Source organism: Hydra viridissima, unplaced genomic scaffold (genome assembly GCF_058129835.1).
Source record: "Hydra viridissima isolate aposymbiotic clone 2 unplaced genomic scaffold, HvirCarnegie_v1 scaffold_10, whole genome shotgun sequence".
Lineage (NCBI taxonomy): Eukaryota > Metazoa > Cnidaria > Hydrozoa > Anthoathecata > Hydridae > Hydra > Hydra viridissima.
This window is the reverse complement of record NW_028324309.1, coordinates 92,579-164,667: the sequence shown is the minus strand read 5'-3', so window position 1 is coordinate 164,667 and position 72,089 is coordinate 92,579. Positions and strand designations below refer to the sequence as shown.

General features: G+C 30.9%; 2 protein-coding genes, 3 long non-coding RNA genes and 1 pseudogene across 7 annotated transcripts; 1 reads left to right on the top strand and 5 right to left on the bottom strand.

Annotated features, from left to right (window-relative positions):
• Positions 1-11,106: 11,106 nt before the first annotated feature.
• Positions 11,107-12,677, bottom strand: LOC145198938 (zinc finger BED domain-containing protein 4-like; annotated as a pseudogene). The gene has a single exon (XR_016444572.1). The product of XR_016444572.1 is annotated as a zinc finger BED domain-containing protein 4-like (transcript).
• A 27,586-nt stretch (positions 12,678-40,263) lies between these two features.
• On the bottom strand, positions 40,264-41,220 carry LOC149882465 (uncharacterized). Its single transcript, XR_016456298.1, has 3 exons — positions 41,205-41,220; positions 40,811-40,867; positions 40,264-40,649 (listed from the first exon to the last, which is right to left on the bottom strand). It is a non-coding gene; the product is annotated as an uncharacterized LOC149882465 (long non-coding RNA).
• Positions 41,221-41,315: 95 nt separating this feature from the next.
• On the bottom strand, positions 41,316-44,122 carry LOC149882464 (uncharacterized). The gene is made up of 2 exons (XR_016456664.1): positions 44,064-44,122; positions 41,316-41,418 (listed from the first exon to the last, which is right to left on the bottom strand). It is a non-coding gene; the product is annotated as an uncharacterized LOC149882464 (long non-coding RNA).
• A 9,288-nt stretch (positions 44,123-53,410) lies between these two features.
• On the top strand, positions 53,411-56,332 carry LOC149882463 (uncharacterized). The gene is made up of 3 exons (XR_016456558.1): positions 53,411-54,593; positions 54,678-54,823; positions 56,113-56,332. It is a non-coding gene; the product is annotated as an uncharacterized LOC149882463 (long non-coding RNA).
• A 3,315-nt stretch (positions 56,333-59,647) lies between these two features.
• On the bottom strand, positions 59,648-62,696 carry LOC149882462 (uncharacterized). Its single transcript, XM_090100771.1, has 9 exons — positions 62,590-62,696; positions 62,216-62,306; positions 61,916-62,096; positions 61,717-61,806; positions 61,474-61,548; positions 61,318-61,387; positions 60,956-61,021; positions 60,641-60,826; positions 59,648-60,454 (listed from the first exon to the last, which is right to left on the bottom strand). Exons 3-9 carry the CDS (start codon positions 62,094-62,096, stop codon positions 60,394-60,396), a joined length of 729 nt encoding a protein of 242 aa, XP_089956897.1. The 5' UTR covers positions 62,216-62,306; positions 62,590-62,696; the 3' UTR covers positions 59,648-60,393.
• LOC149882461 (uncharacterized) lies at positions 62,695-65,459 on the bottom strand. 2 transcript variants are annotated; one of them, XM_090100773.1, is made up of 6 exons: positions 64,835-65,459; positions 63,874-64,095; positions 63,719-63,768; positions 63,444-63,498; positions 63,066-63,242; positions 62,695-62,946 (listed from the first exon to the last, which is right to left on the bottom strand). In XM_090100773.1, exons 5-6 carry the CDS (start codon positions 63,210-63,212, stop codon positions 62,899-62,901), a joined length of 195 nt encoding a protein of 64 aa, XP_089956899.1. In that variant the 5' UTR covers positions 63,213-63,242; positions 63,444-63,498; positions 63,719-63,768; positions 63,874-64,095; positions 64,835-65,459; the 3' UTR covers positions 62,695-62,898. The 2 variants fall into 2 exon arrangements, with proteins under 2 accessions (XP_089956899.1, XP_089956898.1); XM_090100772.1 differs by lacking the exons at positions 63,719-63,768; positions 63,874-64,095; positions 64,835-65,459 and having other exon boundaries at positions 63,444-63,647.
• Between the last annotated feature and the right edge of the window lie 6,630 nt (positions 65,460-72,089).

The following is a 72,089-nucleotide window of genomic DNA, read 5'->3' as shown; positions in this document are numbered from 1 at the left end:
CTTACTCAGTTCAAGACATCAAAAGAAAAATCTCTACGTCCAGACAGCAAAAGAAAATTTTTACTTCTTCACATGGAGCATATCACTTTCAACTTTAACCTAAATATTTGAAAAAAGAACAATAAAACCGATCCTTTAAAGTACTCCAAAAATCTTGCCTCCCCCCCTCCCCATCATCCCGAAAGACACACTAATACTAAATTATTCATACCAAATGTTTTAACAAAAATAAAGCTATTGAAAGCTTAAGTAAATTAATTAGCCACGAATAATGGAATGCATACTGTAATGTCATCTGTCTTTTTATTGATATTTAAGCCTTTACAGCCCTTTGAAACATCATATCGGTTGATAACCTGCTCACTACCAAACAAAAGACAATAAAAATAAATAAAATTTATGAACTAAACAACATAAAAACTGGGCTGTATTTTGCTTTGGAGCATAAAATCAGAACTACTTATCAAGAGTTTGTAAGGTTGAGTGCAATAAAAAAAAGAACGCTAACCTAACAAGCAATGGCTTCATAATTTTAATACAATGTGTTAACATCTTATAACCGAAAAATTAATTTAATTAGAAATAATTACAACTAAAACTTTAGTCAAAAACTAAATAATTAAACAAAAAAAAAAAAAATTTAAAACAAAAATAAACTTACCAAATTATTTTTCGGCCAAACGCAAAATAGTTAAGTGATTATTTAAATGCTATAAGCTAAAAAATTGCCTGAACTGTACTACATATTTTCCCAAGACATTATATTCTTTTCTTAATTTCAAAATAGGTTGATGCCAATTGAATTCTCAGCTTAACCCAAATTAAAAAAAGTTCTCATAAGACTAATTCACAGCAAACACAACTTCAGCTAAAACAAAAAACTTACCAATAAGATTTTTAGCCTTCTCTAGAACCAAACACTAAAGATTGCGCAAAGTTTAGAACAAAATCTATGCAAGCGAAAGACATGAAAACGCGGCGACTGACATAATGAAAAAAGTATTATGATGGGATAACAGCTTAATTTATATTGCGATTACATTGAGCACGAGTAGGATCAGACTTCTTATTGTTTTCACAAAATCCTTCACAAACATTGATAGTATGAACACTTTGTTTGACTCGAGATATTTTGCATTTAGGAGGTTTTTTCATTGTATGCACTTACAGATCAGATTGTTCTCAATATCTGTAAATCACAATGCTCATTACTAATTAAAGAAATTAAAGCATAACTCACATCCAACAAAACACAACAAGATACAAAAACTCGCTTATTTGAGCCAGAAAAGGGGTCAAAATGCAGGCGTCCCTATTGCTAAAACCGTTACCATGGAAAAAGTTAAAGGACATAGGTTACTAAAGCTCAAATTTCTTTTTCAATAAAAACAAAATTTGCATTCGGCTTTCAGATTTGAAATTCAGATTTAAAATGCGCTCAATATTTTTTTAAAATTGTATCAAAAGAAGAAGAGGTTGGGGTGGGGGAGTTCCACCATCCACATTTATTTACGGTAAGATACCGCACTGAGAAGTTGAACGGTGTGAGCCTAAAATACTAAATTTCAAATCAATGTGAAACTCATATCATCCTGACGTAAAGAACTTTTTTATTTTCATTCTTTCTATTTGACGTGATACGTAATAAATTTTACCAAAATACTCAAAGTTTAGATTAAAAATTTATTGACTCAACTTTGTCCTGCAGTTGAGCATTTCAATTACTATCCTATATAAAAAAGGATAATTTTCAGCATTTATCAATTTTTTATAAAAATTGTGTTTTACTTAATTATTTAGAGTTTTATATATTAATTAACCCATAAATTATTTATCTGTAATTTTATAAAACTATTTATGTTTATAAAGCTTCAAACAATTACTTCTGGAAACTGATAAATGCTGCTGATAAAGTCGATAATTCCTTTTTGATTTGGCGGCAGAACCCTCTCCTGTTGCTGTTATTGTATTATTACAGTTACCCCCTACCGTTATTTTTAGCACGAATATGCATTTTTCAAACTCCTTTCCCCACCCTTTTAACGTAAGTTGTAAACTATCTGAATTCATCCAACCCCACTCCCTCCTTGCTCATTTTGTTCGTTCCTTTGGCACTCATTCCTCCCCTGTCTATCACTTGGGCAAATTTTGGTTCAGAATTACTGACGCTTTAGTTAAATGTAACAGAGGATCGAAAAATTCAATGACTGTCTTCGACGCAGAACACTTAAAAGATGTGTAAAACAGTATATGATTATTTTGTAAGTTATTTCTAATTTCCATCTGTAAGTTATTTCTTACATCCATCTTTTTTTCGTTGTAAAAGTACTGTTCTGCAGTTTCAATTAATAAAAATTTAACTTTAACTGAATAATTGAGGTCAGATGCAGCTATGGGGCTACGAGATTCCTCTTGCATTTAAATTGGCTAAACTCTATGAATTTGAAAACAATGCTTTAATGAATATTTGGGAAAATAATATATTAGCGAAAACGTAAACGTAATATTAGCAAAAATTATATATTAGCGAAAAAAAAAGTAGCACTTTTTTTTTTGCTACTTTATTATTTTTGCAATATTACGTTTACTGATGAAAATAACTTAGAGCTCTTCATGCAATCATTTTTATCATGAACAAATATGTTGCTAGAATGTGATTTTAGGGTGGTCCATTTTAAACTTTTTTTGAAGTTTTAATCGGGGCTTTTACCAGTAATAAAATTTGATCTAAAAACCCTAAATACAAATAATTTTGAATTTAGGACAATTTTTTGATCCCCCACAAAACATCGGAAGTTAGAATAACGGATTGCGCAAGTGTTGCGCAACTTTTTTATTCAATAATTGTTATAGTTACTTAGTGGGGTTTACACAATTTAAATATTAACCATTAGAAAACAATTATACAAAGTTTTGTTAATTTACGACTATTTTTACATATCCCACAAAAGATTTATTGAAACATTAACAAATATACAATTAATAACGTCACTGAAATTTTATTTGTTTGTTGAAAATTAATTTCAATTGAATTCGTTGAGAAATATGCAGCTTTAATACTGTTTCGATGCTTTTCCACAACTTGAGCAAGTTGTTCTCTCTCTACTGGATTAAAACTTTTGTCTTTGATGTCTCCTATAAGCTTGATACCTCGCTCTGCAATATTGTTGACACAAAAAAGATTGCATTCAAATTTTTTTGCGGCGTTTAAGTCCTCGAATTTGTTCCAATGTTCTGATGGAACGTTTAGCCATTCTTGGGGTCTGTTTAGTTTTAACAAATGAAAAGCAACCATAATTTTTCGCCAATAAAAGATGATAAAAAAGGTTTTTCTTCGTCGCGCCAAATAATAATCGGAGTCTTCGGTTTATATGGAGTAAATACTTTAGGTCTTGTTAAGTTTATAAGTTTCTGACGCATCATAGTCTTTTCTGCATAATTCACAGAGTCGTCAAACAAAGAAAAGACTACTAGTTCCTCAGATAAGTATCCAAGTTGTCTTTCAAAAGACTTGATGGTTTCCTCTGCACTTTAAAGGTCGATTGATTTAAATTTTCTCATTAAATAAAAGAAATGCAGGTCATTAGCTGAAGCAGCAGAAATAATAGCTGATTAAAGAAAGTACTTTGCGTAAAAAAGACAAATGTACTGAACCATCCTCTCAATCTTTCTTGCTTCTTCATTCTTAGTAAGTTCAAAAGTACGAGATAGTAGGAATATTTTTGTATAATAAATGGCTTTTGACATCCACCTTGCATCATGATCAGAACCAGCATACCGAATGCGGAAACCTCTTTTAATATGTACAGCGAAAAAAAGTAAAGTAAGCTCCACTAGTTCGCGATAGACCTCACGAGGAAATGTTTTTCTCTCCAAGCAATCCATTACCCATTTCTTCACTTCAAGTGCTTGTTGAAATAAAAAATTATTTTGATCATGAGGCCAGTCCCACACTCTAAGCTCTTTTATATTCTTGTTGATGTTATGAAGCTCTTCTTTGAACCTTTTAAACAATTGAACTCATGGTGATTTGTTCGGACCACAAATAGCATTGGATGTTGCTTTATAAAGAGCTCTGGAGTATGATGTCTACATTCAAGTCGGAGTAGAGAACGACCAATTTGCTTCTCAATTAGAATTTCAGCTCCATTATATGCTCCACTCTTTGCAGATGTTGTATTATAGAAACGTGCAACAACAGATGCTTTTAATTGCCATTTATCAACTAGGTACATCACTGAACAACATTGCGTTTGACCAGTCCCGTCAGCAATTTTAGGTGTCCCTAGCAATTTAGGAGGTGGCCCAGCATACACAGCAAGCCGCTCTTCCTTTTCTCCAGTAGCTTGCTTGAAAGTTTTTCCATCCTAATAAATTTCAAAATATTCAGGTGGAATCCATGTTTCTTCAATTAATTTAGCTTCTTCCATTCTGTTAGCTGATTATTCTATTGCTCTATAAACTGATCATTTAGAAAGTGTAACACCATTTAAAGCTGCTCCACCTAATGCTAAAGTCTTTTCCAAAATAAGTAGCTGTTGTCTTTCACTAATACCGGATCCATCAGCAACTGTTCACGTTTCTTTTAATAGTTTTCTTTTTGAAATTTTCATCTTTATCGCTGATTTGCAATGATGTTTTTTTTTCTCCTTCACTGAAAAACTTTAATCTCTTTCATCTTCTTCCGTAATATCTGAAGAAAATTCGTCGCCCTCGTTGACTTTATTATTATCAGTAATGGTTAAACATTTGAGTTGCTGTTTCTTAATATGAAGCAATTCCTTTCTTTTTTTTCTTTCCTGATACCGTAGTTTGATGTAGCGCTGTCGCTCTTTTTCAGCAAGTATTTTGTCAACTCTAGTCATTGAGCCCACTTGAGGAAACTTTCGTTGGCTTTTTAGAAATTCCCAGTCAATAAGCCACTCGTCGTTACCAGTGTGTTTCAGCAATGTGTAAGTGTCTGTTTGTGATATATCAAACAGACTGTCCAGTTTAATTGTAAAAGATGTAGCTTTTTGCTTTACTTATCTTTCTTGTCTTCTGCTTTCAGGAATTTTTTCCAAAATCTGATCAGCACAGTCCTTCTTGTTATACTTCGTTGGAATACGAGCAGGTAACCAAATGTTTTCAACAATTTCGCTAACTATTTCAATAAGTCTTGTTTCTTTTTTAGGATTGTTTTTTCTCTCAAAAAGATATTTTCGCAATACAGCTCTATTCAATGGTAGCTTTTCTCCATTAAAGTTTTCTGAGGAAAAACCAACAATGCAATGATTTAAAGGAGAAGAACGTCTGCTTTTTTATCAGCAACATTTTTGTTTATAGCAACAGCTGGAATATGTATTGAGTGTAGTGAACGTTTTTTTCCTGATCTAAGTACTGACTCTTCTGCATCAATAGATACATTATTTCCAAAACTTTTACTAGATCTACCAATCTTCTTTAGTATGGGAGCCATTGTCGTGGTTTAATACAAGACTGAAGCTTGTAATATGTTGACTCTACGTTTACATATATACTTTGCAACATTAAAATGACACAGAATAAGGTTCATTTAAAGCGTTGTAAATTAAACTTGTTAACGTTGCGGCATGTTTTTAAGAACTATTGCTGTCTCAAGAGAATTAAGACTTCATGACTTCCTTATATGCAACTTCACAATATTAAATTCATAATGGAACGAAAGTATCAATATTATAATGTTTGAAATGTATTGGAATTTGAGTAACTAAACTGAATTATGTTACGCAATATCTGTGGTGTTTTAAAACAAATTTTTTGTGGAATAAGTACAATAAGTTTTAAATTAATAAATTTTTGTTGAATTATTTTTTAGTGATTGTCAGATAAATTGTGTGAACCCCATTAAGAAAAAAACAACAGTTTGTTAGTAAAAACTTTGCGCAACACTTGCGCAATCCATTACTTGAACTTCCAATGTCTTGTGGGGGATGTAAAATTCGTTCTAAATTCGAAAATTTTTGTATTTAGCTTTTTTAGATAAAATGTCACTTGTAAAAACCCCGGATAAAATTTCAAAAAAAATGTTTAAAATGGACCACCCTATTGCTGCATAACTTGTAAAATTTAAAGAAGTTAAAGTTTTGTAAAGAATTGTATTATAGTGAGAGCATCGCAAAAGGTTTGAATATGGATAGAAAAACATATGGCTTACAAAATACTTTTGCTAAGTTGTGGCCATGTATCATAAAGTGCTCAGCCCTATTCTTTAGCCTAATCCTCAGCTTTAATCTTTAGCCCAAGTGTGAGAAAAAAGGCAGGTTACAATTTGGGAGGGAAAAAGAAAACAGTCAGGTTAAAAGCCTGTCACTTTGTTGAACCACGTTTCAATATATTGAAAAGAAAGAGTTCATGATATTAATAAATTGTTCTAAGAATTATAATTTTTGAAATATTTTGGTTTTTTAGGAGATTTTTCGGAAACGCTATTCAAAATGAGGACAATATTTCATTGTTAGTAAAACGAGAAAGTTCGGACCCTCAAGTCGAAATGGATATGTAAAAAACAAATCAAAATCATTGTCATCTATATGAATAAGCTTTGTTTTTTTGCAATATAAGCTCACAATTCATTCACTCTACAAGCTCATACTTAGATTACTCTTTGATGCAACAAGGGTCAGTAACCTAAGTCTCGCTTGCTAGGCGAGAAGAGCTATTTTAACTATAAAATACACGGTTTCTATCGCAATAAGTAAAGTATTTGCTGCTATATTTTATTTATGTTATATTTTATAGATTTTTTAATAACTGTTTTTCCATATATTTTAATGAAATGCTGGAAAAAGTACACGCAAGAAAATGCGGGCTACTTGATAACAAATTCCAATCTTAGAAGAATTTAAAAAATAAAAAAACTATGGTTATGTGTGTGTTCGCCAGTGGGTGTGCGTTTCAGTGTGTAAACATCATTTTTATGCTTGGCCATTGCAAATCTCTAACAAAATTCAAGCCTCTATTTTTTCACAAATATATTGTATAATACGGCTAGAAGCATTAACAACACACCCACAATAATTGAAATAGCAGATAACAAGAATGCATATTTCGAGTCTTTTTGCGCCTTAGATATATCTCCTCTCGCCAGATCTCCTTTAACCTAAAAAAATTAAATGTGTTAATGCTATTGTTTTTCTTTCAATTAAAGATAAAGATGTTTACACAGTAAATGATCCAAAATTTTATTACAGTTTTTTTGTATACGCATGAATTAATTCCTTAATAATCAACATGTCGGTTTGAAATTGAAATCAGCTTTAACGTGGTATTTCTAAAACGTTTAATTTTTCGAGTACATATGGTGAAGACTATTCTAGCCATAGTCGTATTCCTCTTTTAGTTCATTATTTGGTAATCCATTTTTTCATTACTGCCGGAACAAGAATGCAATTGTAAATTTAGTGTCCGTGTTCTACTTTTCACTCCTCTAAGCTTATAAAATTTTGTGAACCTGGTTGTTAAAATATTATTTTATTTGACTTTTGATGACTTGTTTCCTAAAAATACTGCCGTATGAAAGGTAATAATGAATTCATGCCATACATACAATGAACTTTAACGATCTTAACTAAAAATTAAGCTATTCCATTAGTATTTACCGGAATTTAAAAAAAAATTAACATTTAACAAAAACCAACGGAGAAACATCAAATCATGACTGGAAGCAATGACAAGACAAAAAAAAAGCTTTTTTTTTATTTTCAGCATTTTTATACGTAAGAATATTGTTCGCCTTGTTAGAAGTTTATGGTAGTCCAAAATAAAATATATCGAGCAAAGTTTATTTTACATTTACTTTATGTGGAAGGCAGTTTTTTTTGGCAAATTTCTGTTTGTTTTGTTAAAGCACTAAACTTAGTTTTTGTTAGTGATGTATAATGAAAACTTTATCAATTTTTTCAGAATAAAAACAACCTACTTGTACATTGTTATGTTCTAGAAATTTTATTTTTACCTTAATGTTTCATCTGCCAAAACTGAAATAGTATCTAATAAAGGTCCGAACAAAATTTGCAGGATTCTCTGATCAGAAACAAAAAACGTTGAAATGTAAAAAAGTTATTTTAAATATCCAAAAAATGCTATGAGGTTAACTTTAGTTTTTAGGAATAAAAAAATACCTGAAGTTTTTCAGACAACTTATACAAAACAATAAAAAACATTTTATGCTCAAGCATATTTAACTTACTTGAATTGCTTTTAATATGGCTAGAGCACCAGTGGGAAAGAAACAGCACAAGAAAGAGAACACAGCAAGCTCTTTGTGATCACTTATATGATCATATTGAGGTCCTAAAGCTCCCTTTTGATACTGGGCTAGAGGGACGAGAACATAAGGATTAGTATTATTAGGGTTGCTCGTTATTGGTTCGTATTGACCTTGATGTTGACCAAACTGAGGAATAGTTGTACGCAGAAGTGTCTGAATTTTATTCTTATCATCCCCAACGTTTTCTTCAGCTTGAAGCAACTGAGAGTGTTCGTAGTCAGGTGAAGGAGCTATAATTTAAAGGAGTGGAAAGTTCTTATTTTAAGTTTAAAAATGTGTCAAAAAGTTTGTATAACATTTGTCATTTTGGACCATAGGATCATTGTGCTAATACAAATTTTGGTGTCTTACCATAAGCAGCAGAGGATGCAGGTTGCAAGAACATTACCACGGGTTTGCTCGCCATTTCTAAAGTTGGAAAAAACGAGGATGTAGATTATACAGGTCATTATATTTTACCATTCATAACCACATGAATTACATTTCTAGGATTAAAAGGTAGTTTTATAAACTAAATAATTTCAGAATTTTGTTTTAAAAAATTAGTTGTTAAAAATAAAAAATACAATTACAAACGCTTCCACAGTATTTGAAGAAATATAATCTCAAAAAGTCTCATCAATTGATTTTAAAATCATTACTCTGAAAACAAAAATTGGTTTTTTAATACTGTTCAATATAATAAGAGTAATTTTTTGAGTAATCACTAAATTAACCAAGTTAATGAAATTAGGAATGGAACGATACAGGATCTCAAATGCATTTACTGGTTGTTATAATTTAAAATAGAGCATGAAGGTTAACCGTTAAACGGTTAATAGGTTAACCTTAAACTTTAAAATTAACCTTAAAATTTTAAAGGTTAACCTTAACCCTTAAAATTAACCTTAAAATTTTAAAGGTTAACCTTAACACTTAAAATTAACCTTAAGTTTTTAAAGGTTAACCTTAACCCTTAAAAATAACCTTATAATTTTAAAGGTTAACCTTAACCCTTAAAATTAACCTTGAATTTTTAAAGGTTAACCTTAACCCTTAAAATTAACCTTAAAGTTTTAGAGGTTAACCTTAACCTTTAAAATTAACCTTAGAAAATTAACCGAAGTATTGGGTTAACCATACCAAATAACTTTTTGAACGGTTGACCGAATATGAATTTTTTTTAAAGTGTATATACTAGAAACAGTGTTGCAGTTTAAAGACAACAAAGTCTCATGCAGAGGTGGTGTTTAACCCCCCCCCCCTTTTTTTTTTTTAATTTGGCATCTATCTAGAAGAGAGAAGTTAAATGAATTTAATTTAATTTAATTATCTGTAAGAGAGAGAGTTTTTCTCTTTTCACTTTTACAATCAGTGCTTGTTTACTAATTGTGTTGAAAAGTTCTACATATATATATATATTCAACTTCAACAAACTTCAAATTCAAATTGATCAAGTAAGAAATTTATTTAATTATTTAATTTTTTATTTATAATCACATTATGTTTGAGGGTATATTTAAGTGCGTCACCTTAAAACAGTAATTTCTAAAACATCTTTTTCAACTAAGCACTGAATTTCTTTCCAAATGATCGCTATGTTTTTTATCAATAAATTAAAATATTATTTGCGAGTACGAAAATCTTTCTTTTTGGCATTTTGGAAATTTTGTATTTTCATTTTTTTATGTGACCCTAGCAAAAAATTACTAATTAAGTATCATCAAATAAATATAGAAGAGAAACATTTCGATAACAATTTTTCATTAACTAATAAATATGTTTTTTTAAAACAGCAACTAAAGAACCGAAATGATTGATTTAGAAAATATACCATATATTTCAGAGATCCAAAAGTATTTTGGTTACTTATAATATTCTTGATTATTTGCAATAGCTATTTGTTAACATGTAACAGTTTTATGAATTTTTAAAAATATAGCGCTGAAATATTTTTATACAGAATATAAAAATTTTAAACTGTGTCAACAGTTTCACGAAACTACAAATAGGGAATTTACAACCTAGTCCGCCCCCCCCCCCCACTCCTCCCCCCTCCCGTCAAACAGATAATCTTTTTTACTTGCAAATATTATTTAATTGCTTTCTAGTTATTAATTTCTTTTATTACTTTCAGTTTCATCATCATCAATCATCATGCCAAAAAATTCAATGATTTGGGACTTCTTTACAAAAACTGATGATTCTCATGCTAAGTGTAATGAGTGTGGCGCGATCCTTGTTTCAAAGAATGGCTTAACATCAGGTATAGGGAATCATCTTAAGAGACATACTCAAAGTTTAATTGAATTCGAGCAAAGAACTGATTCTCAAGCAGTGTTAAATTCCAATGGAGCAAAGAGACACAATGATAGTGAAAGTGATAATGATGAAGACTTCATTCATTGTCGTAAACGTGCTCGTTTAGTAATGACTCCTGGATCATCAATATTACCTCATCGATCAACAAATACTCAGAAAACTCCAAAAACACCAAGAACAGCTCGTGTTGTAAGTCAATGGCCCAAAGACCATCCTGAAAATGTGCAAATAGTTACAGAAATAACTAAGTGGATCATAAGGGAACAGTTGTCATTTACGATAGTTGATAGTGAAGGATTTCGTAAAAAAGTGTAAAGGATATTGGTTACATAGTAATTAGAGCATAATCGAATGGATAGTGCTCTAACTGCTAGGCATAAGCCCCATCGCCAAGCTTTTGTAAAGCTATTCGTCAAGGCTATCCTTTGTGATGGAGGGTTTTTTTTTTTTATTTTTTTGTTTTTTTTTGTTTTTTTTGTTTTTATAACATGTTTTATTTTATTGGATATCTTATCTTATTCATTCTCATTCTCTTCAAATCCAGGCCATGTGATATTTTTCATTTCTTTCATGTTCTCTTTCATGAAAACAAGCATTTTAATGTTGTCAATGCTAAGGCAAGTTCTTCGTTCTGTCAATATATTTCCAGCTGTTGAAAACACTCTTTCTGATGTAGAAGATGATGCTGGGATTCACAACATCTTCCTGGCTAGTCTGGTTAGATATGGAAATTTATTTTGCTGGTTATTCCAATATTGAAGGATATTTGAATCTTTGTATACACAGCCTTCTTCAACATATAACGTTACTTCATTTTGTGTCTCCTTAAAAGAGTCATCTTTAGAATTTTGTCTTTTTTGCTGTTTCCCATAAAGTTTTTTATTTGCCTGTTCCCAAACATCTTCCTGTTCATCTTCTTCAGACTCCAGTAGTGTTGGTGAAGAGATTTCATTACTAGTAGGACTTTCTGAACCATCTCGCTTTTTCATATCAATTATGGCTTGGACAGCATTTACCTTAATCAATTCATACTTCTCAGGATCTGCAAAATTGATAACAGTGCCCTTATAACGAGGATCAAGAAAATGACACATTACATATTCTGGTGTTTCAATACCAGAATTTGGAAATCGGGCATCTAATCCTTCAACAAGCTTCTCTGAAATCTCACTGACACAAGTAAGAGTACTGTGGTTACCAAAGAATACTAACTTTCTCCTAACATTGACTAGTTGCATAAACACCAAGTTCATAGTTGGTTCTTTGTCAGAACTAAGAGCTCTAGACATTTTTTCAAGAGGTTCAAGACAGTTCAAAACAGCCTTCATGATAAGAATTTCATCCAGGCTTGGCAAGAAACCTTCAATGACTGTAGATGTTTCAGCCATTTTAGCAATGCAACCTTCAAGATCAATAATTGACTGCAACATCTTCAGATCTGAATTCCATCTTGTTGAAACATTCTGTACCAGTTTAGTTCGTGACTGCTTAAAATCAAGAGCTATTTTCCTCAAGATACTGGAATTTTTGGGAGAATGATTGAAGTGGCCAACCAATTTAGATAGTTTAGAAGAAAGTTCTTTCCAGGCAGGAACAGCTTTTAAAGCATCAGTGACAATCAAATGAATCTGATGATCAGCACACCACAAGTCATTTATCGATGGTAATTGGCTAGCTTTGCTGAGGCGCATAGCTTTCAAAACATTAGTACCTCCATCTGTTGTTGCCCATGTGTGGGTTTTCTGTTCCAATTTCAATCCTTTGATCAATGAGTCAAGTTTTTCCAAGATTATTTCACCCGTGTGTTTTTCTCCGAAATAATCAAGTTTGACAAGAAGACGTTTAAGCTCAAACCGGTTATTGATAAAATGAAGAGTTAAAGATTGGAATGAAAGATTATTATACTGAGTAGTCCAGATGTCTGTTGTAAAAGCAGCACCATCAAGATAGGGCCTTTCATCATTCACAATTTTTGAGATGTGGTCCTGAACAAATTGATATAATTTTGGAATTCTTAAACGGGACAAGGAAGTTGATGAGATAGGGTTATATTTTCCCTTTGTTGTCAGTGACAATATTGTACGAAATCCTTCACTATCAACTATCGTAAATGACAACTGTTCCCTTATGATCCACTTAGTTATTTCTGTAACTATTTGCACATTTTCAGGATGGTCTTTGGGCCATTGACTTACAACACGAGCTGTTCTTGGTGTTTTTGGAGTTTTCTGAGTATTTGTTGATCGATGAGGTAATATTGATGATCCAGGAGTCATTACTAAACGAGCACGTTTACGACAATGAATGAAGTCTTCATCATTATCACTTTCACTATCATTGTGTCTCTTTGCTCCATTGGAATTTAACACTGCTTGAGAATCAGTTCTTTGCTCGAATTCAATTAAACTTTGAGTATGTCTCTTAAGATGATTCCCTATACCTGATGTTAAGCCATTCTTTGAAACAAGGATCGCGCCACACTCATTACACTTAGCATGAGAATCATCAGTTTTTGTAAAGAAGTCCCAAATCATTGAATTTTTTGGCATGATGATTGATGATGATGAAACTGAAAGTAATAAAAGAAATTAATAACTAGAAAGCAATTAAATAATATTTGCAAGTAAAAAAGATTATCTGTTTGACGGGAGGGGGGAGGAGTGGGGGGGGGGGGCGGACTAGGTTGTAAATTCCCTATTTGTAGTTTCGTGAAACTGTTGACACAGTTTAAAATTTTTATATTCTGTATAAAAATATTTCAGCGCTATATTTTTAAAAATTCATAAAACTGTTACATGTTAACAAATAGCTATTGCAAATAATCAAGAATATTATAAGTAACCAAAATACTTTTGGATCTCTGAAATATATGGTATATTTTCTAAATCAATCATTTCGGTTCTTTAGTTGCTGTTTTAAAAAAACATATTTATTAGTTAATGAAAAATTGTTATCGAAATGTTTCTCTTCTATATTTATTTGATGATACTTAATTAGTAATTTTTTGCTAGGGTCACATAAAAAAATGAAAATACAAAATTTCCAAAATGCCAAAAAGAAAGATTTTCGTACTCGCAAATAATATTTTAATTTATTGATAAAAAACATAGCGATCATTTGGAAAGAAATTCAGTGCTTAGTTGAAAAAGATGTTTTAGAAATTACTGTTTTAAGGTGACGCACTTAAATATACCCTCAAACATAATGTGATTATAAATAAAAAATTAAATAATTAAATAAATTTCTTACTTGATCAATTTGAATTTGAAGTTTGTTGAAGTTGAATATATATATATATGTAGAACTTTTCAACACAATTAGTAAACAAGCACTGATTGTAAAAGTGAAAAGAGAAAAACTCTCTCTCTTACAGATAATTAAATTAAATTAAATTCATTTAACTTCTCTCTTCTAGATAGATGCCAAATTAAAAAAAAAAAAGGGGGGGGGGGGGGTTAAACACCACCTCTGCATGAGACTTTGTTGTCTTTAAACTGCAACACTGTTTCTAGTATATACACTTTAAAAAAAATTCATATTCGGTCAACCGTTCAAAAAGTTATTTGGTATGGTTAACCCAATACTTCGGTTAATTTTCTAAGGTTAATTTTAAAGGTTAAGGTTAACCTCTAAAACTTTAAGGTTAATTTTAAGGGTTAAGGTTAACCTTTAAAAATTCAAGGTTAATTTTAAGGGTTAAGGTTAACCTTTAAAATTATAAGGTTATTTTTAAGGGTTAAGGTTAACCTTTAAAAACTTAAGGTTAATTTTAAGTGTTAAGGTTAACCTTTAAAATTTTAAGGTTAATTTTAAGGGTTAAGGTTAACCTTTAAAATTTTAAGGTTAATTTTAAAGTTTAAGGTTAACCTATTAACCGTTTAACGGTTAACCTTCATGCTCTATTTTAAATTATAACAACCAGTAAATGCATTTGAGATCCTGTATCGTTCCATTCCTAATTTCATTAACTTGGTTAATTTAGTGATTACTCAAAAAATTACTCTTATTATATTGAACAGTATTAAAAAACCAATTTTTGTTTTCAGAGTAATGATTTTAAAATCAATTGATGAGACTTTTTGAGATTATATTTCTTCAAATACTGTGGAAGCGTTTGTAATTGTATTTTTTATTTTTAACAACTAATTTTTTAAAACAAAATTCTGAAATTATTTAGTTTATAAAACTACCTTTTAATCCTAGAAATGTAATTCATGTGGTTATGAATGGTAAAATATAATGACCTGTATAATCTACATCCTCGTTTTTTCCAACTTTAGAAATGGCGAGCAAACCCGTGGTAATGTTCTTGCAACCTGCATCCTCTGCTGCTTATGGTAAGACACCAAAATTTGTATTAGCACAATGATCCTATGGTCCAAAATGACAAATGTTATACAAACTTTTTGACACATTTTTAAACTTAAAATAAGAACTTTCCACTCCTTTAAATTATAGCTCCTTCACCTGACTACGAACACTCTCAGTTGCTTCAAGCTGAAGAAAACGTTGGGGATGATAAGAATAAAATTCAGACACTTCTGCGTACAACTATTCCTCAGTTTGGTCAACATCAAGGTCAATACGAACCAATAACGAGCAACCCTAATAATACTAATCCTTATGTTCTCGTCCCTCTAGCCCAGTATCAAAAGGGAGCTTTAGGACCTCAATATGATCATATAAGTGATCACAAAGAGCTTGCTGTGTTCTCTTTCTTGTGCTGTTTCTTTCCCACTGGTGCTCTAGCCATATTAAAAGCAATTCAAGTAAGTTAAATATGCTTGAGCATAAAATGTTTTTTATTGTTTTGTATAAGTTGTCTGAAAAACTTCAGGTATTTTTTTATTCCTAAAAACTAAAGTTAACCTCATAGCATTTTTTGGATATTTAAAATAACTTTTTTACATTTCAACGTTTTTTGTTTCTGATCAGAGAATCCTGCAAATTTTGTTCGGACCTTTATTAGATACTATTTCAGTTTTGGCAGATGAAACATTAAGGTAAAAATAAAATTTCTAGAACATAACAATGTACAAGTAGGTTGTTTTTATTCTGAAAAAATTGATAAAGTTTTCATTATACATCACTAACAAAAACTAAGTTTAGTGCTTTAACAAAACAAACAGAAATTTGCCAAAAAAAACTGCCTTCCACATAAAGTAAATGTAAAATAAACTTTGCTCGATATATTTTATTTTGGACTACCATAAACTTCTAACAAGGCGAACAATATTCTTACGTATAAAAATGCTGAAAATAAAAAAAAAGCTTTTTTTTTGTCTTGTCATTGCTTCCAGTCATGATTTGATGTTTCTCCGTTGGTTTTTGTTAAATGTTAATTTTTTTTTAAATTCCGGTAAATACTAATGGAATAGCTTAATTTTTAGTTAAGATCGTTAAAGTTCATTGTATGTATGGCATGAATTCATTATTACCTTTCATACGGCAGTATTTTTAGGAAACAAGTCATCAAAAGTCAAATAAAATAATATTTTAACAACCAGGTTCACAAAATTTTATAAGCTTAGAGGAGTGAAAAGTAGAACACGGACACTAAATTTACAATTGCATTCTTGTTCCGGCAGTAATGAAAAAATGGATTACCAAATAATGAACTAAAAGAGGAATACGACTATGGCTAGAATAGTCTTCACCATATGTACTCGAAAAATTAAACGTTTTAGAAATACCACGTTAAAGCTGATTTCAATTTCAAACCGACATGTTGATTATTAAGGAATTAATTCATGCGTATACAAAAAAACTGTAATAAAATTTTGGATCATTTACTGTGTAAACATCTTTATCTTTAATTGAAAGAAAAACAATAGCATTAACACATTTAATTTTTTTAGGTTAAAGGAGATCTGGCGAGAGGAGATATATCTAAGGCGCAAAAAGACTCGAAATATGCATTCTTGTTATCTGCTATTTCAATTATTGTGGGTGTGTTGTTAATGCTTCTAGCCGTATTATACAATATATTTGTGAAAAAATAGAGGCTTGAATTTTGTTAGAGATTTGCAATGGCCAAGCATAAAAATGATGTTTACACACTGAAACGCACACCCACTGGCGAACACACACATAACCATAGTTTTTTTATTTTTTAAATTCTTCTAAGATTGGAATTTGTTATCAAGTAGCCCGCATTTTCTTGCGTGTACTTTTTCCAGCATTTCATTAAAATATATGGAAAAACAGTTATTAAAAAATCTATAAAATATAACATAAATAAAATATAGCAGCAAATACTTTACTTATTGCGATAGAAACCGTGTATTTTATAGTTAAAATAGCTCTTCTCGCCTAGCAAGCGAGACTTAGGTTACTGACCCTTGTTGCATCAAAGAGTAATCTAAGTATGAGCTTGTAGAGTGAATGAATTGTGAGCTTATATTGCAAAAAAACAAAGCTTATTCATATAGATGACAATGATTTTGATTTGTTTTTTACATATCCATTTCGACTTGAGGGTCCGAACTTTCTCGTTTTACTAACAATGAAATATTGTCCTCATTTTGAATAGCGTTTCCGAAAAATCTCCTAAAAAACCAAAATATTTCAAAAATTATAATTCTTAGAACAATTTATTAATATCATGAACTCTTTCTTTTCAATATATTGAAACGTGGTTCAACAAAGTGACAGGCTTTTAACCTGACTGTTTTCTTTTTCCCTCCCAAATTGTAACCTGCCTTTTTTCTCACACTTGGGCTAAAGATTAAAGCTGAGGATTAGGCTAAAGAATAGGGCTGAGCACTTTATGATACATGGCCACAACTTAGCAAAAGTATTTTGTAAGCCATATGTTTTTCTATCCATATTCAAACCTTTTGCGATGCTCTCACTATAATACAATTCTTTACAAAACTTTAACTTCTTTAAATTTTACAAGTTATGCAGCAATAGGGTGGTCCATTTTAAACATTTTTTTTGAAATTTTATCCGGGGTTTTTACAAGTGACATTTTATCTAAAAAAGCTAAATACAAAAATTTTCGAATTTAGAACGAATTTTACATCCCCCACAAGACATTGGAAGTTCAAGTAATGGATTGCGCAAGTGTTGCGCAAAGTTTTTACTAACAAACTGTTGTTTTTTTCTTAATGGGGTTCACACAATTTATCTGACAATCACTAAAAAATAATTCAACAAAAATTTATTAATTTAAAACTTATTGTACTTATTCCACAAAAAATTTGTTTTAAAACACCACAGATATTGCGTAACATAATTCAGTTTAGTTACTCAAATTCCAATACATTTCAAACATTATAATATTGATACTTTCGTTCCATTATGAATTTAATATTGTGAAGTTGCATATAAGGAAGTCATGAAGTCTTAATTCTCTTGAGACAGCAATAGTTCTTAAAAACATGCCGCAACGTTAACAAGTTTAATTTACAACGCTTTAAATGAACCTTATTCTGTGTCATTTTAATGTTGCAAAGTATATATGTAAACGTAGAGTCAACATATTACAAGCTTCAGTCTTGTATTAAACCACGACAATGGCTCCCATACTAAAGAAGATTGGTAGATCTAGTAAAAGTTTTGGAAATAATGTATCTATTGATGCAGAAGAGTCAGTACTTAGATCAGGAAAAAAACGTTCACTACACTCAATACATATTCCAGCTGTTGCTATAAACAAAAATGTTGCTGATAAAAAAGCAGACGTTCTTCTCCTTTAAATCATTGCATTGTTGGTTTTTCCTCAGAAAACTTTAATGGAGAAAAGCTACCATTGAATAGAGCTGTATTGCGAAAATATCTTTTTGAGAGAAAAAACAATCCTAAAAAAGAAACAAGACTTATTGAAATAGTTAGCGAAATTGTTGAAAACATTTGGTTACCTGCTCGTATTCCAACGAAGTATAACAAGAAGGACTGTGCTGATCAGATTTTGGAAAAAATTCCTGAAAGCAGAAGACAAGAAAGATAAGTAAAGCAAAAAGCTACATCTTTTACAATTAAACTGGACAGTCTGTTTGATATATCACAAACAGACACTTACACATTGCTGAAACACACTGGTAACGACGAGTGGCTTATTGACTGGGAATTTCTAAAAAGCCAACGAAAGTTTCCTCAAGTGGGCTCAATGACTAGAGTTGACAAAATACTTGCTGAAAAAGAGCGACAGCGCTACATCAAACTACGGTATCAGGAAAGAAAAAAAAGAAAGGAATTGCTTCATATTAAGAAACAGCAACTCAAATGTTTAACCATTACTGATAATAATAAAGTCAACGAGGGCGACGAATTTTCTTCAGATATTACGGAAGAAGATGAAAGAGATTAAAGTTTTTCAGTGAAGGAGAAAAAAAAACATCATTGCAAATCAGCGATAAAGATGAAAATTTCAAAAAGAAAACTATTAAAAGAAACGTGAACAGTTGCTGATGGATCCGGTATTAGTGAAAGACAACAGCTACTTATTTTGGAAAAGACTTTAGCATTAGGTGGAGCAGCTTTAAATGGTGTTACACTTTCTAAATGATCAGTTTATAGAGCAATAGAATAATCAGCTAACAGAATGGAAGAAGCTAAATTAATTGAAGAAACATGGATTCCACCTGAATATTTTGAAATTTATTAGGATGGAAAAACTTTCAAGCAAGCTACTGGAGAAAAGGAAGAGCGGCTTGCTGTGTATGCTGGGCCACCTCCTAAATTGCTAGGGACACCTAAAATTGCTGACGGGACTGGTCAAACGCAATGTTGTTCAGTGATGTACCTAGTTGATAAATGGCAATTAAAAGCATCTGTTGTTGCACGTTTCTATAATACAACATCTGCAAAGAGTGGAGCATATAATGGAGCTGAAATTCTAATTGAGAAGCAAATTGGTCGTTCTCTACTCCGACTTGAATGTAGACATCATACTCCAGAGCTCTTTATAAAGCAACATCCAATGCTATTTGTGGTCCGAACAAATCACCATGAGTTCAATTGTTTAAAAGGTTCAAAGAAGAGCTTCATAACATCAACAAGAATATAAAAGAGCTTAGAGTGTGGGACTGGCCTCATGATCAAAATAATTTTTTATTTCAACAAGCACTTGAAGTGAAGAAATGGGTAATGGATTGCTTGGAGAGAAAAACATTTCCTCGTGAGGTCTATCGCGAACTAGTGGAGCTTACTTTACTTTTTTTCGCTGTACATATTAAAAGAGGTTTCCGCATTCGGTATGCTGGTTCTGATCATGATGCAAGGTGGATGTCAAAAGCCATTTATTATACAAAAATATTCCTACTATCTCGTACTTTTGAACTTACTAAGAATGAAGAAGCAAGAAAGATTGAGAGGATGGTTCAGTACATTTGTCTTTTTTACGCAAAGTACTTTCTTTAATCAGCTATTATTTCTGCTGCTTCAGCTAATGACCTGCATTTCTTTTATTTAATGAGAAAATTTAAATCAATCGACCTTTAAAGTGCAGAGGAAACCATCAAGTCTTTTGAAAGACAACTTGGATACTTATCTGAGGAACTAGTAGTCTTTTCTTTGTTTGACGACTCTGTGAATTATGCAGAAAAGACTATGATGCGTCAGAAACTTATAAACTTAACAAGACCTAAAGTATTTACTCCATATAAACCGAAGACTCCGATTATTATTTGGCGCGACGAAGAAAAACCTTTTTTATCATCTTTTATTGGCGAAAAATTATGGTTGCTTTTCATTTGTTAAAACTAAACAGACCCCAAGAATGGCTAAACGTTCCATCAGAACATTGGAACAAATTCGAGGACTTAAACGCCGCAAAAAAATTTGAATGCAATCTTTTTTGTGTCAACAATATTGCAGAGCGAGGTATCAAGCTTATAGGAGACATCAAAGACAAAAGTTTTAATCCAGTAGAGAGAGAACAACTTGCTCAAGTTGTGGAAAAGCATCGAAACAGTATTAAAGCTGCATATTTCTCAACGAATTCAATTGAAATTAATTTTCAACAAACAAATAAAATTTCAGTGACGTTATTAATTGTATATTTGTTAATGTTTCAATAAATCTTTTGTGGGATATGTAAAAATAGTCGTAAATTAACAAAACTTTGTATAATTGTTTTCTAATGGTTAATATTTAAATTGTGTAAACCCCACTAAGTAACTATAACAATTATTGAATAAAAAAGTTGCGCAACACTTGCGCAATCCGTTATTCTAACTTCCGATGTTTTGTGGGGGATCAAAAAATTGTCCTAAATTCAAAATTATTTGTATTTAGGGTTTTTAGATCAAATTTTATTACTGGTAAAAGCCCCGATTAAAACTTCAAAAAAAGTTTAAAATGGACCACCCTAAAATCACATTCTAGCAACATATTTGTTCATGATAAAAATGATTGCATGAAGAGCTCTAAGTTATTTTCATCAGTAAACGTAATATTGCAAAAATAATAAAGTAGCAAAAAAAAAAGTGCTACTTTTTTTTTCGCTAATATATAATTTTTGCTAATATTACGTTTACGTTTTCGCTAATATATTATTTTCCCAAATATTCATTAAAGCATTGTTTTCAAATTCATAGAGTTTAGCCAATTTAAATGCAAGAGGAATCTCGTAGCCCCATAGCTGCATCTGACCTCAATTATTCAGTTAAAGTTAAATTTTTATTAATTGAAACTGCAGAACAGTACTTTTACAACGAAAAAAAGATGGATGTAAGAAATAACTTACAGATGGAAATTAGAAATAACTTACAAAATAATCATATACTGTTTTACACATCTTTTAAGTGTTCTGCGTCGAAGACAGTCATTGAATTTTTCGATCCTCTGTTACATTTAACTAAAGCGTCAGTAATTCTGAACCAAAATTTGCCCAAGTGATAGACAGGGGAGGAATGAGTGCCAAAGGAACGAACAAAATGAGCAAGGAGGGAGTGGGGTTGGATGAATTCAGATAGTTTACAACTTACGTTAAAAGGGTGGGGAAAGGAGTTTGAAAAATGCATATTCGTGCTAAAAATAACGGTAGGGGGTAACTGTAATAATACAATAACAGCAACAGGAGAGGGTTCTGCCGCCAAATCAAAAAGGAATTATCGACTTTATCAGCAGCATTTATCAGTTTCCAGAAGTAATTGTTTGAAGCTTTATAAACATAAATAGTTTTATAAAATTACAGATAAATAATTTATGGGTTAATTAATATATAAAACTCTAAATAATTAAGTAAAACACAATTTTTATAAAAAATTGATAAATGCTGAAAATTATCCTTTTTTATATAGGATAGTAATTGAAATGCTCAACTGCAGGACAAAGTTGAGTCAATAAATTTTTAATCTAAACTTTGAGTATTTTGGTAAAATTTATTACGTATCACGTCAAATAGAAAGAATGAAAATAAAAAAGTTCTTTACGTCAGGATGATATGAGTTTCACATTGATTTGAAATTTAGTATTTTAGGCTCACACCGTTCAACTTCTCAGTGCGGTATCTTACCGTAAATAAATGTGGATGGTGGAACTCCCCCACCCCAACCTCTTCTTCTTTTGATACAATTTTAAAAAAATATTGAGCGCATTTTAAATCTGAATTTCAAATCTGAAAGCCGAATGCAAATTTTGTTTTTATTGAAAAAGAAATTTGAGCTTTAGTAACCTATGTCCTTTAACTTTTTCCATGGTAACGGTTTTAGCAATAGGGACGCCTGCATTTTGACCCCTTTTCTGGCTCAAATAAGCGAGTTTTTGTATCTTGTTGTGTTTTGTTGGATGTGAGTTATGCTTTAATTTCTTTAATTAGTAATGAGCATTGTGATTTACAGATATTGAGAACAATCTGATCTGTAAGTGCATACAATGAAAAAACCTCCTAAATGCAAAATATCTCGAGTCAAACAAAGTGTTCATACTATCAATGTTTGTGAAGGATTTTGTGAAAACAATAAGAAGTCTGATCCTACTCGTGCTCAATGTAATCGCAATATAAATTAAGCTGTTATCCCATCATAATACTTTTTTCATTATGTCAGTCGCCGCGTTTTCATGTCTTTCGCTTGCATAGATTTTGTTCTAAACTTTGCGCAATCTTTAGTGTTTGGTTCTAGAGAAGGCTAAAAATCTTATTGGTAAGTTTTTTGTTTTAGCTGAAGTTGTGTTTGCTGTGAATTAGTCTTATGAGAACTTTTTTTAATTTGGGTTAAGCTGAGAATTCAATTGGCATCAACCTATTTTGAAATTAAGAAAAGAATATAATGTCTTGGGAAAATATGTAGTACAGTTCAGGCAATTTTTTAGCTTATAGCATTTAAATAATCACTTAACTATTTTGCGTTTGGCCGAAAAATAATTTGGTAAGTTTATTTTTGTTTTAAATTTTTTTTTTTTTTGTTTAATTATTTAGTTTTTGACTAAAGTTTTAGTTGTAATTATTTCTAATTAAATTAATTTTTCGGTTATAAGATGTTAACACATTGTATTAAAATTATGAAGCCATTGCTTGTTAGGTTAGCGTTCTTTTTTTTATTGCACTCAACCTTACAAACTCTTGATAAGTAGTTCTGATTTTATGCTCCAAAGCAAAATACAGCCCAGTTTTTATGTTGTTTAGTTCATAAATTTTATTTATTTTTATTGTCTTTTGTTTGGTAGTGAGCAGGTTATCAACCGATATGATGTTTCAAAGGGCTGTAAAGGCTTAAATATCAATAAAAAGACAGATGACATTACAGTATGCATTCCATTATTCGTGGCTAATTAATTTACTTAAGCTTTCAATAGCTTTATTTTTGTTAAAACATTTGGTATGAATAATTTAGTATTAGTGTGTCTTTCGGGATGATGGGGAGGGGGGGAGGCAAGATTTTTGGAGTACTTTAAAGGATCGGTTTTATTGTTCTTTTTTCAAATATTTAGGTTAAAGTTGAAAGTGATATGCTCCATGTGAAGAAGTAAAAATTTTCTTTTGCTGTCTGGACGTAGAGATTTTTCTTTTGATGTCTTGAACTGAGTAAGGTTATTTAAACAGGAGCGCACCCTTATACAAGTACATACACAAATTGAACAAGAGGATGTTAACATATATCGTCTTCGAACATAAAGATTTACCAAATAAGTTGATTTTTGACGGGGCATGATATACTATTCTTGTAAATAATGGTGTAAACATAAAATGCTTATAAGTAAAGTTCCATTAATATTTACCACCAAAGCTGTACCCAGCCGGGATCTTTACGTTGTTTCAACGTTGATATTTGGTTGAAGCGTTGTTTCAACGTTGATTAACCAAATCCCAGCGTTAAAATACCGTAACTATTAAAACGTTGTTCAGTAAACGTGTTTTCAAAGTTATTTCAACGTTGACAAAAAAAACTCAGTTTTAAAATAACTATGCGTTGAGTTGGTGTTTACAGTAAAGGTGAACTAATTTTTCAGAATGACCGGAAAACGGAAAACTTTCCATTAATAAAAGTTAACTTCTCTTACAGGTATCACATCTATTTCTTAAAGTTATAATTTTTTAAATAACCCAGCAAGCAAACGACGTTAGGTTGGGGTTAGATGTATTTTTATTTGTAACCCATCAACGTGGTAAGGGCCAGATCTCACAGGACCCCAGCCATGAATCCCAAAGGGCTACGTCCAAGCGATTCACCTGGCCATACCGCAAGGGCAAGCAGGAAAACAAGCCACGAGCCACAGTGTGCAATGTCCGAAGTGGTTCACCCGACCGAGCGGTACGGATTGGACGGTTCCCAGCAGCGAACCAACCAGTGCAAATCATTAGGAGCAGTTCACCAGACCGAACGGTATGGATAGGCCAGATTCCAATCGCGAACTACAAATTGCAAATTATCTGAAGCAATTCACCAGACCGAACGATAAGGATTAGCCGGAACCCCGTCCAGAACCACAAAGTGCAAATTATCCGAGGTAGTTCACCGGACCGAGCAGTAAGGATCAACCGGAAACCCGCCACGAACGACAAAGTGCAAATTATCCGAAGCAGCTCGCCAAACCGCACGGCAAGGATCAACAGGCGTCAAGGATTACCGTCTCAAGACCACTAAAGTTCGGTTACTCGGATGAAACACGTACGGCCGTGGGCGCCCAAGTAGAAGGAGAAGGAAGGATATCGGTTAGATTAAGTGTTAGTATAGCATTATCAAAAAACCAAAACGACAGGTGTCCAGAGAGGGGTTCATTATGCAGAGAAAGTGTTGGAGGGGCTTGGGTACAAACTGTACGTTAACAAAACCGATCATGCGACGAGTGGGATGCGTGTGCGGGTGCGACAATGTGCAGAGGGTGGCTACATAGTGTGGCGGGTGGGGAAAGATGAGCGAGAGGCCAGGTGCTGGTATCGACCTAGGGGTGGGGGAAGGGAGGGGGAAGAGGGAATATGTATATTTATAGTTGTTATTAGTATTGTTTTTTTGTTATTTTTATTGTCCTATTTTTTATTTTTGACTTATTGTGAACCATGAGTTATATTTTGTGAATTACTTATCATGTGCTGTATTATTATGAATTAGTGGTTATGGATTATTTATTATATTATTTATCCTTAATTACTAGTTATTTGTTATTTATTGTTATGTGTTATTTTGTTATTATGTGTCGCATTATGTGTTATGTTTTATGTGTAATTTACTGTGAGTTGTAATTCTTGTTATTAATATTATTAGTTAGTGGATTATTTGTTGTGTGTAATATGTTTAGTTTGTGGATTATATGTTGTGTGTAATATGTTTAGTTTGTGGATTATATGTTGTGTGTGATGTGTTATTTATTGTATACATATTATTATGTGTGTGGTGTGTTATATTTGTGTGGGTGTCATTGTATATGGTTTATTATTTATGGTTTACTTTTTTTTATTATTATTTTTTATCATAATTTTTTATTATAATTTATTATTTATGGTTTACTTTTTTTTATTATTATTTTTTATCATAATTTTTTATTATAATTTATTATTATAAATTTTTATTATAATTTTTTATTATTACTTTTTATTATTACATTTTATTATTATTTTTTATTATTATTTTCTATTAATACTTTTTATTATTACATTTTATTATTATTTTTTATTATTATTTTTTATTATTACATTTTATTATTAATTTTTATTATTACATTTTATTATTATTTTTTATTATTAATTTTTATTTTTACATTTTATTATTACTTTTTATTATTACATTTTATTATTATTTTTTATTATTACATTTTATTATTAATTTTTATTATTACATTATATTATTATCTTTTATTATTAGTTTTTATTATTACATTTTATTATTATTTTTTATTATTATTTTTTATTATTATTTTTTATTATTATTTTTTATTATTACATTTTATTATCATTTTTTATTATTACATTTTATTATTATTTTTTATTATTAATTTTTATTTTTCCATTTTATTATTACATTTTATTATTACATTTTATTATTACATTTTATTATTACATTTATTATTATTTTTTATTATTACATTTTATTATTATTTTTTATTATTACATTTTATTATTATTTTTTATTATTACATTTTATTATTATTTTTTATTATTACATTTTATTTTTATTTTTTGTTATTATTTTATATTATTATTTTTTATTATTACTTTTTATTATTATTTTTTATTATTATTTTTTATTATTACTTTTTATTATTACATTTTATTATTATTTTTTATTATTACTTTTTATTATTACATTTTATTATTAATTTTTCTTATTATTTTTTTTTTTTATTATTTTTTATTATTACTTTTTATTATTACATTTTATTATTAATTTTTATTATTATTTTTTATTATTAGTTTTTATTATTACCTTTTATTATTTTTTTTTATTATTGTTTTTTATTATTTATTATTATTTTATTTTATTTCACTTTTGCTGTTCTTTATTTTATTATCTTTTAATTTTTGTTGAAGGTAAGTCATGATTTATTATTTAATATTTATTTTTTTTTATCTATTATATATTGTGTATATTTTATGTTACTATTCGGACAGTCTTTTATACGAGGTGGGGGAGGGGGGAGGTGGTGGAGGGTTTTTTGAGGTTGAGTGTGTTATTGATATTCATGCGAGGTAAGTTAGAACAATTGATGGTATTGTGTAATTTGTTAATGACAATATGAGGTGTGCACAAGCAATATACGATATAATAAATTAATATAAGGTAAGCGTGAGCAATGCAAGTCATCCATAAAAAATAACAAAACTTATAGTTGTAAAAAAATGTATATGTTGTTTACGCGGGTGTGCGGGCGGGCGGTTGTAAATTGTGAATTAGGTAGTAGAATACCAGATTCTCTTCAGGAGATGGCGAGTGTATGTGTCCTGTGGGAGGGAACGCAAACTCTGGTATTTGACGTTTCGAATGTTTCGTCGACCAATATCTAACCTTCCCCGACGGGGAGTTGTAATCGAAATCGGCGGGCGAAACGCATCCCTACGTCAAGTCTTCATATGAGGCGCACCAAGTGATGACGTACTACACAGTGAGCCAAATACCCTGACCCCGACCTATTTTTAGAGTCGCCAGCACATTTGTATAGACAACAGGGACTAGTCCGTGTGATGTGTGGGCGTAATGGTGGTGTGTAGTGAGAAACGCATGCGCAACTTCACTGTGACAACTGCTCATTTTTTCAAGGAGTTCACCCCTGAATAATTTTTGGATATTGGACTTTGAGCTGACCCGAGAGCGCCACCTATCTAGGGTGAAAGTAGACATAGTCCCACACCCAGGAATGTCAATTTTGAAATCAAGTAATGACGTCCGCGGAAATAAATTGGATTTGAAGTCAAAAATCATACTAAAAAAGGACTAGCAGGTGTAACATACAAAAATGCCTATAAATTTTTTTTGGTAGTTTAGATATTACCCAAAATGGGCATGTATACTACCCATATGTGTGCCAAAATGTGTATAAAATTTCAGGCCAAAATATTGCTTACTTTTGAAATTATGGCAATTCCAGTTTTCGAAAACCTCACTTTTTGCCAATGTCACCATGTAAAGTTACCATCCATTGAGCCACTATCTAAGTTATCCAACAGGCAACACTACACTTTAGCCCTACAGGTTGTGGGCAACAACTTTTGTAACAAAAAGTTTTTTCTAAGACTTAGTGGTAGAGAACTATGTCAAGAAAACTTATCAAGTTAAGGGATTTTCCTTTATTAATATAACTCTTAAATCAAAATAAAAAAATGAGTATAGCACCATAGTTGTCCATTTTTTCAAAAAAGTCCATAAAATAAAAGTTGTAGGGTTTCAAAAATTAGAGGCGGTCATTTTTATACAGTTTCCATTAATTTTGTGTTCCACTTGGAGAAACTTTGACAACCTGTGATGTATTTCTAGTTTGGTAAACAAATCTTACTGTCTTACAAATATATGATTGATTTTTCTAGTCAGCTTGAAAAAAAAGTTAAATTCGGAACTGCTTAGGAATTTTGGACAGTTATTTAAGTTCAGTAATCTTGTTAAGTAAAATTTCAATTAACTATTGAAATGACTAATGTTATAAAATTTATCTCCATTGTTTTTAATTGCCAACGGCATTTTCAAGATTTACCTAACTACGATTTTTAACAGAACTTCATAAAGTAAAAAAGTATTTAAAAGTGCTTTAACATCTATTTTAATTCTATAAAAAAAATTTTAGGCATTATTGAAAATTTTGCAAAACCATGAAAATTGAAAAATTGACTTGTGTTCTTAACAAGTTGATCTCTGTTTACAATTTCGTTTTCCTTGAAAATTTTCACATTATTCTCAAAGAACTTATTAAGTAATAAGGTAAGAAACATTTGAAAAATTTACATTAAAATGAACAGTGATACTTTCATATTTTTTAGTCAATTTTGTAATGTTGTTTTATATTGAAGGTGACTCCAAGTTGTTGTACACTAAGACTTGCATTGTTTTGCCGTAAATTCAGTTGTCAAAGTATTTCGCTTAAATCATCGGCAATTTTCAAGATAAAGGTATGAAATTTTGACAGCAGTTTACGGGATAATAAAGAAACATATTTTATTTTATAAATTTTTTTGTAGGACTTAGTTTTGGTCCAGTTTTATTACTTCCAATCTTATTGCTCTGTTAAGCACTTAAGTTTAACCCAAATTTGTACACTTCACAATTACTTTAAGTACATTAGTTATCCATATAAATCAAAGATTAGTATATTTAATTGTTTGCATTGTATACTATAAGTAAGTGAAAAAAAACTTTTTCATCAAATAAAAATCCCTTAGGGGCTAACAGAATGTTTAAAAGTTGCACTAAAATATTTATAATTATGCAAAGATTGATAGATTAGGTATTTCCTTGAAACTTTCTTTTATGTAAAATTAAAAAAATATTTCTCTCAGCCAATCAAAATGCCGAACCACGCCAGAACTCATGAGGAAAATCAGAAAATTGTTTGCCTGATTTGTCTTAAAAAGTGCTCAAGACAACTGACAGCATTTATGTGGGAGCAAATCAGCAAAATCTATGGAGTCAGTTATGATAAAGCTGATTCTCACATTCCTCAAGGTAATGTAGGGTTGATTTTAATTGTATGTATATAGGGAAATCAGTTTTATTGTGGTATTGCAATGAAATTAAAAAGCTTGCTTGCTTTTAATTGATTTATTTAAACTGCCTGTTCTCATAAAAACCACAGCTTTACTAGCAAAACCATTGAGGCACAGCAATATTTCTCTGACTTATGAAAATCACTTTTTATGCTTAAAGGTATTTGTGAAGCCTGTAGAACAATGATGAGGCGTAAAGGTGAAGGGCAAGATATCACTCTTCCCCCTCTGTTTGACTTCACAACTATTTCTGTCAGAACAGAAACACGAGGTCATGTCTGTGATTGCCTCTTGTGTAAAATTGGACGATTACAAATGAATGAAAAGCATCCACTCGATGAGACAAAAGCTGAAGAAAAAAACACTCCTTTGAGATGCAATGATTGCCTTAGTCCAATTGGTAAAGGTTTAGCACACACCTGCAACCAGTTTACCTTTAGAGAGAACCTTAAGGGTTTGGCAGCCCGAGATGAAATGGCTGCCGAACAGATTGCTGCCACTGTAATCACAAACAAGGAAGCCTCACCCCATGGGACTGTTCGTCTTTCTAAGGCTTCTGGAGGTCATGCATTTCCCATTACGCCAGGTAATTAAAAATTTATTACTATATATAGTACAGAGCTCACAACAAGTTATTATTGTTCAAAATTCACCATAATTGATTGTTTTTTTACTTGCATATATCATCAGAATTTTAGTTTTTGAAGGAACTAAATAGAGGCTTTAGTTTTCAGCAACAAAAACTGTATTTAGAAGTAAGTTATCTAAAATATTCTAATCCTTTAAAAAAATAGAAATTCCATTTTAAGGCCCAAGTGGAGCTTCCTCAAAACCTGCTTCTTCGTTTTTGACTACTCAAGACCTTGTGAATGTTCAACTGAATACTGGATTGTCTAATGTTGGCATCAAGAGATTGGTCAGTACAGTTAACCAAGCATCAGTTGGAAAACTAGTTGAGCCTAATTTTGCTTCAAAGTTCCTAGCTGTTGGACAACAGCTCAGTGAGTTCTTCACACACACACAAATGAAGGGGTCAAGCACTATAGGGGACTCTAGAAATTTTGCAGTTGCTCACTGTAAGAGCTTGTCGGATCTTCTCAACAGAGTTCTTATCTCTCGGAATATTTCTTCTGAGCCCCTGGTCAAGCTTGGCATTGATGGAGGCAAGGGGTTTATGAAATTTTGTCTTACGATTGTTGAGAAGAGCTCTGCAGTAAATAAGGAATCTAGAAGTTCACCTGCTAAAAGATCCTTGACGCAGCGAGTTGCCAAAGACACTGGAGTGAAGCGTCAGATGCTACTAGCTGTTGTTGAAGAGTTTCCAGAAACATATAAAAGTGTTCACCAAGTATGGGCACTTGTTGTTTGCGATGCTCTGAATCTTTTCATCGCATGCGATCTGAAATTGGCCAACATTCTCTGTGGCCTACAGGCTCACTTCAGCTCACACCCCTGTGCCTGGTGTGAAATTGATGCAAACAACCTTGAAAACGCAGAAACATTTCGAACTTTGGGCTTCCTTAGGAAAAGTTTTGAATCTTTCAGACGGTCTGGTGGAGTGCATGCCAAAGCTAAATTGACTGGCAATGTCATCCATTACCCGATCATCAATGGACCAAATGACAAACTCATCTTGGACATCATTCCTCCCCCTGAGTTGCACCTTCTTCTAGGTGTTGTCAACCTCCTTTACAAAATGCTTAAAGGTGTGTGGCCTGAAGCTGAGGCATGGCCATCTTCCCTCAACATTGCTCAGAGTCCTTACCATGGTGGGCAGTTTGAAGGAAATGAGTGCCGAAAATTGCTAAAAAATGTTGACCGCCTTCAACAACTAGCAGAAGCTAACTCAGCATTCCAAGTTCTTGGCTTTGTAGATACACTTCGGAAGTTTGACAGCGTTGTTCCAGCTTGTTTTGGATCAGAACTGAGTTTCGATTATTTTGAAAAGATCCAACAATTCAAGACATCCTTCCTTGCACTTCCAAACTGCCATATAACTCCAAAGTTACATGTTGTGTTTCACCACATCAGTGACTTTATTGATCGCCAAAACTCCTCCCTTGGTCGCTTCAGTGAACAAGCCGTCGAAGCAGCCCATCAAGATTTCGGCCAATATTGGCAGCGCTTCAAGCGATCCACCACCTGATTACGCGGAAAAACTGACAAACTGCCTTGTTGATTACAACAGTAAACATCTTTAAACAAAATTTTTGAATCAATTAAGAATCATTTTTGGTTTGATGGTCTTAATGAATTGTAGAAATTTTTCGTCAATCATTTTTTTTTTGCAGAAACCATATTTTGTTCTCTAAGTATTTTGAAACTTATTTAAAGAAATAAACTATTTGGAAAGTTTTCAATATAACTTTATAAGCCCAGAATCTTTTTTTTTTTCAAGCTGACTAGAAAAATCAATCATATATTTGTAAGACAGTAAGATTTGTTTACCAAACTAGAAATACATCACAGGTTGTCAAAGTTTCTCCAAGTGGAACACAAAATTAATGGAAACTGTATAAAAATGACCGCCTCTAATTTTTTAAGCCCTACAACTTTTATTTTATGGACTTTTTTGAAAAAATGGACAACTATGGTGCTATACTCATTTTTTTATTATGATTTAAGAGTTATATTAATAAAGGAAAATCCCTTAACTTGATAAGTTTTCTTGACATAGTTCTCTACAACTGAGTCTTAGAAAAAACTTTTTGTTACAAAAGTTGTTGCCCACAACCTGTAGGGCTAAAGTGTAGTGTTGCCTGTTGGATAACTTAGATAGTGGCTCAATGGATGGTAACTTTACATGGTGACATTGGCAAAAAGTGAGGTTTTCGAAAACTGGAATTGCCATAATTTCAAAAGTAAGCAATATTTTGGCCTGAAATTTTATACACATTTTGGCACACATATGGGTAGTATACATGCCCATTTTGGGTAATATCTAAACTACCAAAAAAGAAATTATAGGCATTTTTGTATGTTACACCTGCTAGTCCTTTTTTAGTATGATTTTTGACTTCAAATCCAATTTACTTCCGCGGACGTCATTACTTGATTTCAAAATTGACATTCCTGGGTGTGGGACTATGTCTACTTTCACCCTAGATAGGTGGCGCTCTCGGGTCAGCTCAAAGTCCAATATCCAAAAATTATTCAGGGGTGAGTTGTGGTAGTGACGCTATATCATTTTTATTGCTCACCTCTATAGAATGCTCCATTTTTTTGGAGTTCTTTCAAGGTGATATAATGGCGCTCTTTTGAGGTGACTTAATGGCGCGTGTAGGTTAAAAGCAAATAAATATAGGTAAAAACAAATAAGCATAACTAAAGCTAATGAAGGCTGAACAAAACCAATGAGTGATGTGGTGGTTAATGGGTGGGTGGACCAAGAAAGTAAAAGAAGTAGTAGATTACTTGGGGTGGTTGGTTATCCCTTGTAGAATTTGAGTCTAATGATCTTACGTAAGCCATATTAAAAAACTACTTTTCCAAAGAACTAGTAACTACTCCAAGATGTAAATATTATTTAATCAGGAAATAACTGAAAGTTTGTGCAGAAGATATCAAAACGCCAGTAAATGCGAATGTAAATTCAATAAAGTAAAAGACAGTTGTCACTACTGCGAGATTAACGTTAATAATGTGTTTGAGGCAATCTTTGCGTAGTCAGTTCTGAGAAAAGGTGAGAAACAATTACGAAGCGAAAAGGTACGAAGAGAAAGATGAGAAACGATTTGGAGGTGATTATTGTGTATGTGCAGGACGTGTTGGAAGCTGTTGGTAGGCAATAATGTTTAAGTATGGTAAGCGCGGAAGTGGCAGGATGTGTAGGAGTAATGCGCGTGAGTTTTTACATTTTTTATTTTTTATTCTCTTGCATTATTTATTTTTTATTTTACTTTATTTTTGATTTTTGATTTTTTACTTTTTATTTTTTGTTATGTTGCTGTTGCTTAGATTTTTTTGTGTGCGTTGTGTTATGATGTGTGAATTTATATTTTATTTTATACGGGTATTATTGAGGCATTGTTATTTTAGGTTTGTGTTGTGTGTGCATGTTACTTGTTGTTTACTGTTTAGTATTTATTATTTCGAAAGTGTACGAATACATGTTTATGTGTGATGGAAGTTTTAAGTAGAGTACGGATGCATATGTGTATGTGATGAAAGTTTAAGTGGTATGCGTTCGGAAATAGTGGGATGTGTGTTGGCAATGCGCGTGATTTTTAATTTATTATGACGTTTAATTTTCATTTTAGTTTTTGTTTAAATTTTAGTTTTGGTTATTGTTTTAATTTTGTCTTTATTTTTATTTTTATTCTTTATTATAGTATGCGTGTTGTGTAACGCGTGTACTATTTGATTTTATTCTTTATGTTATTCCTATTTAATTTTTGTTCGCAGATGGGAAGTGATGAAAGTTTAATTAGAGTACGTTAAGAAGGAGCAGGATGTGTGGTGGTGATGCGCACGATTTTTTTTTTCATATTTTTTTAAAATGTTTTTTATTTTCTTATTTTTTTAAATGTTTTTATTTTATTTTCCATTCTTGTTTTAATTTAATTTAATTTGATTTATTTTCATGTTAATTTAATTGTTATTTTTTATTCTTTGTTAAAATGTACGGATTTATGCGTAAGTGTGGTAAGACCCAATTAGAGTACGCGCAGAAGTGGTGAGATGTGCCGTGGTAATGCGCATGATGTTTTACTTATTTTTATGTATTTATTTTTATATTCATTTTTATTTTTATGTTTATTGTCATGTGCATGTGTTGTTGAGTGATGTGTTATGCTGTCTATATATTCTGTGTTTTATTTATTTATTTATGATTTGATTTTTTAATTGAATATTTTATCTTTGTGTTATTTATCTTAATTTTTTGTGTATGGAGTTGGGTGGACGTGTGTATGTATATGTGTTATGAGAGCTCCAGTAGAGTGAGCGTGGGAATGGTCAGTTGTGCAGTGGCGATGCGTGCGATTTTTTAATTTTTATTTTTTCTTTTAGTTTTATGTTCGGTTTTTATGTTGTTTTACATTTAATAAAGTTTTATGTTTGGTTTTTGTGTTACTTTACATTTAGTTTATTATATTTTTAATGCTTACTGTTCATTATTGGTAGATGCGTGTATATGTGTGGTGTGTATATTAGTGTTGAGAGAGTTTAGTGCCAGTAAGCATGGTGATGGTAGGATGTGCCGTGAACAGGTACGTAGGTGTGTGATATGCCTCTTATCTAGTTTCCTTTTTGTTTTCTTTTTTTTTTCTATTTTGTGTGTGTGTGTGTGTTCTGTTTATTTCTTATTTTAATATTCTATTATTATTTTTTATTTTTTATTTTTCTATTAAGACGTACGGGTGCGTATACTAATATTAAGATAATTTAGTCAGAGTGAAAACCATGTTTGTTTCTAACTTTTGCAACGAAACTATGAGAAACTCCATATATTTTTGCGCGTTCTCTGAGTGAAAGGCTTGGGTTATTCTTAAAACTGTTAACCAGTTTTCTAACTAGTTTTGTATCTTTAAAAACTTTCTTTCTTCCACCTCCAGATTTGCGTTTGATCGATTTTGTTTGAGAAAAACGTTGAATAACACGACTAACGGTGTATGGATGTATTTGCAACGATTTTGCTATCAAATTGTTGCTACTATTAGGATTTTGTAAATATTTGTGCATAATTTTTTCTCTTACGTCTTCTTCTTTTGTCATTTTTAAAACTAATTTCAAGTTAAATCCGAAAACTAATATATTTTTTTGTAACCACAACACGTTGTAAACAAAATACAAAACAATTAAAAAGATTTTAATACAACCAATGAAAAAAAAATGACGTGCTTATTCTTTCACATTTATTTCGTGTACACGCTTTATCAAAGAACACTATACACCATAGAGGTAATTTTTTATTTCTTTTTGATGTGAATTGGTAGACATTTCTCTCCATTAGCAGCAATGATTCCTAATATCATGATGGACAGAGGGTGCTTGGTGTGACACACAGGTGGTGCTTGTTTACCCTTCTGCACAATGAATCTGTCATTACGCCTTTTTATCTTACAGTCAACACTTCAAAGTTTTTCATCTAAAAAAAACTTTAACTGTTGACGAAGCATGGCTTTTTAGCTGATTCAGAAGCTTCTTTGATCGCTCCAATCGTAAAGTTTTTAGTCTTTCTGTCAAAAGCTGACATGAAGTTCGGGCCACACTGACTTTTCCAAGTATTTTTAGAGTTCCACTGACTGTCCTCTCATCAGCATTGAACAATTTTGCTGTCTTTCTGATGGATACGGTAGGATTCATTTCAACATGGTTTTTAAGCTTTTCTGTGAACTTTTCCTCAACTTTTTTTTCACTGGAGAAGACATTTTAGCTCTCTCAGTATTTTCACTTTGAAAAATGTAGTTTTAGATACTCCAGAAACACGAAAACTTCACGTGCAGGAAAACCCGCGTGAATCAAGTTTAAAAATTCGGTTATTTTGACTTCAATTATAAATCTTTTAACTAAAATGTTTTTTATTCACAACTTTATTAAAATCTAAGATGGTCATTGAACATTAATTAACAAAAACAAATTGCGGAAGTATTTTATTTAAACCAGAAAACCTAGCCAAAAACAGTTAGGGTTAGGGTTAGGGTTAGGGTTAGGGTTAGGGTTAGGGTTAAGGTTAGGGTTAGTACAAAAAGGCGCATCTGGCCGCCGTAATTTTCTTCGATGACGTCTTGCAAATTTCGTGACGTGGCTTTAAAAGCTCCAGGGTCGATGATAAACTTCGACCTTAAAGTCGATTTTAGCCTTCTGTGTGGCTCTGTACCACTTTTGCGGTGTACAGTTATTTTGCGTCGAAAGCCGACCGGTGGCCGAATGCGACTCTTTTTTTCACTCGAAAATCCGAACCTGGCCATCACTCTTGTCTCACCATCGAATGCTTAATGTTGTGATTTCTCGAAACAAAAAAAGCTTATAAAAGCTTAGAGTGCATATTCGAAAGAATGAAATCCGATTAAAAATAATTTCTTGAGACTACGCCATTAAAATATAAGCCTTGAAAACACACCGGCTAAACAAAACCCTCAAAATTTTTCAAATACTGGATTTTTTTTTTTCTTATAATTATATACCAAATTTTGATATAGATTTTGAATCTGCTAAAAAAATTATATATTTCTTCATGAGCTTTTGTTTAATTTATGTTTTTTTGAACCCAAGTGAAAAGTCATTGTATAGCATCGCGTTGATTTACATCTTCTTTGCAAAATAATATTCTGTTCCTTATTATATTCAAACATAGACCATTTACAATTGCAATTTTATCAAGCTATCAAAGCTAATTTATCCAACAGCAGAAACAAAAAATGTGATAAAATCCTTTGGATGTTTTGGATCATTTGGATGTTATTAGAAACATAAAAGTGAATGATAGAGTAAAGCAGAGAACAGAGTACCACAAAAAAAGAAGAGTATTTAATGTGCAGAAAAATAAAAATGCATGTAATGTAAGTGGATGTGAGTTTAATGACAGTAATATTTTAGGCGCATCTGCTAAGAAAGTTAAATTCATTACAAATGTACCAAGTAAAAACATTAAAAAAATTAGTGGTTACAGAACAATAGAGTTCTTTGATTGTTAATGTGTCCTCAATGTGAAAACTGTGCACTGTACCTAGGTGATCATCATAAAAAAAAGAAAAGTCTAGCATCGTTGCTATATTTGAAGTGAACTACACTATCTTGTGATTATAAACATGAATTTTATACATCAGATAATTGTGATAAAGGGTTTGATATTAACAACAGGACAATATATGCAATGAGAGTATTAGAACATGTTTATACTGGAATTGAAATATTTACTCAGCTCATGAACATGCCTAAATCCATGACACCCAAAAGCCATACAAACCTGAACCAAGAATTCCTGTTGATATTATTCACAAAATCAAGCCAATATATGGTGATTTAAGTAAAGATTCTGAATTAGTAAAGTGTCTGCATGGTAAAATCCATTGTAATGAGAGTTTTAATAATTTAATATGGAAAAGATTACCAAAAGTAATTATGTTGGTTTGGCCAGTTTAGAGTTTGGAGTGTACGATGCTGTTGCCAATTATAGCATTGGTATAAAGTCTTTTATTTTGATTTACGAAAAACTAAATATGAAACCAGGACACTTTACTTTAGCTGGTTCACAAACAAAAAACGAATAAATCAATCATCATTTGAATTAAGTGAAAGTTTTAAGATTAAACGAAAGTTGTTATGACGTCAACGATTGTCAAAGAATGATCATCAAAGTCAATAGAAAATTCATAGGAATATAATGAATCTGGTAGTTTTTAAAACATTCTTTTAAAAAGTAATTTTTTTAAAGATACATTTATGAAATGAACAATAATCTATGATTTTATTTTTTGTTTTGCGTTTTCTGAGAATTTGCTTTTTAAACACGCCGGTAAAAAAATCTTGAAAAGTATACATGCTATCATGATGATTTTTTCAGGGATTGTTTATTTTGCTAATATTTATGAAATGATCGGAGTAGAATTTTTAATGACTTAAGATTTTGAGTTATTAGGTTTTTTTCTTTGCATTTTGACCTTTTTTTGAAAAACCTAATTTGTCTGAAGCCTTTTAGGGTAAAAAAATATTTATTCAAAAATCTGCTTCGTTCTTATCAAAAATTTAAATATTTAGAAAAGTTCTGCAAACTTTCATTGACACACCTTTACTTACAAGCCTTTATTTTTTTACGGTGTAAACACAGTTTTTGTGGTATTTTCAGCTATTTTTTTGTTTACCATAGCAACAAGCTTCCATTTTATGTGTTTTTGGGTAGTTTTAATGTCAGTATAATATTTCCTATGTGACTAAAGAGAAGTTACATTATATGTGTAGTTTTAAAATTTGAAGGTACTTTATATAACAGGCGCTTTAGGTCGTTTCTGTAACTAACTCTGAAATATTATTTAAAAGTTTAAATTGTAATAAATACTTGAACAGAAGAAAATCCTTTTCGTAACGTTAAAATGTAATAAGAACATTTCATCTTTATAAAAAGCGCTTGTAAAATTAGTTTCACAAAATATCTTTTTTAAAATATGCATTGAGATAAAACAAAAAAACAAAAAAAAAAACACAAATCTCATAAAGATAAAATAAAATTGAAGAGAAACATAAAAGAAAGAATAGGAAAAAGGAATAAGAACGACGCATAAAAAAAAAACTCCATGCCAAACATAAAAGCTGTTGTCTAGAGAGAGCATTTTAAGTTCACTTCTTTGTCATTTATTTTAGTGCATCGTTGCTGGGTATTTTTAGGTGCAATTATTTCTTAGTTGCTGTGTTTTTTTTTTTAAGTAAAGGTAATCAGGGCCTTTTAGGCAGCTCCTGTTGCTTAATCTTCATCAAAAAATCCTGTTGTATATTTTTACATTAAAATAAATGAAACATTTAAGTAAAATAGAAAAATTAGAAAGTAACGCAAAACAAAAAGTGCCTTATTGGTTGGCTGAGGAAAAAAAGGCATGTTTAGAGACAACATTTTAAATTCGTGTACTATCTCTTTCGTTTAAGGTACCTTTTGAATAATTTTTCAAAGAAAAGTTCGCGTGGTTTTTTTATTTTTAAGTTCAGCTTATGTAGCTTGACATCGCAAAACTCAAAAAGGCAAGATGAAATGTAAGAGAGACTTAAAACAAAATATAGATGAAACAAAAGTTAGGTTGCATAAAAACAAAAACTGCATTGCCTAACATAATAACTGTTGTCTATAAAGAGCTCTTAAAGTTCGTTCTTTTTCTCTTATGATTTAGTGAATCTCGATTTGGATTTTCTTAGGCGCACATGTCTCTTTGTTGTTTTTTCTTAAGGAAAGGGCACCAGAGGTGATTACGCAGCTCCTGCAGCATAATCTTTAACAAAATGTTCTTTTGTAAATGTTAACATTGAAATAAACAAAAACCATTTGCGTAAATAGAGATAGATAAGACAGTAAATGTGCATAAAAAGCCTCGCTACTTTAATGAAGAAGAAATGGATGACTAGATGCAACATTTTAAATTCGACGGCTAACTCTATCGATTGAAGTACATTTTGAATATTTTTTCAAAGAAAAGTTAACGTAGCTTTCCTCTTTTAAATCAAGCAAATGTTTATGGTACTTTTTGAATATTATTTCAACGAAAAGTAAGCAAAGTTTTCCCCTTTTAAACGTAGCTTATGCAAAAGTTACTTATGCAGAGTAAGCGTAGTTATCCTTTTTTAAATCTATCTTATGCTTAAGGTACTATTCGAAAATTTTTTAAAAGAAGTGTTAGCGTAGTTATCCATTTTTAAATCAAGCTTATGTTTAAAGTACTCTTAGAATAATTTTAAAAGAAGAGTTAGCGTAGTTTTACTCTTTTAAGTTTAGATAATGTAGCTTGACATCACAAAACTCCAAAAGGCAAGATAAATTATATGCTAATCGTAAAGTAAAATAGAGATGAAATAAATGTTAGGCTGCATAAAAGAAAAAAAAAAACATAACTTAATATTCTACTATACATGTTTGGATTGAAATAAATGAATGCTTTTGCGTAAATTTATACAAACTAGTGAGGAAAAGTGCAAGAAAAGCCTCGCTACTTTGCTGAAGAAGATGACTAGATGCAACTTTTTAAGTTCCTGAGCTTTCTCTATCGATTAAGGTACTTTTCGAATAGTTTTTCAAAGAATAGTTAGCGTAGTTTTGCTCTTTTAAGTTTAGCTTATGTAGCTTGACATCACAAAACGCAAAAATCAAAAAGTCATGATAGAATACAAGATAAACGTAAAATAAAATATAAGTGAAACAAAAGTTAGGCTGCATAAAAAGAAAACATAACATAATATACTTCTACGTATGTTTACATTGAACTTAATAAAACCCTTTGCGTAAATATAGGTAAACTAGAGAGTAAAAGTTCATGAAAAGCCTCGCTGTTTTGTTGAAGAAGAAATGGTTGTCTAGATCTTTTAAAACAAGGAACTTTTTGATATTTTTTTTTCCGAAAAAATGGTTGGAGTAGATTTCCTTTTTTAAATTTCACTTATGCAGTTTAACATCACAGGATATATTGTTTTGCTATTTAACAAACTCTTAAAACATCAAAAGTAATTCTAAGTGCAACTCTAAAAACTTTTAACAGAATAACAAAAAGATAAAAAGTTTGAACTGTCTTTAAATAAGAAAAGCGAGAACAGTTTAACAGAACTTCTCGTTTATTATGTAATTAGCAAAACAGATAAAAATATTTGCAAAGGCATAGATAAAACAAACTACATAAAAGGCCCATCTTTATTGCCAAACTGAACAATTTCACCTAAACTACATAAACGGTCTCACTATATTGCCATATTGAACAAACTTTTCTAAACTACCCTCTTTTTGAATTTTTAGCTTCATGTTGAACCATTCGTTGTGGCCTGGGCAAGCATTCAGCTTTTCAACTATTTCATCTAAAATTTTACAAACTCAAGTCATAACACAAAGAGATTAAATCGAATATTCATTTGGTTCTGAAGCATGACAAGATTTCTTTTGTTTACTTATTTATTTATTTTTTTTTGTTGACCTTATTGTTTGCACTGATAGCAATAACTGGTTTTTGAAAGATTACCTAATTGCCATTGGCTAACTTCTGCTTCATTTTCCTTCGTTCTTGGCTGAGTTGATCCTGAAATAAAATACAACCATGTTCATTGTTCTAATTCCTAAAAACCATCCACAGTTTCTAAGTATTAGAGATGATAACAAGCTGTGCATGAATTCTAATGGTGATGTTTCTTACTTCACCATTAGAAATCCGGTAATATTTTCAACATTGCAAACAGGGGTAAGGTCTTGGACAGCCGGACTTGCGTTCCAGACGAGCATGCTGAAACTTCCTCACCATTGCTGAGTAAAAGATGGAAGCTTCATCCAAAGTCCAAGAATGATCTTTTTTAGTCAAGTGTCATTTAATGCTTGTAGAGGAATGTTTGCACAAAGGCATCGGACAACTCACAGTGTACCTCTTCTTGGTACCATAGAAAGGTACAACCCTGTTTACGGACCCACACGCTGCAACTAATGCGGCCCTGACTCTGTTTTTGAGCTTTGAGTCTCTCTGTTCTTGTGACTGCTTTCTTTTTTTTTTTTTTGCTTTAGAGTTCAGAGAAGGGGCAACAACAGTGTTGTTCTCTTGTGAAGAAGACATGTTCAGGTGTTTGTTTGCAACGGTTTAAGCTAAAAAAGAAACAAAACAGTTAGTGAGAGTTTTTTTCTTCTGGCTGCATCCAATCCTGGAATGTTGCATGCATTGATGAGAAACACAGTTTTTTTTTTCGAATCCTCTGCAAAAGAGCAAGAAGAAAGTTTCGAGAGCAACAAGAAGAAACAAAGCTTGCACTAGCAAAAGAAGAAGAACGAGAACAACTAGCATTGCATGCATGGTGGCAACAGTTTGAGAGCAACCATATGACTCAAAGGAAGAAACTGTGTTGAAAAAAGGCAAGAGAGGGCGATTAGAACCTGCTAACAAGGACAAATTACAAGCATTAACTGCAACAGTAACAACTCTCATTGCAAGCAAAATAACAACAACAGCATCAGCATCATGTTTACAAAGTAAAATAGATTAAAAAACATCATGTTGACACGTCGATTAAAAGACATCATGTTGACAAAGTAAAATAGATTAAAAAACAAGCAAAGTGGCTGAACAGTAACAACCATCATTGCATGTATAACAACAACAACAGCAACAGCATCACAGACTCAGAGAGTGTTTATAAAACAAAAACAAAAAATACAAACAAAACAGGCAAAGTGAGTGAACTTTATCCACACTCATTGCAACTATAATAACAACAACAGCAACAGCACCACAGACTCACAGGGTGTTGATAAAAAAAAAACAAAAGCAAAAAACAAAACAAACAAAATAGGTGAACAATATCAAAACACATTGCAACTATAATAACAATAACAGCAGCAGCATCACTGACTCACAGTGAGTTAATAAAAAAACAAAACAAAAATACAAACAAAACAAGCAAAGTGGGTGAACATTAACAACACTCATTGCAACTACAATAACAACAACAGCAACAGCATCACTGACTCACAGAGTGTTAATAAAAAAAAAAAAATACAAACAAACAAGCAAAGTGGCTGTACAGTAACAACTATCATTGCATGTATAACAACAATAGCAGCAACAGCATCACTGACTCAGAGGGTATTGATAAAAATAAACAATAACAAAACAAGCAAAGTGGGTGAACAGTAACAACTCCCATCATTGCAAGCATAACAACAACAACAGCATGAGCATCACTGACTCAGAGTTTTGATAACATAAAATAGATTAAAAAACAAGCAAATGAACAGTAACAACTACCATTGCATTTTTAACAACAACAACAGCAACAGCATCACTGACTCAGAGGGTGTATTGATAAAAAGAACAAAACAAAAAACAAAACAAGCAAAGTGGGTGAACAGTAAAAACTGCCATCATTGCAAGCATAATAACAACAACAACAACAGCAACAGCATCACAAACTCAGAGAGTGTTGATAAAACAAAAAATTCAAACAAAACAAGCAAAGTGGGTGAACATTAACAACACTCATTAAAACTTAAAAACAACAACAGCAACAGCATCACTGATATGAAAAAAAAAATAAAAAAATATAAACAAAAGAAGCAAAGGGGATGAACATTAACAACTCTCATTGCAAGCATAATAACGACAATAACAACAGCATCACTGACTCAGAGGGTGTTGATAAACAAAAACAAAAAAACAAAACACAAACAAAACAAGCAAAGGGGGTGAACATTAACAACTCTCATCATTGCAAGCATAATAATAACAACAGCATCAGAATCAGCATCAGCAACAGTATCACTGACTCACAGGGTGTTGATAAAATAAAAGAAATTAAAAAGCAAGCAAAATGGCTGAACAGTAACAACCACCATTGCAAGTAAAATTAAAAAAACAGCAACAGCATCACCGACTCACAGGGTGTGTTGATAAAAACAATAAAAAACAAGCTAAGTGGGTGAACATTAACAACACTCATTGCAACTATAATGACAACAACAGCATCACTGACTCAGAGAGTGTTAATAAAACAAAAACAAAAAATACAAACAAAACAGGCAAAGTGTGTGAACATTATCAACACTCATTGCAACTTAAAATTAACAATAGCAACAGCATCACTGACTCAGAGGGTGTTGATAAAATAGCAGAAATTAAAAAGCAAGCAAAATGGCTGAACAGTAATGACAGAATAGCATAAACAATTAATTTATTACGTTTTTGTAGGCTTTTTAATAAATGTAAGCTTTGTTTTAGCTTTTTTTTTGTATGCTTATAGTATAAATAAACAGAAAATTAAACTTTTATAAACTTTCAATATTATTGGGAGATGTTCTTCCGTTTTGACAACAACAACAACAATATTACTGACACAAGTGTCAATGGCACTAACAACAGCAAAAGGGATAGCAAGGGTAGGAATAAAAACCTATAGGCAAAATGAGTCGTTTTGAGAGCTGCATTCAGACAAGATCGATTACAAAGAGGGTCTTCTTTTGGACAGAGGAGCAACTGCTTTTGAGGGACAGAGGGACTTTTGTTGTTGTTGTTGTTGTTGTTGTGCAGAAACCGAATATAACCGAATATGACCGAAAGTTTTGTTTGCTTCTGTTTTGTGCTATCAAGATGGGAAAACAAAACAAAACAAACGAAACAAAAAAAAACAAAAAAATAAACAAACGAAAAAAAATAAGCAAAACAAAAAAACCGAAAGAAATAAGCAAAACAAACAAACAAAAAGAAACAAGCAAAACAAACTAACAGAAAAAATAAGTACCGAAACCTCGCCATTTTGGCCTTCCTCGAAGCTCGCTTTAGGCGCTTTCTTAAAGTTCGCAAAAGTTGGACAACTCTGAACTAGAGGGGGGTCATATTTAAAGGGCGCAAACCGACCAATGGTATAATCTGGAGAGACCCACGTGAATGTTAAATTAACTTTCTATGTACGCTGGATCCGCTCAAAGCCTGGAATTTCCAGCATTCACGTGTCATCACCCCAGCCACCAGATTGGCCGCAAGTTTTTCAATTTTAAAGACTAGAACCTGACTTTATCACAAGTTCACCAAAAAAAAGCGAAGTCTCAAAAAGCAAACAAAGCAACAACCTTCAGGCCAAACTTTCCTTTTGTATCCTTTTCAGTTCAAACGAAGACAAACAAAGAAAACAAAATTCAAAAACACAAAAATAAAACAGAATATTCGTTTATTCGAACTTTTATTTCGCTCAACTGCCTTAAACGAGAAGTCATAAACGTTGAAAAGTTTTAAATTAAGTTGTAAATTTAGTTGCAAATGAACTGCCTCGCAAAAACCTAACGACAGTTTTGCTTGTTCAAAACATAGGGGATATTATTTTATAAATTTTAAACATTTTAGAGCTGTCCTTTCTTGTTTTTGTTGTTCTTTTTTTGATTTTTTTTTTTTTTTTCTAACGTCTAACACCAGATCTAGCTTACTTGGACAGTTTTATCAATCGAGGAGCGCAAGTGCTCGAGAGCTCGAACTTTGATTTGCTTGAGTTGAACGTGGAGAATGTCCGACATTTTTTAACCATTTTTTCGCTTGTGGCGAGGAAATCAATACGTTTTTTAGTGGAAAGAAAAGGGATTAAAGAAAAAGAGAAAAATAAACAAAAACGAAAAAAGAAAGAAAAAACTAAAAAAGAGGTTATTAAACATTTATTTTCTCACGCGATGACGTCTAGTTTTATTACAGTAATTACTATTTGGTATTGAGTTTGTAACTATTATCTTATTTTTAGTTAAGGATAATTGCCAATTATGCCAGATTTAATAGAAACAACGCGGTTTTTCTTAATAGCAAAATAGTATAAACAAGTAAGCATCGGCGTTACCGCACCGTCGGTAAAAATGCGTAAAAATGCGTAAATTTGCGTAAAATGCGTAAATTTGCGTAAAAATGCGTAAATCTGCGTAAAAATGCGTAATTACCGCGGTAATTTTGCGTAAAAATGCGTAATACGCAATTTTACCGCATTTATCACTTTTTACCGCATTTATCACTTTTTACCGTTTTTATCACTTTTTACCGCTTTTTATCACGATTTACCGCATTTTATCACAAATTACCTCTTTTTTTGCTGATTACCGAAAAACTAAAAAAAGATACTTTAAATTGCTTTTTGTATTTCTATTAGTAAATATTAGGGGAGACTTGTACTGAATGGACCTTTTCAAAAAAAAGAACTTAGAGACCATTTAGATGTATTTTTGTCGTCACAAATAATTCACCTTTACACAATGTCTCTTCAGTATGTCTGAGTTAAATTTATTCAAAGAAAAGCAGTAGTTATGGAAGTTTTCTGTTTTTTCAAGGCAAATGTAATTTTTTAACTTTTCTGAGTTTTCAATTTACAGAGTTTTTTCAAGAAGAAGTGAACTCTTAATATTAATAATATTATAGATATATATTTTGGACTTCAGATAAAAGTAGAAGGAAAGTTATCTAGGGTACAGATTGTTGTAATTGTTTGGGTAACATTTGGATATTGATATGTGTACTGAATGAACCACCATTGATTGTACTGCATGGACTGGACCATTTTCCGATTAGAGCATTTATTGCGTTTCAGTTTGTTACTTACTAAAACAAAATAATCGTGTCTTTTTAATATAAACAAGTTGTGAAAGTGTGACTAATAAAGTATACTAAAAAAAAAAAAAAATCTTGGGCATAAAAAACTATAAAGCTCATGGTTTATCATGATTCATTATAGGTTAATTTTCACTAGGATAACAATATTATCATTCAATATTGTAACATCAATATACCCTCATTGCTGTGCATAATTCAACATTTTATTTATTACGAGTTTACTGCTGGTCCATTCAGTACAATCAACTGTACTGAATGGACCATTAAACAATTTAGTACAGGTCATGTTTATCGCATTTTTTAACAATGTTTCAATTGCTCAATGGTTTACACTTTTCAAGGATAGTTAGTTAAGATATGAATCTTGTCTTCTGAACTAAAAAACCCACCATAGTTATTCACAAAATAAATATTAATCGAATTTATAAAAAAGTCTTATTTTGTGGTCCATTCAGTACAAGTCTCCCCTACATTTACAGTTTTAAACAAACAAGTTATTGATAAAAAATTAATCATCAGATATATCATCATCTGTCTCTAATAAAATGTTTGCAAGCTCAGATGCTCTGTACTTTTTTTTCTCATTCCCCTTCCAATTCGACTTCATTATATTACCTAATTTTGCTTTTTTGATTCTACTTTGATTGTGCTGGAGTGTCATTGGAATAAACAAAGAGACACTTTGAGTTTGGTCTTTACCTTGAGTCACTGCATACCCTTCTTGTTGAGCTAGAGTCCTTTGACTCTCTTGAGTATCTAACTGTAGCTGTTGTTGCTTATTAGGTTCAGGACCAGTTTGAGTATCTGATAAAGTTGGAGAAGCCTTTTCAAGTGCACCTCTTTTTTTAGTTTCAGTTTGACTATGTGATTTTCCCTGTTGGTGAGTCTTCTTAGTTGGTGGTGTGACATGTGGTAATTCATACGGCTCTTCTTCGCAAGTTTTTTCCCAATCGTTGAGGTTAGAAGGAACCCTTGCGTAATTTTGACTCACAAAAACTAACATGCTAGTGTTTTCTGGTTTTACATTATGTCTAAAATCAGTAACTGTCCTACCTCCTACTGAAAACATTCTTTCTGATGAAGCAGAAGTCACAGGTATAGCCAAGTAACTTCTAGCCAGACCAGCTAGCAAAGGTAACTCATTTTTATTTTGCTTCCACCATTCTAAAGCATCCACATCCCTTTCAGGTAAGGCCATAGTCTGATACTTTTCAAATTCAAGCATCAAGGGTGGCTTGAGCTTTGATTGGCTAGGCTGTGAAGTCCCAGGGCGATGCGCTGAAACCTGCCTCCTGTCTTTCAAAAACTCAAGGTCCACTGGATCCATAGTTTCGTCAAGATCTGATGTTTCTAGCGAAGTATGATCATTAACCAATGACTCGCAGAACTGGATTGTGGTTGGGTGATTGTCAACCAATTCCTTGATGGTGGCTTCCCTCCCTTCCTCACTGTTTGCAATATTTTTGAGTGTATACCCTCTATAATATGGGTGCAGAAGTGAACCCACATTATAGTATTTGACTCCAACGCCATAATTAGGTAAACCCTTCTCAAATTCTTTCATGAAGTTGTGTAGGCACTCTGCAACTTGAGGGTCACGCTCTTCAATGTCATTTATGGTTCTTTTGCAAAGCAAGTGGAGATTTAATATGTCTTTTTGAACTTTATGCATAGTCACTAGATTTTCAGAAGACCAGGAATCAGAGCATCGCTTACATTCTGCCAGAAATGGTAAAATGTTGTAAATACTAATAAACTCTAACTCATCCGGAATCAAACTTTGAAGATCTGGTTTGTTTAGAGTTTCTAGAGCAACCAGTAAACCAGCCTTCAATCTGAGGATTGACTTAAGCATCATAAAGTTAGAATTCCATCTTGTTACAATTGGCTGAATGATCTTGACTGGTTCTATATTTGCTTCCACGCACGCTTTCTTGATGTCCTGCCAGTCTAATGAACTTTGGTGGGTCCTTTGAGCAAGCCCTTTACATTTCTTAATTATACCATTGATTCCTTCTGATTTTTCTACAGCCTTTGTTAAACAAGTGTTGAGCAGATGATCGGCACAGGTTAGATGATCACTGATCTCTTTGCTTTCCGTGATTGCTTTCTTCATGTTGGCTGCAGCATCAGTAACACCCACTTTGTAAAGGTCTTCCCTCTGAAGACCAGGAAATTGAGAAATCATGTGGTCTATTCCTTGTGCAAGCAAAACCCCTGTATGTCTCCCAATAAAGTTTTGGCAATCCAAAGATAAGTTTTTGAGTTCAAAGTCTTTGGTAACATAATGCAATGTAAGAGAGACGAAGGGATCACCATTTCTTGCAGTCCATCCATCTGTAGTGAAAGCTGCCATTTCGCAATGCGGGATGTCTCTCTCAATTTGCATTTTTACATCACGTCTTAGATTGCGATAAATCATTGGTAGCTTGAATTTGGATAAGGTGGTTGGACTTTTTAGGTTGGCTTGTGGACAAAGATAATTCAGCAGCATTTTGAAGCCAGCAGTTTCAATAGCGTGAAACGGGAGGTTAGAGAGAACTAGTGAAAGGGTTAGGATGGTATCAAATTCCAACTGTTGAGCACTTTGTGAAGGCCACTTTATTGTTTCAGTAAAGTCGTCCATTTTTGTTTGGTGACTTGATGATGCATCATGTGGGAGGTTATCAAGCCTTTTGTTTTTATTAATAGGACCAAAATATCTTCTTATGGTACTGGACTTATCAGCCTCTGCCTGAGCATTCCTCTTTTCTTGAAATTTCTTCTCTTTATTTTCGTTATCGACTTTTTGCATCTGGTAAAAAGATAGCGGATTGCAGGATCTGAAATAAAATAGTGGAATTATATATGTTTAAAAGGATGCGAATTACAATGTTTCAGTAGTAGATAGTTCATAAAAAATAAATACATGAACCACAAGACACATTAGTGTTTTTTTAAAAATTCTAAATAATTTTTTTTTTATCATGTTGCATTTTACCATGGACATATAAGAAATGGACGTGCAACCTATTGTTTTTTTTGCGAACCATGCTCGTTGCGCATAGTTAGAAATCTTTTGTTTTAAGCAATAGAAATTAAATTATATTAAAGTCTGTCGGATTTAACGAAAATTTTTGGACTCGTCTAACCAGTCATTTCAACTTCCTCTCATTTATTAAAGATAACAGCAAAAGAACCAAGTTTTAAGCTTAATTTTATATAGATAGACATTCTTAATACCTTAAGAAATAACGCGGACAATGAAAAGAAATTGAGATCATTTGCTTGACTACCTTAGTACATGTATAACTTGAGATAAAATAAATAATACAAAAATCAAATTGTTTTGTAGCTACCTAGAGCACAATGGTTTCATGTCTAGGGAATTACTCCATCTATTATATTGCTGTAGACATCCAGTTTATGAATATTATAGAATTTTCTATTTTTATGTTTAACAACAGAAATATATACAGTAAAGGATAAATAACTTATACATAAAATGAATGTAAATACAATAAAGAAAAAAATAATTTGTCACAGTTTTAAAGAATTTTGCAAAGTCAATTTATGGCAAACCGCAAGAATAACTAAGTATTTAATATTAACATAAAATGATTTACCAGCTATATATAAACTAATTTTTATTTGACAAAAACAAATGGGTTATTATGAGCTTATTATGACAATTGAAATAATATATGAAATATGAAAAGCGAAAACATGAAATATCTGACCGCATTTTGCAAGATAATTATAAATTTGAATAACTTTTTAAAAGGTTATGCTTTATCAGATGAATTTTAAAAAAGTCTATAAGAAAATACACCTACTAAAAAAATAATGCATTAAGGAATATAAATTATGGAGCTTATAAAGTAGCCGAGGCAAAAAATGGCGACATGTCGGAAAAAATACTAAAAAAATACACAAAATTAAGGCTGGTGAATGAAGGACCAAGGAGTTGAATGAAACCAGATCTTAATAAAAAATTTAATTTAAGCTTTTTTATACTTCGCTATACTTTTTTTAGTCATTTTAAAATTATCCATACAGATCTATTTTATCATTGACAGACTTTGTTTACACGAAAAAAGTTCCCAAATTTACAAATATTTATCTTGAAAAAATGATGAAAATCTGTTCGTGCCGACAACTAATTTCCTTTACCTTGGTGTAATTTGTTTAGTAATTTGTCAACGCGTGAAGTAGTTACTTTATCCTGAAGTACAGTCTTATTAAACAAATGCTATAAAAGTTTAAACTAATACCACGTGATCAGAGGTTCTGTTTTTAAACTGTGGGCAGCCATTTTAATAGATTTTTTTGTTGACTGGTGAAAATTTAGAGTTAGGGCCTCTTTATATGGAAAGCGGGCTGGCTCGGCAAACGAGCCAGCCCGTTTACCGAGATCTCGACGTTGTCCTTATTTCAACTTAATTTTATTTTGCGTTTATATGAATAAACAAACTAGCCCGGATCGCTATCCGGGCCAGCTCGTTTATTCATATAAACGCAAAATTTTTCGAAGCCAGTTTTGGCCTCTCAAGAAGGCGGCGGATACAACGAACGGCTATATGAAAATTAAGAAACTAATGATAATCAAATTTTATATTTTAAGCTCAAATATTGATAAGTTTCAAATAAAAATCTATTTTTTTGTTTAGCATAAGACTTTTTCATAAAAATAACGGAATATTACATAATTACATAAATTTCAAGTATAAATATTTTTTTATTTAACAAAACATATTCTTACAATAGCTTGTTGTATGTTAACTTTCTGCTTTTCGTTTTTTAGAATAAATATGAGCCCATAATTATGAAAGTGGTCTAAGTCATATTTCTTATTTCGAGATATTTAATGATTCGCATTTGAATAAATTAAAAATTCCGTATAACGTTGTAATTACAACTACTTTTTAAAGGTTCATTTTTGACGATATCGTAAAAATTACATTGAATATATTTAGTTTAAAATCATGTCGTGTGAAATAAGTGATAAATTCATTTTTTTTTTAATTTTGACTTAGACCACTTTCATAATTATGGGCACATATGATAAAATACAGATTCTCAGTAAAACTAAGTAGGAGTTTTAATTTTAGTTTGTTTCAATTTAGTTTGTTTAATAGTAGTGAAGAAAAAGTATTTGTTTACTTGTGCAGAAATCTCAAATTTAAAATAATTAGCATTTGCAATATAACTTATGTACCTTTTAGTTCTTAACTACCCAATGCTTGTGCTAGAAGCAGGGGCCTGTACAGGAATTTTTTTGGATAAGTCGCAATTTTAACCCCTTCCCAAAAATGTTAAATTTTAGCATCCCCCCCCCCTCCTCATTGAGAAACGCATATATGAGGTAAGACGGCTTAGTGTATGTACAAACGTAAGTCCGAATTTAATTTTTAGTGTTTAAAACCCTTACTTTCTTTTTATATTGTTCAAAATGCAAGTAATTAAAAAGATACACAGCTTTGTATAAAACAATTGGGGATGTCCATTGATATATTTTAATATATGCTTGTTGTTAACTGTAGTCTTCTCCTCCTGATGATAAATATCAAAAGAATTTGACTAAAACTTTACTAAGGGTGTAATTGAAATGGAAGTCCGGAATTTGTTCTCTAAGAAATAATAACTTTTATTTTTTTTAAATTATTGTTATTAAAGAAAATATTTAAAAAATGAAGTACTTTATAACTTAACAAAAAAGGTTAAGTTATAAAGCACTTCATTAATGTCCATTCAAGTTTTTTATTAATTTGTTTAAGTCAAAAATTAAAACAACCTCCGTTTAATATATAAATCGTTTTTTAATAAACTTTAGACCGTTCTCGATTTGAAAAGCGCTAAAATAAAATACCAAATCGTAAATCTAACTGTTATCCCGGATTAATAACTTCTTACCATCCGTTCGAACAATTAACCTTGTATAGTTTGCTTAATTATTGCTTTAGTTTGCTATAATTATTCGCTCTGTTTGCTTTTATCTACCGACGCATCATATTTATTCAAAATATTGAAGTTGTGAAAAAATATATAAAGATACATATTTTGGGTATATCCAGCGACGTAGCAGACATCCCCTAGACACGCCCTGAGAAGGTTAGTAGCACAACTGCATGTTGCGTTATTGAAAATATAAAATTTGTCAAAATTGTAGGTAGACACCACTGCCGCTTACCATTCAGTTGTGTTATCAACCTTCTAGCACACTGTATTGGGTAACTAAGAACTAAAAGGTACATAAGTTATACATAAATATTAATTTAATCGTAAATTGCACATAAAAAAATTATATCGAATATTTTGAACTTTAACATTTAAATTAACAATTTCTTTAATTGTCTAATTTTTTTAAAATCATTTCATTTCTATAAACTTTTTTAAAATTTGTTTCATTGTCTTGTTTTTCTTTCAAAACTGTTTAATTATTTTTTTTCATATTACAATAGTCTTATTAGATGTACATCGGTTCACCGCTAAGAGCTCTGATCGCCACCATCTTGGAAGGCCAATTTTTGCTTATACAAACTTTTATCACAATTTACCGAAATTACCGATTTTTACCGCTTATAAACAAGTTATAAAAAAAAAGTGTTAAGCCGATCTTCTTTAGTCAGTTGAACAAAAAGAAATATTCACAACATATGCTTGATTTGGCTCAACTTAAACGTTTGTTTGTCCTAGCAAGCTGTTTTTTTTTAGCAAACGGGTAGAGGTTGTAACTGTTGTTGGTTGAAAACGAAAAATCTAGCGTCAGCAAGAAATTTTTGAATTTTAAAAAAAAATACGAACGTCGTGAAGCTCAACGCGCTGCTTTAATTGTTGTTCGTGCGAAAACGAAATGCTTAAAACGGATAAAAGCGTTGGCTAATTACACTTTTTGACCGCGAGGCATATTTGACAACTCTAGCGTACTTTGTTGGCTCGTGGAGCAAAAGCCTCATGATCATAGCAAAGGTTTTATATGTCTTAATATGCCAGCAAAGGCTTAATATGCTTAATAAACTGTGGTTTAAGTTTTTGCTGTGCGGTTAATTTTACAACTTAATTTACAACTTGCTAGCACAAGCAAACGTTTATGATTTCTCGTTTAGGGCAGTTGAGCGAAATGAGTCGACTCGCTCTTTCTCCCTTTTCTGTTTTGTTTTTGTTTTTCTCTTTGTTTGTCTTCGTTTAAAATGTAAAGAATTCGAAAGGAAGGTCGTTGCTTTGTTTGCTTTTTGAAAGACTTAGTTTTTTATTTGTTTACTTGTTAAAATATCGAGGAAAATATTTTAGGACATCGCGTTCTAAAGGCTTCTTTTTAACAACATCTAACGATTAAGCGCTTATTGTTATGCTCAAAAAAAGAAAGAAAGCCTTTTATATCTCTCAATGGTCTCCAACGACAAAACTGCCGACCAATCGCAACGATTAAGCAGCCGACCAATGGCAGCTCAATGGTCTCCAAACATGAAACTGCCGACCAATGGCAGCTCAGTGGTTTGAGAAGTGAGATCGTACGATTTCCATTTTATTATCTCCAGTTTGAACTAGAGCTTGGCTAGTGGTGCGGAAATGAAAACTTGCTGTTTTTGTCTTTTGTTTTGAATTTCTATTCTTTGAGCATTTTAATCGTTCGATAGCTTTAGGAAAAAAGAAGAAAGAAATATAAAGAAGAAACCTCTCTGACAAAGTCATGGCTTTTTTAAAAACGGTCAAATTTTGGCAAACAAAACTCATACGAAACGCCACTTTGACGTCAAACTTTCGTCACTCCCTACTCCCTTCTAGCGGAGGGAGGCAAAAAGGTATTGCATCCTCGAGCCAGAAGGGAGGAGGAAAGCAAGTTATTTTTTTGTTTTTTGTTTTGAGAGGGGGGGGGGAGAAAGAGGGTAAGGATTTAGGATTAGAGGGGGTTGGGGTTACGGTTTGGAAGCCTGAGGACGAGGAAAATTTGCAGGAGTTAGTGTCCACGAGTTAGTGTCCCTAACCCTAACTACTACTCTGTCCAATTCAAAGAATGGAGTAAAAGTGTGTTGTGGAATAATATTTAAGTGGTCTAATTGGTCCATACTTTGTTGACATTTCAGTCACAGTTGGTATATATCTACAAATGCTTGAAGAATTTTTATGGCCTCAAGTTAAACAACATGGTATGTACTTTCAACAAGATGGGGCATCTGCCCCTTATTCCTGTCAAGTAAGAAGCTGGCTTGATCAAAAGGTAGACAAGGTCCAATTGAAAGACCTTTCTCCTCCAGACTTCTTCTTTTCTCAACCTTTCTCCTCCAGACTTCTTCTTTTCTCAACCTTTCTCCTCCAGACTTCTTCCTTTGGGGCGACTTGAAAAATATTGTATATAAGGACAGACCCAATAAAATTGTTGATATTTGTGAGTGGATTGAACAAGCGTGTGCAGAGATAAACATAGACATGTGTAGAAGAGCCTACAAAAAAAGTAGTAGTTCATTTGAACCGCTGCCAACATCTAGATAGTAACAAAGTACCAGATATATTAAATATATTAAATAAATTTTACCATTGTTGTATTATAATTATGAGATGAAGTTCACTTAAAGTATATTTATCGGTTAATTTTGTATTTTACTCTGTTATTAAATTTGATTTTTATCGGGACCTTCTCTAATGCTGTATGAATGTTGCATTTAGTGTAACATCTTGTTAGAAGGATTTTCTGATAGATTGATGTATTTATTAGGTAATAGTTGTATTTTTTTGTCTATATTATTTTCTTAAGTGTTTAAGAAAGAATTTAATTTTCATTATGCTACCCAAAATTTAGAGGACAGGGCACCTTTGGTGATATTGACTTCAGCTAAAAAATTTGGGATGAAATTGACTTCATATCTTCTGTAGGGGAGAGGAGGGAGCATTTGCACGTTTCAACAAGAAATTAAAAAACAAAAAGAATATCAGAAAAAATCGGAGGTTAATAACATTTGCTATTTTTTAAATACATTAGCTATGTTTTAATATAATTTATGTTCAGAAATACTAATGGTTAAGTATAATACTTTTGAATTTTCTAAACATAGTTTTTTGTATCAATGCTCCCTTACATGGGGAGTATTGGTACACAATGTGTTTACATTATTACAGTAAGAAATATCATCAAAAAAAGTGCAATTAGAATGAAAAATTAAACAGATTTTAAAATGAATAAATTTTTTTATAACATAGAAAGAAACATGAAGATAATTTATTTAAATAACAAGTATTTAAACAATTATATTTAAATTGCATAGTGCATAGTTTATACATTAGCAAAGCATTTGAGAATAAGAACCACATTGTAAAAAATATATTTTACTACACTGTACCAAGTATATATGTAATCTACAAATCAGATATTAAAAATTCTGTACCAATGCTACCCGATTTCAATGTACCAATCCTCACCTTTTACAAATGAGTGCTTCAAAATGAAATATTTGTAATAAAAAATTTTTAATTTTTTAATTTTTTATGAGGGTTAGGTTTAAACTTTAGTTTGAAAAAATTAAAACATTAAAAAACACTCTTAGCTTAAAAGTTTGTATTCACCATACACAGTTAAACGTGAAAAAAATTCAACCTGGCGGCAAAATAAACAAAAGGTAAATTTACAGGTAACAAATGCTTAAAACCTAATAATATTTTCTGTGAAAGAAATGATTATAAACAACATTTGGTATCTGCATTCAAAAGTTAAAATTGATTTAAAATGGCTGAATATTTGGAAGTCTACCAATGCTCCCTCCTCTTCCCTATTGATTTTGTTCCAAGTTTCCCTTGCAGCATCTTTAAAATCATCTTTTATTCTACATCCAATCTTTGGATCCAATATCTATTATATATCTTGAATTGGAAATAGGTTATAATAACACTTATATGTAGTTGCTTTCATATTAGAGCTTAAATTTTTTTGGATGTATGTTTTCTGTCTTTATGTTGATGGAAGATGATTATGTTACTGATATTGTTAACCTAATTTCCTCTTCCAAGGTGCCATTTCACCAACGTAAACTCTTCAGTTCACTCTACTAAAGTTAATAAAAATAAAAAGTCTATTAGGTATTTTTGGAAAACCTGCGAATAACAATTGCGCAAGTTTCTGTACGAAAGTTGATTTAACCAGTTTATTGTTTTTTAATACAAACATTTTACAAAAGTGCAAAGGTTTTTATAAGAAAAATACCTTCTCTGACATCGTATAATTTTTCTTTTTTTATATTTAGGTGATTAACAAAATGCAACTGTAGAAATCGTTGTTAAAAAATTTGGTGCAAGAAACAACTGAAGCATCAGAAATCCTTTCTCGTATATCATCTGAAATATTTTGTTTTTTTAAAGTGGCTCAACAGTTTTCACTAAAACTTGTATTGTATTTTCTTTAATCGTATGGTATAGTATAAATACTTTATAACGTTACGATTCAAAGATATATTATGCTTGCTGTATTTTTTTGTTTTATTTATCTCTGTTAAAATTAACGGGTTATTTTTAAGCACCAAAAACCCAGCCAAAAAATATAAATAAATAAAAATGAATCTTATTTCAAAGCATTCCTTATTCTGAATCCGTATAAATCCGTTTAAATAATATCGGTTCAGATTCCAATTCGAAAAAATTGCAATCCGATCCGAAAGTATCGAATCGGATTGCAATCCGAAAAAATTTTAACTATTTATTTTCCGATACATTATTTTCGGATCAAATCAATTCTTAAGTTATTTGAACAGTTTAGCATAGATAATTCGGTGCACAATCCGCAATCCGATAAACAGTTACGAATCGGCGGTCTATAGTTTTTTTTCTTTTAAGTTTTCTAATGAGCTAAAATTAATCAGCTGATGTATTCGAGTACTTTTATTGCTTGAGGGTAATTAACGGGAGCCACGATAACGAACAACGCAGCTCTTCAATTAAATTAGATGGCGGTTAGGAAAAGTGTCATTAAATTAAACTTGCGGTGGATGGGAAAAATGCCGAGCGTTGTGCGTCGTGTTGATCCAGCTTAAGCTGCTTAGCTTAAATCTGCAGTTAGCTCAAACTTAGGTTTTTCAACTTTTTCCTAGCTATTCAACGGTAAGTGCGTAATGTATTTTGTTTTAACGGTAAGTACGTAATGTATTTTGTTTTAAGTGTAGAACATTTTTTTAAAACATGGAGACGATCCCTTTCTGCAGTTAGTAGTTCTATTATAGAAGCTATTTAAAAGAATGACTGAAAGAGAATATCAATTTAAAGTGCAATTAAAATTTCACATTACCTAGAAATTAATGTAAAGTTTTAATTGCACTTTAAATTGATATTCTCTTTATTCTGTGTTGAAAAAATCTTTACATGAAGAAAGCATCCTACAGTTCCTACAGTTGAAGCGCAAAAAAAAAAAGAAATTAACTTGTTTTGGTTCTTCTAAGTTTGTATACAAGAAACATAATGAAATGCATGTTGAACTTATCTTATGGCAGCAATGTATTGAGCGAACTTGATATAGCGATGTAATTTGCGCAGCATAAAGAAAATTAGCGATTTATTATAAAAAATTCGAAATTTATTATGAAAGAAAAAAGGTGTTAATACCAACCAGTTTATACTTAATGAAGACATACAGGCTAATTGAGTGTAAACGAATTATTTTGTTCGTAACTATTAGTATTGATAGTTGATTGCTTTTAAAGATGATTTATCTCCTTTCCTTTTTCTATTCCTTTAAACTTTAAACACGTTTTTTTTATAAGATGCTAAGCAAATGAACATTAGAAAGTTTCTTACTTTAAGGATACTTTTTTACAACTTTGGTACTAAAAGTTAGGGTTAGAATTTCTTAAGTATCAAAAGACAGAAAAAGTACATAAAATGCAGTTTGAAAACGTGTTAACAACTAAGATAAAATGTTTTACGGTCTAAAATTATTTGAATTCCATTAATATCATTCAATGTAATATAATCCTCAGGTCTCTGAACAGAACACAAACTAGGAAATATTCCTCGAACTCTTAATGAAATAAGTTTCTTGTCGAAAAGTAACTTAGTACTAATTTGACCAAATAAACTTTATAAAAATCTTGTGACCAAATCTAATGCAAAGTGATTGCTTTTTAAAGGTACGTGAGAGGGCTAGGTTGAACTCGGATAAGTGATTTAACCGTTATAACCTTCATTCGTAATCTTTCATGGCATCGGCAACTGACAATTAATTAGCAATTAAAAAAAAAAAAAAAGTTAAGATGAATTTAGTAACGTTGGTTAAGTAACGTAGAAATAATTTAAGGTAAAACCCATCAAACAATACCTATTGTAAAAATTTGCAGAAATTATAAATTACCTAAGGCATGGCTAACAAGAGACCAGAAAAATATGCAAAAATGGATGATGAGGTAAAGGTTATTTTAACTCAACATTATGAATCAGGTATGACATCTACCTTAATGGAAGACAAAGTAAAAGCAGCAGCTGCTGAAACAAACCTTCCAATAGAAAAAGTAAAGGTAAATAATGTTTTTTCCAATTGAAAACATTTAAAGGACAATAAACTAAAGTTTTTCACACCATATTACATCTCGCATCATGTAATGTATTTTTAATAGAAATGGATTGGTAATCAAAATGCCAAAGTAGGGAAAAAGAGGAAACAGTCTGAGAATGTTTCCTGCGAAGAAGAATATAGTTACAAAAAAAAGGCTGGAGACAGACGGCTTACTGCACAGAATATGTTTTACAGCCAATTGTCTAGAGAAGGTAATATTTTAATTTATTGTGTATAGTTTGTGATGGCTTACTGTTTCTAAATTACTTTTCACTATAACTACCGACTTAATCTACAATTTCACAAATACTGTTTACTAAGGTAAGTTAAACGGTCTTGGCAATTCTATGAGAAACACATTGGTTTCCAATGAATGGAAAAAGTTGAACCCATCAAAGAAAGAAAGATGCAAAGAAGAAGCGAAACGAATTAATGAAGTCGACGTCAGAAGTATGTCAGAAAGTGAAAAAAAACACCTGTTAAAGGAGCACAAAAAGAGACTTCTAAATGAAGTCAGTTTTATCTTCAATTGGTTTTTCTTATTTTTGAAAAATTTAGAGTTTTTGTAGTTAAAGTTTATAATCATTAATAGATTTTAAAACTATTGTTTACATTAGAATTTTCTTTTTCATTTAGATAACTGTTCTTGAACAACTTGGCGTTGAAAGTGCTAACATATTAGTTGATGAGAACAATGAGATTTCTTATTATGGGTCTAAACGAGAAATAGAATGCCTGAACAGCAACATCAAAATTGATATTGAGATTAGGAAGTTTTTTGGTAAGTTTTATAAAAATTAACGAAGTCATTTTATTTTAATATCGCAAATTTCATCAGCCTTCTTATTAGTTTTTCTCTTTTATATCATGTTAGAGATTAAAGAAAAGGAGCCATCCTATTCTTATCAAGATTTGCAGGATCTGTTCAACAAATCGTATGGTATAGTATAATTGTTTATTTTTAAGATATTATACATCGACTTTGTGGTATATAATTCATCAAATTTGATTTAGAAGTAAATTTTTGTGAACGTGCCATAATTCTAAACAAACTTTACCTTGCTTTCAGCTAAAGCAATCGATTGCAAAACTGCAAAGGTTCCTTATTTAAAAGGGAACTTTATTATTCAAGGGATCCCAGAGGATATTGATTTGAGAAAAAAAGATGGCAGCATTAAAAAGCCGTGCGATTACGGAAAGAAACAAATAAATAAAATCATGAAGATAAAAGAACAAATAACTTTTGTTGTTAATGAAAAATGACATATTATTTATTGTTAAAGGAGGTTTTACATGGACTTAATGAGGCTCAAAAGAAATGTTACATTTTAAAAGCATTAATAGAGCATTATAAGTTATACACAAATATTTACATATTGAACCATAAAAACAATAATTACTCTCTAACAATTACTACAAAAGTTATAATCTGATTCAGAGTCAGAAGATTCTGTGTTAGGAAGTTCCAGCGACTCTTCACTATCAGATTGGTTAGACTCGTTAGGTAAAATAACGTTAGTATTGATGCTGCCAAGATATTCACACTGTGGAGCACTAAGAGCAATAGGGAGCTTGATACAAAATTTCTCATACACATTTTTATCAGTGTAAATTTCATGTTCCACTTGCATTAATTGGTTTTTTAATAATGCCGATAAACCTTTAGAGTAATTGTCAATGTTAAATGATAGTACTTCACACTTTTGCGTAAGTACAGAAAGTAATTCTAATTTTGAATCCAAAAGACTTTGACACTCAGTTTGAAGCAAAGACCGTTCTTCTTCACATCGCAATAAAAGTTCTTTTAATTCAATAATACCACTTTTTATATCAAAAGAGATTTGTTGTGATAACGTTCTAGTTGCGAATTTATAAAATATTTTGGAGTTTGGATCCTTTACACTTTCAAAAGTTAATGGTTCCAGAGCAAGGTCAACATGCTCTTTAATAAGAGACAACTGTGAATTATACTTTGATAACTCTATCTTCATTTTTTTTTGTTTGCTGGTTTACACGCTGTGCCAGTCGAATAGCCTGCTTCTGTCCAACTATATGACAAAGCAAATAAAAATGCATAAAAAATGATTTACTATGTGAAAAGTTAGTTTTTCGTATAATTAGTTTTAGGTAAAACCAATCGTAGATCATTTTTACAACTTCATTAAGTTATCTAAACCTCTAATGTGTTTTAAAACTAAACTTTGTAAACAATTACTAAAAAAAAATTTCTTTACCAGAGTATGTCTTTTAACATCAACTTGAGGTGGCGTTCCATTGACAATGAATGCAGCTTCATGAGAATAGAATCTCTTCTTTCTTCTTCAACAACTTTAACTCCTAATATAAAAGTGGGATTTGAGTTTTTCCATCTTTCCTTGACATTATTTTTTCTTTCAATTTTTGAAAGTCTCTCGTCCAACCTAAAAATACCATTAACTTGATTATTCACTCTGCAGAAACTGAAATAAAATAAAACTAAGTTTTAGTAAAAAAAAACAAAAAAAAGTCTTTAATCATCACATTATCTTAAACCTTAAGTAACCTAATACCTGCATGCTTTAATAATCAGATCTCTATGATTTTTTCCATTTAACTGTGATGATGCAATTGAGTTTCTACAAAAAAAAGGGAATTTTGGGAAATTATAATTTTTTTGGAGATTATTGTTGAATTAGGGAGGATTATTTTTTACATGTATTTAAAGAAAAAAAAAACATTACACTGTACACTTCAAAAAATTTTATAAAATGTTATTAAATTTATTTAAAAGTATCTTCATTGAAATTAAAAGAAATGAAGCATAATCATGTTTTTTAACCATTTAAATCACAAATATTGTCATAAAAAATACAACTTTAAAAATATTTTTAAACAGCTTTACATTAAAACTCAAAAAATGACTAACTACCACCTCAACTGAAAGTGATCCCATAACAGAAGAGCATAGTCAACTTCCCAGGAAGACGTCGTGTAACATGATACTAAAGATATATCTTATATTATACACATGTATATTAAAAAATTATTTGACTTTATCAAAAAAAACTTTAATAAAAGTTTAAGGTACCTTTTTTTGCCTCTAAAAGTTCAATCTGCTCTCTTTTCCATTCCTCTACAAGTGAATCAGTAACAATAATTTCAGCTGTCAAGAGAAAAAATGTTATGTATAAATTTATGATTCAGCCAACCACTCTTTTTGCATCCAACCTAACTCATTTCTATAATAATAAGATAGGTGTAGATTTCTATAGTTTATATAAAAATTAATTTAATTATTCAAATCAACAAAATAATTTAAAATAAAACTTACATGGTAGTTTCCCAGTCAGTTCTTGCAGTTCTGCTAAAGATTTTTCTATTAAAATTTTTGCCTTTTTTAAGTTAAATTCCAAATACCTGCCTGAAAGAAAAAACTACTGTGAAAAAAAAAAAACATTTACTGATCATTATAGAGATTTTTTTTATAAAATGCCAATCTTAAAAAAAAAAAAAAAAAAAAAGAAAAATACCTTGATTTCGACTCACTCTTTGTGCATAATGTAATAAAGCTTCTGTTAGTAAATCAGTTCTTCTGCTGGCTGTCATTTCTTTTGTCATGTAACAAAACTTTCTTAAATATGACCACAATCTCTCTATACCTTCTCCATCTGTTAAACCAAATCCCTTAACACGCCGAGGAGAATAGGTCATCTGAATATTGAAGGAAAACCTTCATTACTCTGTTATTAGTATTTCAACAACAAAATTTTGAATTTTTTTATGGTTTAAAAGAGACCAATAAATGCTATTATAATTGAAATTATAACTACCTGACATTTAGAGATATGAACATATGCATGAAAAATGGGTACCAAATTGAACTTTGTCTAAACAACTGCCAAGGTTGTAACAGTTATTATTCTAAAATTTGAAAAGACTAACCTACATAACATTAATATAATACATTACAGCATTAAATATATTTGGGAAATCGCTTGGTACATTCAGTAAATGATATTATAAAATACAAAAAAAGGAGTTTTCTTTTATACTAATTAAATATTTCATTTTACCTTATACATCATCTGTAGCAGTTTCTTCAACAAAAGAATACTTGTAACTTAGGTTTTAATTTTATCACAAAACAAAACAATATTTACTAGTTTATAAAAAATACAAACAGAAGCTTAACAAAATATATTACCTGAAGGTGGTTATGATAAATGCAAGCTATATTATACATGCATTTGATTTCAATATTAGTTGAGCCAACATATGGTTCAATCATCCGCTTTAACTCATAAACAGCATATGATATCTTAAAATATTAAAAAAAAAAAAAAAACAATAGACAAATTCAAGTTTAAAAAATAAAGTTCAATTTTACGAATAACTAAAATAAAAAATGAGCTTGCCTTTCACCATGCTTCAAATTAACAAATCCTTTTGGAAAACCATGTCGACAAATTCTACCAAAAACACCTTTTTCATCATACTTTTTGTTTCTTCCTTTTCATCGTATGTTTTCAATTATTTCTCCAGCTCTGTATTGACTACAATTCTACAAAATGAAAGAAAAAGAGAAAAAAAGTAAAATATAACATGCAAGTATATAGTAATAAAATAATATTTATTGCTTTATAGCTTAATACACTTTTAAGATATTTTACTAAAATATACATTGTCAGACTTCTTAATCTCTTTTGAATGTGCCTCAATAAAGTTATCTACATCATCATGATCAGCAAATAACAGTGATTTATATTTAGGATTATTAAAACTGGAGCCAGCAGTTTTCTTCCGCACAAGTCCAAAGCATGCATCCATACATTCAATGAGTACTCCATTAGAATTAGGCTAAAATAGGAAGATTTATTAATATTTAGGATGTTTGTAACTCTAAAAACAAAAATTATTTAAATACCTATATTTGTGATTAACAAGTAATGTGTTAACACATTTTCTATGAACATATTATAAATAGGGTATAAAACCTCCAAAAGAATATAACTTACAAAATAAATACTAATTTTAATAAAATAATTATGTTGCAATTACCTTTGGACAAAGTGTGCATTTTTTAACTTGAATCTCTATTGAATGCCTGAAGAACCTATATAAAAACATCATTAGAATATAAAATGACATTCCAAATAATTTAAGTTATATTTTAAGCTTTCACTTTTATATCCAAAAAATAACTTAAAAATTGTATTAATATATATTAACTACCATTCTTGTGAAGCATTCTTTATTTATACAAAATACTGCTGAAATTTATTTGACAGATTCATGAGCTGAGAAAAAAGAATTTCAAACAGTAAACCACTAACCTGTACTCTTCAAAAGATGAGTTGTTCAAGATTTTATAGATACTTTTTATCTACATGCATAAAAATGTTTTTAGTACTATACTGATTTTGTAAAATATGAAATTACATTTATATAAATTTAATTCAAATGAATAATAAAATCATCTAATGCTTACATATGTTGGTAACAAAGATCCATTCCACAAGGAGATAGTTGCGCAAAGTTTATCTAGGGAACAATGACACTCCAACAAAAAGATCAGAGAGCATGTTAAGCAGCCTCATATCAAAAGCTGTGACTGGCTTATTTGCTGAACCGGGCCAAAATCCAACAGAAACAAGTGTCTCTGCCTCACTCTGACATGAACAAAAAACCACTTTCTTTAAATGCTGACACCCTAAAAGTATATATATATATATATATATATATATATACACACACATACACACACATTATGTTATTTTTTATTTTCTGGAGGCAATTTTTTTTTTACTAATTTTAGTAAGTAGCTCATCACCTTAAATAAATTTTCCAATCAGGAAATGTTTAGGAAGGTCTCAACCCCTCTGAATGTAATGGATTCTTGTCAAGTGGTGCTTTCAGTAGTGCAGTTTTAAATACAGCATTTAGTAAAACTACCATTTTTGTTTTTTTAATTCATCATGTTTTAGTAATTCCTGTAATATATGATTCTTTCAGTCTACAAGTTAATAATTTCTAAGATTTGATCTCAAATAGCTGCAAGACAAGATTTGTGCAAGAAATCTTGTCTTGCACTCATTGTAGTGCTAATACATGTAAGCATTGGATGAATTTTCCGAATACTTCTAATGCTCCTTTCAAAAATCTGAATTTAATATGATTGCTGCAAAATTACTAGTCCACTTCAAAAGCTGTGTCCAGATCCAGATTAAATACAATTGTTTGTCGCATATGGTACTTGAGTCAGGAATTAAAGCCATTGCTGTTTATATAAAACTCGAAGCCCTCTGAAACAGTACTCAAACTTCACTGTTCATTTTCAATTTTTTTTTTGTATTATTTGCATATTAAAAGGAATAAAAAAAACTGAAGTGCACATGAATATTTTCACCTATACAACATATATTAATATGTAAATATAAAAATCAGTATACCTTGCAAATCAATAAAAACTATTGACTTCACGTTTTGAAGAAAGGAGTTACAATGCTCATGACCATTTGGAATAATAAGTTGATTATTTGGAAACATTGGAACAAACTTTCCATCCTGTTTCAAATTTTAAAAAACTGACTATAATATCTATAATGATTTATTTATAATTCATTCATTATGTTTTTATAACTCTATAGCTATATGTGTTCACAACGACTAACTGCTTTTCTTGGAGGAACTTGATTATTTTTTATGCATATTGTGCATAAAGCATCGCTTGCTAAAAACTGATTCTCAATAAATACTAATTTTAGTTTCTCTCTCACTTTCTCCCAATCATCATCCTCTTTAAGTTTTCGTTTTAAATAACTTGTTATTGAAGGCTGAGAACATATTTCTGAGGAACCACTTTTCTCGGCTTGCAAGTCTGTCTCATTATCACTTAAGTTATTGTTTATCGATACAGCATTTGAGTTTGAACTATTTTCTTGAGTTGAAACTAAAACTGGGCTTAACAAACTTAAAAAAATTTTTTTTGTTTTTGATATTCCTGGTCCTCTTATTTTGATTGTTTTTTTAAAGCTGTAAAATCGTTTACTAGGCGCCATTTTGTTTTTCGTAAATGCATTCCTAAAATTTGAATTTTTAGAGAAATCAACGCGAGTTTAGAATTAGCGTAAAAACCCATTAATCTAAATCATCGGATGAGAAAAAACATCATCTGGCGTGGATACAACCCATATTTTAAAATTTAGAATAATAGATTCAACATATTTAGAAGATGCGAACGGGTGTTCACGGAGACCAAACAAAGTGGATCTATATGACGAACAAAACGCGCTTGTGTCGGCAGGGGAGGTACTATAAAATCCACGTTATAAAAAAATGTTAAAACAGCACCAAAGAAGAAAGTCGCTATAAAGAATACCACCGCAAAAGTGGACAAGAAATAATCTGTTCAGGGGCCAATGCTGTAAACAACTCGAAGATTTTTTCGAGAAAAAAAATCTTTTGTAAAAACGCAATTTTTCACGTGAATTTTTTCATTGTCATAAAATACATAGTCTGGCCAGTTAAAAAGCGCTTTTGTTTATCTTATTGTTAGAGTTTTTTTAGAACCCAGTCTACTAACTTTGTTCTTAGATTTGATTTTATCTTATTGTTAGAGTTTTTTTAGAACCCAGTCTACTAACTTTGTTCTTAGATTTGATTTTATGCAAATTTACAAGGTCCTTTGAATGAGAAAATGAGCAAACACAAATATAAAGAGTTGAAAGATCGTCTAGAAGGTTGAGAGACAATTCTTCAGATATTTTGGTAGAAGAAACATTGCAAATTTTTGAGAAGTGAGATAAAACCCCAACATCTTGAAGCAACTCTGCAGTCAACATTTTGTACTTAAAACTTTTGTTGATTTTCTAGATGATATTCCTGCTATTTTTTAAATAGTGACAAAGCATCAGATGATATAAACCAAAGACCACCTCGATTTTTTAAAATAGTAAATTTTTTATTAGTATCATGATTATACTTGTCAAAATAAATAGAATCATTTTCTACAATTTTTCCAGCCATCAAAATTGATATTGTTTCTTGTCAAATCTGGTTTGTCAACTTTTTGAATAACATATCCTATATTAAAAAGTACTAAATACATACCCACCCAAATATTCAATTAAATTTTTTTCTTTATCTGTAATCTTAATTTCATCATCAATAACTAAAACTGAGGTGGCATTTTTAGACTTAGTCAAGTGAGCCAAAATGTGATTTGCAAGGTTATATCCTACAAGAGTTGAGGTTTTATCTGTAAGATTTTTCATAAAACATTTCTGACCAGCAACTTTGTAAAAATTGTGGATAAAAAAATTCTGCATCACCATTAAAACTTTCAATAACTTCCTTATTAGATCGAATGAATGCTTTGCATCATCTTCTGAGAAACTGTACCTTGAAAGCTCACCTCAGATATATGGAGGGTAGCAAAGGTCGTTTTCCACATATTTAACGCTTTTTTTAATGAAAGTTGTGAACTCTTCTGCAGTACACGCACGCTTAATATCAGTTGCTGCATTTCTTTGCAGTGTTGAAGAGTCAATCTTAAAGTGATGTGTTGTTAAGTGGTTTTTGAGTCGTTTCTCTGATTTGCATTTTTTTCACACACTGCTGGCAGTTAAAGTTGTTTGAAACGCTTCCATTCTCAATTTCTGTAAGAAAAGGATCGACATCATTAAGAAACTTACTTTTTTAAAAAAAAACAACGTCTGATTCTAGATCTAACATATGAGGATCAATGGACTGTTCCTCTCCAAAGTTTGCTATTTTTTAGATTTTTGTGCACTAGTTAGTAGACTGGGCACGATAAATTAACTATTTTCAACATAAATTCAAAATTTTAACTTCTATTGTTTGAAAACAATAGAATCTTGCGAAAACGGCTTAACTGGCCAGACTATCTGTTATTATGACTATGATTTTTTTTTACGAAAAAAAGTTCGTAAACTCGAAGAATTTATCGCTGTTTGTATTTTATTCGGCCATTGCTATAAGGCATAAAACGTATACGTCACTAAAATTCACGTACTTTTTTTATTCGTAATACGTCATTGAAAACAACAATTTTTTTAGAATTTTTACTAAGTAGGCCTACTTAATAAATTTTATTAGTTATTAAGTAGGCTGTGCGGTCTACTCTATTTTTATGAATATTTTTACATTCTAGTATTTGGTGTTTAAAAAAACTGTGTAAAATTAAAATAGGAACATGATTTAATTTTTTCAGATGAATACTTAGATTTCGAAGTTGCAGAAAATGAGCTTCGCCACCGATTGTCTCGAGAGGTTGTTGTTTAAAACATCACTTAAAATTACTAAATTTTGATGCTTTATCGAATAAAATCAGAAATCATACTAAATAGGCGCAGAAATTATATTTTTGTTTTGTTCTTCAATTTCATTTTAGTTTAAATGGCCGCTTTTTTAACGAAGATGTTTCTGACAACGTTTATCGAGAGCAGTATCGAGTTCCAAGAGCTTTATTAGATTTTTAGAAAACTAGGCTTAAAGATGGTTTGCAACATTATACTAAGCGAAGTAAAAGCATTTCAGTACGTTTCCTGATAATGATATTTCTTCATTTTATTGGCACAAATGTCTTTTTTCATGTTCTCAGAGACTGTCATGGAATCTCTACCAACACAATTTATGGTATTATACACAGTGTAGGAGAAGCTGTTTTCAATGTTAGTGTATTAAGTTAATAAAACTATTGAAATTATATATATATATATATATATATATATATATATATATATATATATATATATATATATATATATATATATATATATATATATATATATATATATATATATATAAAATTGATATATACTATACACTACATCATTTTATCATTGTTAATTTTATATATTGTAATATATCTCTGATGTTACTGTTTTTGAATGTAATGTTTAAATTGCCATTATTATAACCCTTGTTATATATCATTAGCACTATTAGTAGTTTACTTCACATTAGTTTATAACTATTTGTGTGTAAACTTGAATGTAAAATCTTTAGTTAGCAATATATGATTGATTGATTACACACTTATATTATGTCAATATATGCTATATATTACATACTTATACTATAACAGCACTTGTAAATATATATATATATATATACATTTCCAAGTGTTGTTATAGTATAAGTATGTAATATATAGCATATGTATAATTACATGTATATATATACATGTAATTATCCATATTTTTATTTAAGTAGTTTGCAATTTAAAATTATAAAATGATACTAGCAATAAAGATCAGAGAAAATAAAGAGGTTCTTCTTGGGAACTTAGTATTAAAACATACTAAGTTCCCAAGAAGAACCTCTTTATTTTCTCTGATCTTTATTGCTAGTATCATTTTAAGTTCTTTAGACAGCATTTTATTTTGTTGTGTATTTGTATATTAATTTGTTGTGTATTTGTGTATTATATGGCATATTTGTCGACACAACAAGGAACTGAATAATCGATTAAATGCATATTTTAAGTGATTAGTTTGTTATGGAGTTACTAAAATCCTTTTCAGTTTTATCTATAAATTATCTTCATAAAAACACAAACAAAGAATGTTCAATGATTTTGAAGCGCTAACGTTGTTCCAACAATGGCCGCCAAAAATCACGAAGAAAATATCTAAAATTGTAGGTATGTGTGCAAAATTTTTAAACTATTCAGCTATTTAATTATTTTACATCATTGTAAAGAGCTTTAAATCAGCATTACGATGGTGAAAATTTCATAAAAAACTAATGATTCTACTAAAAGTTATGCCCACTTAAGTGACAAAAATTCGTTATAAGGAATGCTTAAGAAAACTGCAACCAACCTAAAAAATTAGCGTTCGGCTTACGGTGGTTTTATAATAGAACTTCAGTGTTTAGTTTTTAGCGCATTACTTTGCCTCGGTTATATTTTTATTCAACTAATAACAGAATATGGTTTTTTTTGTGTGTTTTTGTGTGTAAATCATGTTTTGAATACTTTAAAAAAATCACCAATATTTTAAATAAAGTTTCATTTTTCTAAACAACAATTTTTTAATGAATAAAAAAGTCAAATAAACAAAAGGTTCATAATCTTGAATCCCCCCCCCCCCCAACATCTCCAACAGAAGAATATTTGGTACCTTTACTGCGTGCAAAAATAGAATATGAGCGTGTCATTATTTTTTAATAAAACTTGGCAGGTACATAGAAAATAGATATAGAAAATTGATTCAAAAGTTAGAAAAAAAACCTATCATCCCTTCAATGTCAATTCACTTCCATAACAGGAATGAAGTTTTCAATAGCAATGAAATCACTAAAAACGTTAGTAACTGCAAAAAAAAAACAGATTGCAATAAACTTAGAACACTCTACTTTTGAAATATTATCTAAGTCAATATAAAATTCTAAAAAAAAGACGAGAAAAATCCATCCTTACGACACCTACCTCGAGCACGCGGTGAAAAAATGGTCACAGATTTTAACTTTAAAATCGGTGCCGTAAATCGCAGATACGCACATACCTAAAAATTGAGATCAAAAATCTATCTGAAGTTTTTTTCGAAAAAAACGCATTTTTTATCTGAAAAGGCGATTCCCTTGTTCGTTTATTGAATTGGATTTCATAGCGAAGTTTTTATCTTAAAAACGGAGTTTTTTTGAATGTTTATAGCAATGGACTTCTTTTTTCTGTGCTTTTTACGGTAAAAACTTCGTGTTTTACGGAAAAAACTTCGTTTTTTATGTTTATATATAGCATTGGCCCCTGCTCAATCTCATCAAACGGCTATTTTCAAAGCCACACATTTTTCTGAGGAACAAAGTTCAGGCGCTGGAAACGGTTTAAGTTATTATCCAAACCAACAAAGTGTTTAACAGATTTGTGGCTATGAAAATAGCCGTTTTATTTCAAAGTATACTTTTAAGCTCGTTCTCCCCTGATCCTTCTGGCCATCTGAATATTTTTAGGCATAACGGTGACACGCTTTGCATGGATGGCGCACAAATTTCATAGCATATTGTTTCAGTGATATCTCTTTCTCTGGTTTCGGCAGTCAGCGGAAAACATATCATGGCTTTTAAAACAACTGTTAATTCCTCGAATTGGATGAAGCAGTAAAAAGGACATTGGTATTTGCAGCATCCTCAAGATTTCTAAAGAGGGCGGCACTTGAGGAAACTTGATGATATTGCAAATACAAATGTCGCTCACTTTGGAAACATGAGAATAGTACAAATACAAATGTTCCTTTTACTGCTTCATCCGATTCGAAGTATCAACAGTTTACAGTAATCAGTTATTTAGAAACGAACATGACGTCAAATTCAGTTGCCATCAAATTAGTTGTCATTGGTTTAAAATTAAGTTTAAAAAGCTAATTAAATAGTAAAAAGTTAAATAAAAAGATTGAAGTTAATTAAAGAGTAAGAAGAGAAATTTTTAGAAATGGTAAAAAACGTATAGCTTTGCTTGTTTTATAGTATTATTATGTTTCTGCGTCATTATTGTTTAGTTTAATCTAGCTATATATACTTTGCATACGAGCTATTTATATATTAGACAGTTGTTTACCAAAAAGTGGGATTAATGTATACAATTTACATTCTTCTAAAAAAGTTCTTTGTTCTAAGATTAGACATAAAAGTTTTCAGTGTGTTAGTTTTGACAGAAATTATCATAACTAATATACATTAATTATAGCTTTTGAAAATAATGAGAAGAATTTCGGTGAAAATAAACAGGTGGAAGTCTAATAGAAGGTAGTATACAATGGACAATATGCGTTTAAGCATCACTTTTTTCAATTTATTTTCATTTGAATAATAAGCCTCTCTTGCACTGAATCTTCACTTCTTGGATGTTTTTTCAAAATAATAGATATAAGTAATATATATATATATAAACTTTAGTTTCAATATAATTAGATACAATTTAACATTATTCTCAATACAAACCATAATCTCCAAATAAATTAGAGAAAAAGAAGAGAGAGAAAAAAACAACGAAGAGAGGAAGAAAGAATGCAGTACTCTCAAACGGATTGTAAGCATTTTTTGCTTAAACATTAAATTTCTCCAGAGTGATGAAAGCATCTTAACATACATACATACATACGTATCTACATACATACATACATACATACATACATACATACATACATACATACATACATACATACATACATACATACATACATACATACATACATACATACATACATACATACATACATACATACATACATACATACATACATACATACATACATACATACATACATACATACATACATACATACATACATACATACATACATACATACATACATACATACATACATACATACATACATACATACATACATACATACATACATACATACATACATACATACATACATACATACATACATACATACATACATACACACCTTCATCATTGTAAAATTGTCATCAATATGATCTGTATTGTTTCCCCGTCCTCGTTATCGCCACTATCATCATCATTAAAGTCACCATTACAATCTTTGGCGTGTTTTTTATTATTGTATGCCATTTTCTTTGTATTTTTAAATTTGGTCTCCTGATTAAATAGAAATAAATATTCCGTCTGAGGCACGTGTTTTTCCAAGCAAAGACCATTTCAATGCATTTATAAACTTTCAAAGACAATGTTCAATACAGGTATATATCAAC

Bases quoted from the DNA above. Each gene is read 5' to 3' on its own strand.
- LOC149882462 (XM_090100771.1), bottom strand. From the start codon at position 62,096: ATGACCTATTCTCCTCGGCGTGTTAAGGGATTTGGTTTAACAGATGGA. The intron at 61,388-61,473 runs GTACCTTAAACT...ATATATCTTTAG, and splicing joins ACTTTTAGAGGCAAAAAAAG to TATCATGTTACACGACGTCT. The intron at 60,455-60,640 runs GTAAAGAAATTT...TTTGTCATATAG, and splicing joins ATGTTAAAAGACATACTCTG to TTGGACAGAAGCAGGCTATT.
- LOC149882461 (XM_090100772.1), bottom strand. From the start codon at position 63,533: ATGTCATTTTATATTCTAATGATGTTTTTATATAGGTTCTTCAGGCAT. The intron at 63,243-63,443 runs GTAATTGCAACA...TTCCTATTTTAG, and splicing joins AATGCACACTTTGTCCAAAG to CCTAATTCTAATGGAGTACT. The intron at 62,947-63,065 runs GTATATTTTAGT...TTCATTTTGTAG, and splicing joins AGATTAAGAAGTCTGACAAT to AATTGTAGTCAATACAGAGC.